The sequence below is a fragment of the Micromesistius poutassou genome, assembly GCF_964030765.1.
Source record: "Micromesistius poutassou genome assembly, chromosome: 24".
Lineage (NCBI taxonomy): Eukaryota > Metazoa > Chordata > Actinopteri > Gadiformes > Gadidae > Micromesistius > Micromesistius poutassou.
The window spans coordinates 4420156-4492244 of NC_140294.1; the positions used below are offsets into that span (position 1 = coordinate 4420156).

General features: G+C 46.0%; 2 protein-coding genes across 5 annotated transcripts in view; one reads left to right on the forward strand and one right to left on the reverse strand.

The window, feature by feature from the left end:
- Positions 1-1800: 1800 nt before the first annotated feature.
- Positions 1801-32030, reverse strand: obsl1a (obscurin like cytoskeletal adaptor 1a). The gene is made up of 25 exons (XM_084487666.1): positions 31499-32030; positions 29138-30455; positions 28069-28338; positions 27309-27569; positions 26455-26763; positions 25938-26204; positions 25066-25341; positions 23536-23650; positions 22776-22936; positions 22180-22452; positions 20052-20327; positions 17310-17588; positions 15766-16047; positions 15112-15387; positions 14418-14687; positions 13103-13369; positions 12303-12572; positions 11404-11670; positions 9953-10219; positions 8672-8784; positions 7761-7914; positions 6271-6432; positions 5429-5533; positions 4524-4790; positions 1801-2507 (listed from the first exon to the last, which is right to left on the reverse strand). Exons 2-25 carry the CDS (start codon positions 30366-30368, stop codon positions 2230-2232), a joined length of 6696 nt encoding a protein of 2231 aa, XP_084343792.1. The 5' UTR covers positions 30369-30455; positions 31499-32030; the 3' UTR covers positions 1801-2229.
- Positions 32031-50090: 18060 nt separating this feature from the next.
- LOC311369659 (uncharacterized protein) overlaps positions 50091-72089 on the forward strand; it is a 41010-nt gene continuing 19011 nt past the window's right edge. For 3 of the 4 annotated variants that reach the window (XM_084487875.1, XM_084487876.1, XM_084487877.1), the window contains exons 1-10: positions 50091-51220; positions 65997-66553; positions 68413-68493; positions 68761-68826; positions 68981-69056; positions 70879-71021; positions 71147-71164; positions 71279-71485; positions 71749-71775; positions 71876-71938. In XM_084487875.1, coding sequence (XP_084344001.1) covers positions 50254-51220; positions 65997-66553; positions 68413-68493; positions 68761-68826; positions 68981-69056; positions 70879-71021; positions 71147-71164; positions 71279-71485; positions 71749-71775; positions 71876-71938 — 2205 coding nt within the window. In that variant the 5' untranslated portion in view covers positions 50091-50253. The remainder of the gene's footprint in view (positions 51221-65996; positions 66554-68412; positions 68494-68760; positions 68827-68980; positions 69057-70878; positions 71022-71146; positions 71165-71278; positions 71486-71748; positions 71776-71875; positions 71939-72089) is intronic. The other variant, XM_084487878.1, reaches the window with a different exon arrangement.

The window sequence follows — 72089 nt, forward strand, 5'->3', positions numbered from 1 at the left end:
ACCCTATTTAAGCTTAGTTACACGTTTGCATTGAAAGGGACTGAGTTATCAACTTTTCCAGTTTTTATGCGTGCAAAATGCTTTTCAGAGCGTGAGAATCACTTTTTGACCAAAAATGTGTTTTTGACCCTGACACGTGAATTGTGCTCAAAACCAATGCTCTCCACTTCCAAATGGTGCGCTATGGCCTAAATAACCCTATTTAAGCTTAGTTACACGTTTGCATTGAAAGTGACTGAGTTATCAACTTTTCCAGTTTTTATGCGTGCAAAATGCTTTTCAGAGCGAGAGAATCACTTTTAGACCAACAATGTGTTTTTGACCCTGACACGTGAATATTGCTCAAAACAAATGCTCTCCTCTTCCAAATGGTGCGCGATGGCATATAACCCTAATTTAAGCTCAGTTACACGTTTGCATTGAAAGGGACTGAGTTATCAACTTTTCCAGTTTTTATGCGTGCAAAATGCTTTTCAGAGCGAGAAAAACACTTTTTGACCCACAATGTGGTTTTGACCCTAACACGTGAATTATGCTCAAAACCAACGCTCTCCACTTCCAAATGGTGTGCAATGGCATAAATAACCCTATTTAAGCTTAGTTACACGTTCGCATTGAAAGGGACTGAGTTATCAACTTTTCCAGTTTTTATGCGTGCAAAATGCTTTTCAGAGCGAGAAAAACACTTTTTGACCCACAACGTGTTTTTGACCCTAACACGTGAATTATGCTCAAAACCAACGCTCTCCACTTCCAAATGGTGTGCAATGGCATGAATAACCCTATTTAAGCTTAGTTTCACGTTCGCATTGAAAGGGATTGAGTTATCAACTTTTCCAGTTTTTATGCGTGCAAAATGCTTTTCAGAGCGAGAAAAACACTTTTTGACCCACAATGTGTTTTTGACCCTAACACGTGAATTATGCTCAAAACCAACGCTCTCCACTTCCAAATGGTGTGCGATGGCATGTAACCCAATTTAAGCTTAGTTACACGTTTGCATTGAAAGTGACTGAGTTATTAACTTTTCCAGTTTTTATGCGTGCAAAATGCTTTTCAGAGCGAGAGAAGCACTTTTGCTGGTAAGGATGCCCACTGGACGCCTCCCTTGGGAGGTGTTCCAGGCACGACCAGTGGGGAGGAGACCCCGGGGAAGACCCAGGACTAGGTGGAGAGATTATATCTCAACACTGGCCTGGGAACGCCTCGGGATCCCCCCGTCAGAGCTGGTCATTGTGGCCCGGGAAAGGGAAGTCTGGGGCCCCCTGCTTGAGCTGTTGCCCCCGTGACCCGACCCCGGATAAGCGGACGACGATGAGGATGAGGATGAGGAGAAGCACTTTTGACCAACAATGTGTTTCTGACCTTAACATGTGAATTGTGCTCAAAACTAATTAATTTCCAAATGGTGGTATATGGCTTATATAACCCTTACTAAGCTTAGTTACACGTTTGCATTGAAAGGGACAGATCAACTTTTATTTTTTTTATGTTTGCAAAATTGCTTTTCAGAGCGAGATAGTCACTTGTATTTGAGTATTTGTTTATGAATAATGCTTTATAAATGATGTATTACCTGTTTAATACTTTATAAAGTTGTTGTTATACACAATGTAGTATAGTGATCAACGAGTGTCGTTGGTGGAACCTATTGTGCACTAAGTGAAGACATTTGATTTAAAAGTCGCACAATATAATTTTAAAGCTTTTCCACGACCCCAACAGCAGCCTGAATTTGTTAAATGCGCAAACTTCCACTTTAACACAACCCCCAAGCACCTTTCCAAAAAATCACTCACGTTATGGAATATAAATATTTATTTTGTATCGATTATATTTTCCGACCCCAATAAATAAAATACAAGAACATAAAGAAAACGCCATCTCGAAACATTTAAACGGCCCAAAAAATACAATGTGTAAAAAACAAAAAGGGCAGGGAACTGAACTTTGATCACATTATTTAGAATCTCATGGTTTTTCAAGTTTCACATTCAGTTTGTATTTCCTTTAATCCAAACCTTCAAACCAACGTTTTTTTTTTTACAGTTTTAATAACCAGTTCAAAGGTCATCCTATGGGCATCCTTTTCTAGCCACAACAACCAGCACACGACCCCACCTCCACTTTAATTTCATCCACAAGTCCTTTTTTACTTTCACTTTTATTTCACTTCACCCCCTCTCCCTGTCTCCCTGCTGCTACTCCAGGTGGACCCCCAGGTTGGCCCTACTCCGGGCAGACCCTCAGGGTGGCACTACTCCGGGCCTTCCCTGTGGTGAACCGCACCGCACCGCTCATGTCCTCGTCGGTCCGCTTCAGCGTGAGCTTGTGCACCGTGCCCTGGCTCTCCACGCGCACCAGGAGCCCCGACTGAAGGGCCTCCCCGTTCAGTGTCCAGGCGGGCGGCTTGTCGATGGCCACTGACACCTCACAGCAAAAGCAGGCCGCGTCGGGGGCCCTCACCTCCACGTCCTCCAGCTCCCGCACCATCACCAGCTCCTGGGCTGCAGTCCACCAATGAGAACAAAGCTTTGTTAAAACCCCTGCTTCAACAAATAGTATCCAGCTGCAGCCCCGGAGCCGGGCACTGTGGTGTGTGTGCAATGTGCTAATCGCTGTATAGATAGATACTATTGATAAGCAATACACTGAGCAGTGTGATGGAGAAGCTGTTTGATGTAATGGTATACGTTGGAGAAGATCTATCTATCTATATATCAGTGGCGGCTGGTGGTTTTTAAAGTGAGGGAGGAAGGACTGCACACTTGGTTGCCATTGACCTGTTGCACTGTTAGTGGCGTATGGTGGCAGAAGTATGTGAGAATCAAGTTGTTTCAGGGTGTTTTGGTGAACTACAAAATAGCAGGGAGGGATAATTATGTGAATAAAATTTATACAAATCCACCAGTGGCAGCATTGTACTAACGGCGAGTGTAACTCCACGTTTTCGCCACCCTTTCAGATGGCTTGGTAACGGTGGAGTACCGAAAAATAGGTAGACTCAGCTCGTTTATTTCGGCTGACTTTTGGCAGTGGAAACACCAATATAAGCGAACCGAACCACACCGCTCGGTGGAAACTCCAATATAAGCGAACACAGCGGGGCATGGTGTAAACGGGGCATACGAGCGGGTTCGTTGGTTCTCGTAGCCTAGAGTAGAGACTTGAGGGGATAAACCCTCCCTCCGGGCTGCTCCACAGCCAGGCTCCTGCTTATTGGTTCATAGTGCAGCGAGGGCTCCTGCTTATTGGTTCATAGCGCAGCCAGGGCTCCAGCCTATTCGTGAATAGACGTTGACGCGATTCAGATCCCTTAGCTAGTCCCACCCACTCAGAGGAGGACTTTCCTCTTCTCGCCCATTGAACTCCCATGTAACTCACCGGCCGCCAGTAGTTCCCGAGAAATTAATGGGAGTCAATGGAGGCTGAGGGAGGAACGTCCTCCCCGAAGTAATATCCAATAGGCGATAGGGGGTGCTAATGTCCCTTTACCCAGGGAAACAAACATTACACGTACAAAGGCATTCAAGTAGTCATATTTAAGGGCATTAATTCATTACAGTAGTCTGAGCAATCTACATTTTTTATTCTCAACAATGTTAAGGAGGATCTTCCTCCCTCTCCTCACTGGAGAAGCCGCCACTGATATATATATATATATATATATATATATATATATATATATAACTTGACGGAAAAAAGACCTGCCACACCACAGTGCTGTTGCCACACCAAAGTGCCGTGCTCCGGGGCTGCAGCTGGATGCTACTTGCTTCAATGGAAGCCGTTGCTCACGCTCCCCTCTGTTGGCTGGAACTACAGCCCTAGATTCCCCAGATTTTCTCTGGATTAGTGCATTCAAAGGTCAGATTGGTATCAGTGTTCTTGTTTGAGTCTGGGAACCCAGACAAAAAGACAGAGAGGTCTGTTCCTCTAGGGTTTGTTGTTAATTTTCATGGTGGAATTAATTGCCAAGGCCCCCTGCTCTTTATTCGCTTTGTAATGACCAAATACCAACATTTTACTTGAACAATTATTCACTTATGTAACAGTTTTCAGTCTGTGGCTTTAAGACTCTGTATGTAGGAGTCATTGCATACAGCAGAGGGCATCGTTTGCCTAGTTTTTGTCATGTACTTTCTCATATAGCAGTTTTTTAAGAGACTTTTATTTTACAGTTTGTTCGAAAAAGTTATGTTTAGGTTACATTTGAGATCCTGTCGATGTTTTTATACTAATTTAGAAATTAAATAATTAATTCTGGTTAGTTTGTAAATTTATTATTACCTTTTTTAATTCATTATGAAATTGTTATGAAACACTTACACATTACTAAATGTAATTTGTAAGTAAGTTTAGTAATAAAGCTAGTAATGAAGTTTAGTAATTTTTGTAAGTTTTTGTATTTGTGTATTTGCTAAATTACTTGTAATGTGAATCCTACGTGTCTGTGTCGCATAGGGTGCTGTCTAGGGTCTTTCCATAGAAAAAACGGAAGCATAAAAACAAAAAAAACGTGCCTTCCACCAGCAGCTGGGCCTCGGAGCTGTGCTCGCCGACCTCCACGCGGTAGCGGCCCTCGTCCAGCAGCGCCACCTGCTGGATGACCAGGCGGTGCGAGCAGCCATCGGCCAGCAGCTCCAGCCGCTCGCTGGGCTCCAGCGCCACTCCGCCACGGTACCAGGTGGCGGCGGCACGCGGTGTGGACACAGTGCACTCCAGAATGACCCGGTGCTTCTCCAGCGCCGTGCGGTCACGCAGCGGCTTCACGATGGACACCGGAAGCTCTGGGGGTCAGAGAGGAGACGCGCCGCGTTGGACATGGGACGGCGGTGGCGTCGGTTAGGTAGTGTGTCGCCCCATGGTGGAGATACACCACGCCTGGGAACTAGGTTTGATTCCTTCCTGCTACGTTTTGAGTCTATGAGAAAAGCTCAATAAAATAAACACTTTGTTATTACTTCTTTCTTGACTGTTCGGTTTGACTCCCAGAAGGCCACACTGGTACTTGGTTTGATCCCCAAAGTTCACCAGTCGCCCTTTTGAGCTACCTATTACTACAATTAAATGTATTTATCCAAGCACTTGCTGTGAATTCAGATGGGAGCAGGGAGGGGTTAGGGGGCATCTTGATTGACATTGGGGATCTATCTGTGGCTAAATAACTTGAATGTTAATCATAGGAAATCACTTTGAAATTAAGCGCACAATAAATTACTGAATACTAATTTATCATTACGTAATGACTCCTAGCTCAAAAGGCACAGGGTTCAATCCCCAATGTTTACAACCTAACCTGTAGCTCTAACCTGCTCGTTAGAGCCGGGGTAAACAGGCCTCCCTCCCCCAAAACACATGACTAGCTCGCTAGCACCAGGTACATGCCTCCCTTCCATGAGACCAGGCCATGGGCTCTGGGACCTACCCTCAACCTCCAGGTAGGCGGTGGACTCCACGTCCTTGGCGACGAAGCGGATCTCTCCCGAGTCGTCCGCGGTGACGTTGCACATCAACAGGAAGTGCTTCGTCCCTGTGTGTGTGTTGGGGGGGGGGGGGTTCTTTACTCAACTTGTTTATTTTATTAGAACACTGCAAACCTTTAATTCCTTAATTTAAATCTATACAGTTTATAGTTTAGATGAGAATAATTTGATAAGGGGTTGAACACGTTTGTTTAGGAGTACTCACATGAAAAGACACAACAACATACAACAATTCACAAAAGATCTAAGATCTAAGTGACTGATATAGAGTGCTATATGTTGTATGGAAGTTGTATTTGATCATATCAGACTGGACACTGCATATCGTTAGCCTCATAGCATAATTGCTTAAGTCATATTTTAAGGTTCATCTTGTATTTAGAGTCGAAAAAGTAAAAAAAGTAAAATAGATGACTGTGGCAGATGGAGATAATGGAATGTAATAAGCACTCTGATTGGCTTAGGATACAGCCAATGAGGCACAGGGAAACAGCAGCATTAGCAGAGTAGAGTTATGCAATTATGCTGTGAGGCTAACAATGAGGAAAATAAACTGCAAAAGGATCCCCAAAGTGCCCAACCCTGACCATAGCCCACAGATCAGATATTAGTCAGGAACATTGAGCTAAACCAAAGATTAAAAGAAAATAAAAAACAGATGAATATAATGTAAACGATGCTTGGTATAATGGGCATCAGGTGTCCCAGAAGAGGTTCTCAGCGGCTCGGCCGGCGTCGATCCTAAAGGTCTGACATCGTTGTAAAACTCAGGGTGGATTCTGACCTTCTGTCCGGGTCTTGATGGTGCTGGTGGGCCGGATCTTGTGGCCGTCCTTCCACCACTCCCCGCCCACCTGCTCCAGGGACACCTCGCACATGAAGACCGCATTCTGGTCTTCCACCACACACAGGTCCTCCAGCTCCTGGACTACCTCCAGAGCATGTTCTGATACAGAGGCGAGAGGAGAGAGTGGTCAAGGAAAGAGGAAAGAGTGTACAAGGAGAGAGGAGAGAGGACAGAGGAGAGGGGGCATAAGGAGAGAGGGGAGAGGGCACAAGGAGAAAGGAGAGATTAGAGAGGAGAGAGGGCACAAGGAGAGAGGAGAGAGTGGTCAACGAGAGAGAAGAGGGAGAACAAGAAGAGAGAAGAGAGGGGGCACAAGAAGAGAGAGGAGTGCACAAGGAGAGAGGAGAGAGGGCACAAGGCGAGAGGAGAGAGCAGTCAACGAGAGAGAAGAGGGAGAACACGAAGAAGAAGAGCGAGGAGAGAGTAGTCAAGGAGAGAGGAGAGAATGCACAAGGAGAGAGGAGAGAGGGCAAAAGGAGAGAGGAGAGAGTGGTCAAGGAGAGAATGCAGAAGGAGAGAGGAGAGAGTGTACAAGGAGAGAGGAGAGAGTGCATAAGGAGAGGGGAGAGAGTGTACAAGGAGAGAGGAGAGAGGGCACAAGGAGAGAGGAGAGAGTACACAAGGAGAGAGGAGAGAGTGCATAAGGAGAGAGGAGAGAGGGCACAAGGAGAGAGAAGAGGGGGCAAAAGGAGAGAGGAGAGAGTGTATAAGGAGAGAGTGCACAAGGAGAGAGGAGAGAGTGTATACGGAGAGAGTGCACAAGAAGGGAGGAGAGAGTGCACAAGGAGAGAGGAGAGAGTGCACAAGGAGAGAGGAGAGAGTGCACAAGGAGAGAGGAGAGAGTGCACAAGGAGAGAGGGAGCAGGATGGTTAAGCAGTGTTTCTTCCGACCTTTGGGTGGGGACCCCACTTTGTGTTACCTGACGTGCATAAGGTGTCACAGGAGAGATTGCTGACTTATATGCTGTAGATATTTTATGGCGCATTCTAATAGTATGTTTGTTTAAGATCTAACTGAGCAAACGACTATGGATCACTTCCAGAGTGCGCTGGGATGTGCATACATTCAGTGGGATGTTGACATCGCGTGCAGATGTGGATAGGGGCTAAAATGATGCTTTATTAGGAGGAATTTGTCAAAAATTAACACCTGACATTAGCCAATGGTGGAAAGATTATTTAGCAGGTAAAAACATTTGGGACGTGGTATTGAAACAATTGCTTGGCAATTGTCTTTCCACTCTGGCAGGTGAAAAGATAAAGATAAATGTAAAAATTAAAAAATATAATTTTGGTCCCTAAACACTTTCACAGACAAAATGTATTTATAAATCACGTTTACGTCTTTGACAGGAGTGCACACCATCATACCATAGAACGGAATGACACCCCCACCCAGACCAGGCCTCGAACCCCGCCCGGCCTACCGTAGACCTCCAGGCAGCAGGAGGTGCTGATGTCTCCGGTGTCACAGCGGTAGGTGCCGGCATCGGCAAGCGAGGCCTCCAGGAGCTGGCAGTACCTCTTCCTCCCCATGGAGTAGATCCGGCAGTTCTTCCCTGGCTTCAGATCCACCTCGCCCTGGTCGGTCGGAACAGAGTTGGACATTTACTTTAGGGTTCCAAATTGACTTACAGTGAATTCAGATGCACGTAACTAAGGAGCACATGGTGGCTTACAGATTGTTTGTGGACATTGGGGATCAAACACAGTACCTTCTACTTGGGTTAAGGTTAGTTGCACACCCTTAACCCTACTACCATACCCTGCCTTAAAACACAGAACCTGGATCCATCTAGGACGTGTCACATTGCATGTGTTTTGCCTGTAGTGTTTTGTGTTTTACCTGTATGTATGTGTTTTGCCTGTATGTATGAATGTATGTATGTCAAATATGGCACCCATTGCATTCCTGACCATCCCTGGAAGGAGGGGTCCCCCACTCTGTGTTCCTTCTCAAAATGTCTTCCTTGCTAATTAAGCAAGGAAACTATACAAATAAAATTGAATTGAATTTAGTTTGACAAATGGGTAGCATAAAGCTAACTTAAACAGGAAGGATTTTCCTTCAGGACCCTTCTTTTAAAAAAGGGTGGAAAATAAAGCGAGTGCATTTTACACATAGCTGGTTTTATATCCCAATAAAAAGGTAAATATTGCTGTTAAAATAGCCCACTTCAACAGAAGAAGACAATGCCCTAGGCTGCTTTTTTAGGTCATAAACTAAAAAAGCAGGTCCGCATGTCGTTGGCGCCCCCCTAGTGGGGGCCAGGCCACACAGGTGGAGAACGGCTTTGTTTTCTGGTGGCAGCACAGGCGGTTGGTGGTTATTCTTTACCTTGAGCCACTTGACTTCCACGTTCTGTCTGGAGAACTCACACTCCATGGGCACCGGAGAGCCCTCCTCCACACGGACGTCTGCCAGCTTCTTCACCAACGACACTGGCGTCTCTGTGGAGCAGCGGAGCCATCCGTCAAACGGATGACAGTAAATCACTACCACTGTCAGTGTATCTCATCTGGAAGAACTCAGAGGCTTTACCACAGCATTCCTACATCTTAGGGTTCAATGGCAATTTGTCCCACGTTTCCCACCTGGGAGTGATAAAGAACCATCTTATCTTATCTGATTTTGAATAATGTTTCCATCGTTTTCTTTAATTCCCCCTCTCTCAAGTTCCAACTTGTGTTTCCAAATCTTTGTCATGTGCAGCGAAGATAAAGAGGAAACTAGGGTAGGTAAGCATCAACACCAAGCTGTCACTTTGACGGTAATCATGTTCATCCATTGTATGTCAACAGAACAAGATCTATAGGCATTCAGGATTTAAACAGTGTTTGTATTTTTTGGATTTCTTCCTTGTTGTGGGAAACAGTGAACCAGAATAAAACGATTCATAGAGGAAAGTTCCCTGGATTGATGCATTCTTGGGTTTTATTCTTGAGAAATTATATGGTTCATATATTTCCAATCGAGCTGCAATAGAAACGTAACATAACAGGTATATATTGTATGCTTTTCAATGTTTAACTGAGACTTTGGTATTAATATGCATTTTAGGACTTTTGTAAAGAGTTATTTGAGTTGTTCCTTCGTTGGTTCTCTGTTCTCTCATTGGTTCTATCGATTCTGTTATTGGTTCTCAGCATTGTCATTGAGTGTCTCATTGGTTCTGAGCTCTCTCATTGGTTCTCAATGCTTTTGAACTCTATCATTGGTTCCAAGTGCTCTCATTGGTTCTCAACCCTCTCATTGGTTCTCTCATTGGTTCTCAGCCCTGTCATTGGTTCTCTCATTGGTTCTCAGCCCTCTAATTGGTTCTCAGCCCTGTCATTGGTTCTCTCATTAGTTCTCAGCCCTCTCAATGGTTCTCTCATTGGTTCTCAGCCCTCTCATTGGTTCTCAGCCCTGTCATTGGTTCTCTCATTAGTTCTCAACCCTCTCATTGGTTCTCTCATTGGTTCTCAGCCCTGTCATTGGTTCTCTCATTGGTTCTCAGCCCTCTCATTGGTTCTCAGCCCTGTCATTGGTTCTCTCATTAGTTCTCAGCCCTCTCAATGGTTCTCTCATTGGTTCTCAGCCCTCTCATTGGTTCCCAGCACTCCCATTGGTCCTCACCTTTGACGGTGAGCCGGGCGGAGGTGCGGACCCCCTCCCCGGAGAACATGATGGTGCCGCTGTCCTCCAGCGTCAGGTTGGACAGTGTCAGGCCGTGCACCAGCCCGTTGGTGCTGACGCGCCATTGGTTGTTGGGCTTGACGCGGATGCCGTCTTTCTGCCACACCCCCTCCACATCGGCGTGCGACAGCTCCACCTCAAAGGACGCCGTCTCCCGCTCAAACGTCTCCTGGTCGCCCAGAGCCTTGCGCACAGAGATCTTACGAGCTGACGGGGAAGATGGGGGACGGGTGGTTGTTTAGTGACAGAGGTGTTGAACATCTCACACTGCTAGTTAGGTCAGGCCATTGGATTGGACCTTGTAGTGGACCACACATATATAGCAGTGGAAAATAGATTCACAAAGACTGGATAATGTAGCCCCAACGTTGTCCTACTCTCAGCCAAAGGTTTCTGGGTTCAAACCCAAGTGGATGACCTGTGGGCACCCTTGAGCAATACGTCCTAACCCCTGTTCTCCATGTATCATTCTGAATTCACTGTAAGATGCTTAAAAAACTATAAAAAATAACATGTGTAGATATGTGTAGATTGACAGCAGCTTGCAAATTCGGGATTCAAACTGCCAACTTTTGGCGAGTTGGCAGCACAACAAAGTCCACACAGGCCAATTCTTTTTTTTAATCATTCATTTGAATTCACATACATCTTCCCAGAATTGACTGTGGAAAGAGTGGAGGACCCATGACAACATTGCTTATGAAGTCAATAGGATCATCCTAGCATGCGTGGTGTCCGTCTGTCTGTCTGTCTGTCTGTCTGAGATCTGGACATAGTACTAATAGACAGGTGCTGGTATAAAAGGGGACAAACAAAAAAATGACCTCAATATTGTATTACAACATCACAGCATTTCAACACCTTGTCTTTCAGCAAACAGTGGCAAGCTCAGTTATTCTTAGCAGCCTCAGCATTGTGTTATATCGAGAAGAAATACTCAGAAGAGATACAGTCTGAATATAGAGTGCAGTTAGTGAATAGGTATATAGCTAAATGCACTGGTTAAATGCTACAGCTAAATGCTAAACCATCCAATTGGAAAAAGGTAACGGAGAAAGAGAAAATGCCATGATATAGCCAAATACTACAGCTAAATGCTACTACTGAAGGCTACTGCTGAAGGCTACTGCTGAAGGCTATTGCTTAATTATATTGCTAATTGATATAGGCCTACCACCAAACTGCCAAAAAAGGGTTTGAGAGAAAAAGCGCAATGGTACAACTAAATGCTATTGCTACATGCTATACCTAAATGCTCTTGCTAAATGCCATTGCTAATCCTGAATGCTATGGCTAAATGCTATAGCTAGTGCATTTGCTAAACGCTATGGCTAAATTCTAATGCTAAATGTACGTTCCAACGAATCAGCCACAGTGTGCCTCAGACTCACGCTCCACGTTGACCTTGACCTGCGTGCGGTCGTGCAGCGTCTCGCAGCGGTATGTGCCACGGTCCGCCAGGCTCAGGTTGCGGATCGTCAGGCGCCGCGTGCGTCCGTCCTGCGCCAGTGCGTGCCGGGGTCCCGGCTGGATGACCACGCCCTGACGCATCCACTGCACCTCCCCCGTGTCCAGGCTCACCTCCGTCTCCAGGACTGCCTCGCCAAACTCCTCCCCCATCACAGCATCCATCCGCCTGGTGAACATCACCTGGGCCTCTGGGCCGGGAGAGAGACAGCATTAAGGCCCTGAGACACTGTGTCTCTGGGCAGGGAGAGAGACAGCATTGAGGCCCTGAGACACTGTCTCTGGGCAGGGAGAGAGACAGCATTGAGGCCCTTAGACACTGTGTCTTTGGGCAGGGAGATAGATAGCATTGAGGCCCTTAGACACTGTGTCTCTGGGCAGGGAGAGAGACAGCATTGAGGCCCTGAGACACTGTGTCTCTGGGCAGGGAGAGAGGCAGCATTGAGGCCCTGAGACACTGTGTCTCTGGGCTGGGAGAGAGACAGCATTGAGGCCCTGAGACACTGTGTCTCTGGGCAGGGAGAGAGGCCCTGAGACACTAGTATGTGCAGCACTGTCACTTTTTCTTCTACAAAAGCGACTGCTGCTATGTTACCCAAAACCCAATATATTTAAATTTTTCATGCTTTCCAAGCAGATTAACGACTCAAACACATTATCTGCTTCATCCATCCATTCATCAGACAATCGGCTAATCAACTAAACAAAATACATAGTTTCAGTACTAATTCAGCACTAATTCGGCACTAATTCAGCCAAGTTAAATCCTGAACCAAACACAGCAAATAGGCTCTCCCCCACCCGTCCTTCCCCCCCGCCTCACCCTGCACTTTGAGGCTGGCCCTGCTCATCATGCCCTCCGCCTCCGCCGTGATGCGGGAGTTGTCCAGGATCTGGCACTTCTTGATCACCAGGGTGTGGCACAGGCCGTTGCTGCTGGCCTGGAAGCGGTCACTGGCGGCGATGGCCTCGTTGTCCATGAGCCAGACCAGCTGCACGTCTTCGGGGGACACCACGCACTTGAAGGTGGCGTCCTCACCCTCCAGCACCGTGGTGTTGTGGAGCTCCGTGAGGAACTCCACCACCCGCGGCACTGGGAGGTGGAGGAGGAGGTGGAGGAGAAGGAGGAGCAGAAAGATAAGGAGGAGGCGGAGGAGAGGGAGGAGGAGGACGAGCAGAAGGATAAGGAGGTGAAGGAGGTGTGGAAGAATAAGAAGGAGGAGGAGGAGCAGAAGGGAGCTGAATGTCAAGAAAGAGATTTTTCGATATTTCAATCCTTTTACCCATTTCCAACCCTTAACTTTTCTTATTCTATTCGTCATGTGTTCCACTAACTATGCAACATTAAACAACCTTCAGTGAGAAACACTAATATCTCCTTTTCTGAAAAGCGTGCCACATCTGTAAGAAGATATTAACCCCATGACCCTAACAACCATACATCTGGTGGTCCACAACGTCAACTAAATCAAATCACACTTATAAAACAGGAAAGTTGAACACAATGGATTCAAAACACTTCCCCACTACCCCAGTGGGAGCCTCAGTTGGGACCCCCCCACCTTCATCCACGACCGGCAGGGATCAGGGCTCCTCAGCTCTCTGGGACTCAGACTTGCTTACTTTCCACGGTGAGCGTGGCGACAGTGCGGTCGTCCAAGGACTCGCAGACATACTCTCCGGCGTCCTCGGCGGTGAGCCGGTGGATGGTCAGGCTGCGCTCCACCCCGTCGGCCCGCACAGAGAACCGCCGGCCCGGCACCACCTCCACGCCGTTCCTCAGCCACTGGACGTCGGCCTTTGGCCGACACACCTCGCAGCGCAGGGTGACCATGCCGTTAGCGTGTGCCACCGTGTCCCGCAGTGGTGTCAGGAACTTGATCCTCATTCCTGGGGAGGGGAAGGGTTCAGGGTCCGTCAGTCACGGAGGATGGAGAGACCCGAGGCTCTGGACTGTGTCTGCCGTCTGCTGGCATTCAGGATACCACGGTAAAATCCTTGTGGATGTTAAGTTACCGATTTACAGATACAGGCTTTGTGTTTGTGCTTGTTTTAGTAAACTCTCTGACATCGGTTGAGGTCTCAGTGTGAGAAAACAAACAAGCCTTTAACCATTTCAATGCATTGACCAAAAACTAATTTATGGTCAATAATCCACACTCAAATAAGTAGAGAGGGAGATCAATGAAATAAGCAGACAGTTAATTTTTCTTAGTCCTATACTGACCCTGATTTAAAATAATCATAACAAACACTGGGGCAAACATTGACGGTTAATTTTGAGTCATATACTGGCTCCGACATTAACCATCATAAACTATCAAACCATAACATAGAAAGGTACCACCTATGCTGGTAAATACTGAACAGTCCCAGATTGACCCGGACCTAAACTATCACAAACTTCATAAACTAGTCAACCGTAACAAACAGGTAGTTAATACTAGTAGTAAATACTACTAGTAAATACTGAGCAGTCCCAGATCGACCCGGACCTAAGCTATCATAAACTAGTCAACCGTAACAAACAGGTTCCCCCTTATGCTGGTAAATACTGAGGGGTCCCAGATGGAGTGCGCCGTTAGCTGCTCGGCTCCTGCTAGCGAGCCCCTGGACCAGCAGGCTGAAGTGGATCTGGTCCGTGAGGAGGACCTACCTTTGACCAGCAGGCTGAAGTGGATCTGGTCCGTGAGGAGGACCTACCTTTGACCAGCAGGCTGAAGTGGATCTGGTCCGTGAGGAGGACCTACCTTTGACCAGCAGGCTGAAGTGGATCTGGTCCGTGAGGAGGACCTACCTTTGACCAGCAGGCTGAAGTGGATCTGGTCCGTGAGGAGGACCTACCTTTCACCAGCAGGCTGAAGTGGATCTGGTCCGTGAGGAGGACCTACCTTTCACCAGCAGGCTGAAGTGGATCTGGTCCGTGAGGAGGACCTACCTTTCACCAGCAGGCTGAAGTGGATCTGGTCCGAGCCGACGTCGCAGGTGTACTCCCCGGCGTCTGAACGCCGGAGGGGCTCGATGGTCAGTGTGCGCGTGTTCCCATCCACGGCGGGGTGGAAGCGCTCGCCCTCGACGCTGGTCCAGTCCCGGAGCCAGCGCACCGCGGCTGTCTCCTTAGAGACCACCCCAGTCAGGGTGACGCTCTCGGCCTCGTAGCCCGACAACACCACGTCCTCCTTCTTGTCCACGAACGTGACCGGAGGCTCTGCACCGGAGGAACAGGGAGCACGTTTGGTTTGGATCATGTCAAGCTGTTTTAACCAGTAGGTTTGAAGGGCGATTTCTACGTCAACCCTTCGAACCCGAGGCCATTCATAGGACTTTACAGAGGAAGAAATGACATTTAAAAACATTAAAAGGACAATCATTACATGACAATGAAAGATGGAACAGAGGAATCACATTTCACCAGCATTTCCAGAAACACACACACAGAAACACATGCAACAAACTAACAAACTAGCTGCTCTAGCTTGTGTAACCAATGTTTGCACAATGCAGTTTTGAACCTTTTGAGATCAAAACACAAATATTACTGAGTACACACACACACACACACACACACACACACACACACGCACAAGCACACACACACGCACACACACGCGCGTTTGTCTCCGGGGGGCTACCTTGGATCCGCACGATGCAGACCATCTTGTCGTCAACGGCGTTGCACACGTACTTCCCGGAGTCGGCCGCCTGGACGTTGGAGACGATGATCTTGCGCAGGGTGCCGGAGGTCTGGAGTATGGTGCGGTTGTCGCTGGTCAGCTGCCTCTCGTTGCAGTACCATTGGACAGGCGCGTTGGCCCGGGACAGCTCGCAGGCCAGGATCAGGTCCTCCCCGGAGACCATCTCCTGGTACTCGGGCACGTCTGAGTTCCCCACGATGGAGACCCGCGGCTCTGGGCGTCAGGGGGCACAGGAAGTCCCGATCAGTTTGGGGTTTGCAAGATGTTTACCAGCTAACTCGTCGTTGGAACGATGGTTCATTATTCTTTTCATCAAACGATGATGGATAAAAATCAAATTCAAAACGAAAATTCTAAATTTCTGCTTCATCAACCAACAGAAGAGATTATATTTAAGTAACCATCCAAAGAACTGTACAATGCAACGATTTGTATCCGAATCTCATGTTGTTTGTTGTTGATTTACAAAAAGAAAGGAGAAGAAGAGGTCAATTTCCCCCCCAGAAATGGGCATAACCTTTACCTGAAAGTAGGTCAAGTTTGGTGACATCCAAATGAACATCATGGATTATGAACATAGATCAGGTTTACCGTCCACGGTCACCAGGAAGGTGACAGTGTCGTCCCCCACGTCCAGGACGTACTCCCCGCCGTCGGCCAGCTCGGCACTGAGGACAACCAGCGAACGGAAGACCCCTTCCTCCTCCTGGCAGAAGCGCTCGTCGTCCTCCACGTGGCAGCCATCTTTGTACCAGCTGGTGACGGTGACGGCGTCGGCGCGCGAGAGCTCGCACTCCAGCTCGATGTCGTCGGAGACAGTGAACCTCAGCTCCCGCTTCATCTCCGCCTTCTTTAGGATCCTCACCGGGGCCTCTGGGGACGGGGAACCACTCAGGTCAGGAGTTAGGCCAGAAAGAGTTCATATTTATACCAATACTATGGATCAATGGGAGGGAAGCTGAAAGTCTGCTTTCATTAATGAATTGACTTTTTCATTATTAATGTATTAATTAATATGTCAGTAGAGTAGACAAAAGACTGAATTGGAGCTAATATTACAATAACAAGCCGGCTAATAATACATGGAAATTATATTTTTTATATAATAATTTGAATGTCAGTAGACAACAGACTCAATAGGAGAGAAGCTAATATTATCTTAACCACTAATTAATAAGTTGTATTGTGTTCAGTGTTACTATGAATGTAATCAATATAGTGTATATTATGATAACTATGATAACTACGAGTTCATATGTTGTGTATATGAATATAATTATTGTAATAATAAATATAACTAATAAACAGAAAAAAAGAGATGGGACTATATCATCTATAATAAAGATATAGAAACAGTTGTCTGTGAATTTATTCACAGACAACTGTGAATAAATTCACAGTTGTCTGTTCAACAATCAGACATTATCCCTCCTAAAGTACGTTAAATGTTTTCTTAAACTATTTGTGTTATTATCACTATTTATAACACTATTTGTGTTATATTTATGTTATTATCATATTATAAAACGGGTTGCTTAAATCAAGCGATCTCATTGGTTCCCAACTGTTGTATATTGAGTGTATACACACAGCTATGATGCCCGTTCAGTTTACAGAGTTCAGTATCACTCCGCGCCTAACTTGAACTGTTGTTTATTTATATATAAAAGCAATAGCATAGTTCACTGAAGCCTAAAAATATGTTGATTGCTGGAGAGGGTGGAAATGTTGTAAAGCAATAGGCACTCGATAGTAAGCTAAATTGCCGGCGAACCAAGCTACCGTCTCTAGCCTAACCTTCTCTCTGAAGGACACTACAGTGTGTTGCATAGCAACCGCCGTACACTTTGCAGGCAGCCAGGAGGGACTACTTTTTTGTATTCGTTAAAAAAAATGCTTTTCCGACTTTCTCGCTTTTTCAAAATTGAGGGTGTCTATGACTTTCATTTCGCCATACTTACGTAACCGTTTTATAAAAGCAATAGATCACTTCAGTCAGTGAAATGTTCTGATTATACCACAACAACGCCCCTTAACTGTGGTATAATGAGAACATACCACAGCCTGTCGTGATCTATTGCTTAATTATACTATAGCAGTAGCCATAGCTATCACAGCTTTCCGTTTCTTTTCACCTGTAATTTTGACCGGGAAGTCCATCACGTCATCGACCGCGTCGCAGGTGTATTTCCCAGAATCCCCCGGGGCTGGCAAGAGGAGGGTCAGGCGCCGGATCAGCTCGTCCTCGGTGATGGTGACATTGGCACTCTCCTGGATCTCTAGTCCGTCCAGCAGCCAGCGGACCATGGCACCAGGGCGAGACACCTGGACCTCCAGGATCAGTGGCTCCCCGGAGACGCCCTCCAGACTCTCTCCGGAGCCCCCCCTGGGGGAGGCCAGCTTCACCGGCGGCTCTGAGGAGGCCCGGAGACAGCGACACACAACATCGGTGGTCGAAGTGCTCGTGGACTGTGTGTGGGTGACGGCTGGTTGAAGCAGCCTCACCTGCTGGGGCCTCATGTACAAAGACTTGCGTGGATTTCTGACTAAAACTTTGCGGACGCCAAAATCTGGAAAGCTGCTGCGCACAAATAAATCCGGATGTATCAATCCTTGCGTAAGCACGATTTCACGCAGATTCTCTTTGTACATCCCAATTAACGTGAAATTGAGCGCACATGCACGAGCCCGTCTCTCCACCCAGTCTCCTCCCTCATTTAATATGCTAATTCGTATAAATAGGCCTGCAGTAGTGCACTCGTTAGGAGAAAGGAGAACATGGAGAAAGGAAGAAAAAATAACTTTAGTGAATGCGAGGTGGAGGTGCTGATTTCGGAGGTAGAGGCCAGAAATACGATCTTGTTTGGCTCTCTTTCCTCCGGAATCAGCACCAAAAGCAAAAAACTGGCGTGGGAAAACGTTGCCAAGTCGGTCAATGAGGTTGGGGCGGAAAGCCGAACTGTGGCTTACATTAAAAAAAAGTGGTCGGACATCAAGGTGGATGTAAAAAGAAAGGTCTCTGCTCTGACCCCGGAGAAGCGTGGGTCAGAGCGCAGCGGGGCGGAGTCTGGGAGCTCGCCCTATTTGAGCAAAGGGTGGCAGCTGTGATTTGGGATCGGCTCTTTTTCGTCCAAAAAATCATAATAGTCGCGGAACACCCGTTAATTTTGAATGCGACCATCTTCTAACAAGGCCAACACTGCCATTGTCAACCTATCGATTATTGCCACATTTTGCGCATGCTTTTATATTCTCATTTATTTGGATGCATGCTGACGATAGGTTGTATCCATACACCCAATGTGTCAATAATATGTACATAATTCGAAATTGGCCGACTGGTTCATTGATGGATTGATTTTAAGTAACAATGGCTTGTGCTTACTCCACTCAACATCACATAATAATATTGCAGTCAAGAATTTCACAACAAATGTGTGAAGAGAGATCATATGTCATGCGTGGTCCGGAAAATATGTAACGTTTAATAAACAAGCCATCACTGAAAATAATATTGCTGGGGCTTCCTTTTAATTCCAATATTGACAATTTAGTTTTATGGGTCTGTTTAAGTTTAGCCTAACAACAGTGTCACATTATGTGTCTCGACAACAATAACGCATGATTGAAGCGCATTTAAGATCACGCATTCCGACGTTCAAATCCACTTTGATCTCGCCTCATATTGCAATATTACTTCATGACTCGTGATTGCGTAGGCTTAATGTTGTTGCGCTGCATTGCCTGTATGTGCCGCCAACTGACAAAATGCAGCAGAAATGTGCGTAAGCCAGGCATTTAGTTTGCGTGGAGAACCGCACTTTCTCACGTCAAGTCAGTCTTTGTACATCCGAACGTTTGCGTGAGAAGTTGCTTACGCAGCTTTTTTGTGCGTAAGCAAGCTTTGTACATGAGGCCCCACCTGGCCTGAAGTAAACTGATTAGCTCTGGGGCTGGTGAGGCTGCACACCTGTGGTGCGTTGAGCAATCAATGCGCAACATATTGAACCGTCCGTCACCGCACACACTCAGGAGAGCTCTGACATGTAAGCAGGCAACACCTGCTCTGTGTGTCATTGTACTCCAAAACTCTGCAATAAAGTGTTTTAAACATGTTCCCCCTGTGTCCTGGTCCTCGGAGGAGCCAAGTAAAGCCTAGGTGGCGTGTAGCAGGCCCATGGGTGTCAGTTTGGTTTGAAATGTGCTGGGGACAGAGACGCATTCAAAAGTGCATTTTCAGAAGTGCTGGGTACAATGAGGGAGAGAGAGAAAGACATGAGGCAAAGAGGAGGAACTGAAACTGAAACTGCCTCTGTCTGTATTGTATAATAAAGTTTATTATTATTATTTAGTTTTTTCATGGGCTGTTGTGGCACTACTGGACAGGACAGTGAGGAGAGATGGGGAGATGGGAGAGAGAGGGACAGAGGGAGAGAGGGAATGAGGAAGTACATAACCGTAGGTGGGAATCGAACACGGGTCTCTACCTGGCCAAATGACTACCAGCTAAAAAGGTACTCGATTGCCAAATGTCCGGGCATCCTTGAGCAAGATACACCCCTCACCCCAACCTGCTGCATAACACTATGCAGATTAAGTCCTGTATAATAGCTGGGGTTAAAGACTGTGAAATTCACAGTAACTTACTGGCAGCAATTTAGAAGTAACTTACTGTAAAAACAAATCACATTATTGTAACTGTAAAATAAATCACAGTTGTATGTACTGTATTTTTGGTTACAGTAGTAAAAAAAAAAAAACACAGTAATTAACTGTGCAGAAACACAGTAAATGACTCCGGATTTCACAGCAATTTTTTACAGTGTAAAATAACTACACTCAACACATCAACATCAACACTTAAATAAGAGTCTCACCTGCGACGGTGACCAGGAAGGCCACGCAGTCATCCTGGGTGTCGCACACATACTCCCCGCCGTCGCCCCCGGAGACGGCCGGGACCACCAGGCTCCGCCGGGCCCCCTGGGCCTCCAGCTGCAGGCCGGGGCCCTCCTCCACCTCCAGCCCGTCCCGGTACCAGCGCACGAGGGCGTCCGGCCGGGACAGCTGGCAGGACAACTCCAGCCGCTCCGCCGGCCGCAGGGTCAGCTCCAGCTCCGAGGCCTCGGGGGACACGATCCGGACTGGGGCCTCTGATAGGACCGTCAGAGGAGGAGGGCGGAGCTTAACATTAAGGACCGTGGTGGTTCGTAGTATAATGTTTCTGATGAAATCACTGTCTTATAATAGAACGATTGATGAGTTTGATTGAACTTCAGGGATAACAACGAACTTAGAATGGAAATAAAGAATTATATAGATATCACCATGAAACTTTCTCAGTTGATTACTTATGTTAAGATGATGATTTTGTATTTTAATGTTTACATATGCAAATGAGGCCATATCTCATTAAATATGCTCTAATTTGCATACACACAAAATCCGATCGATTTTTCCAATGAAAACCTTTAAGGAACCTGGTAAGGAGGCAGTATTGACACATTAGACCATTGCTAGATTCGGTGGTCCAGTCTCTAATCGATAAAATTTTATGATACGATACAAGTTATTGTTTTATTGATCAGGCTATGGTATTAGATATTTAGCTTTTACTTTTCATGAACCTATTTAGTCCAGACACTGAATTTCATGGTCACTTGCTATTGTACTCTCCATTGATCACTTTACTCTCCCACTGTGAATGACAATACTCGGACAATACTAGGAAATACCATTCCTGGTCTCAATACAGTGCTTGGGGAACCTGATGCCACTCATAGTGACCTAAAAGATACTGGGACCGAGTTCTTTGTCACACTATATTGGCAGAAGAAGGCCAAGTCGATGAATAACACTCGCTACCAGATCTACAGTCGCAGCAAAAAGCCTCCTAAACTTAAAAAGCTTCCTCCAACTCATCATCTTCAGGTCATGTTGTGGAAGGCTGCAGGTCAGAGAGAGCCTCCTGCAGAGGCCAGAGACATCACAAAGTTTGGATGGAAGGTTGCCATGCTCGCTCTTGCCATCCAGGCAGTGGCTTCAGTAAATCTACTTGATGTCACCAGCTGTAGCTGCAGCACATTGAAGGCCTGCAGCAAAGGAAACTGCAGCTGCCATGCTGCAAGTCTCAGTTGCACTGACTACTGCAAGTGTGAATGGGGTGAGGTCCGCTACTGCAACCCATTCACAATACATACAAATAAAGACCAAGAAGATGATGAGACTGAAGGGAATGAGGAAAGAAATTATGAAGTGGTGGAAGGAAAATGGTGAAGGCTATTGAGTGGGATTGTGTGGTTGTTGTTAAATATATGTGTGTGTGTGTGTGTGTGTGTGTGCGTTTGCATACTCTATATAGTTATTTTACAGCGTGTATGTGTGTGCGCATGCTGTTTGCAGTTCTTGTATATAGTTATTGTGTGTGTCTGTGTGCATGCTGTATAAAGTTCTGTCTTTTGCTGTATATAGTTCTTGTGGGTTTGTGTGTATGTGCATGCTGTATATAGTTGTTTTGCATGTTGTATATAGTTCTTGTATATAGTTATTGTGCATTTGTGTACGTGTGCATGCTGGATCTAGTTATTTTGCATATTGTATATAGTTCTTGTATATAGTTCTTGTGGGTTTGTGTGTGTGTGCATGCTGTTATATAGTTATTTTGCATGGGGCACTTAATTTCTTAATCCGTCCGTCCATAGGTCAACACTGCCTCCAGGTTCCTTAAAGGTTTTCACCAACTCAACTTATGCAAATTTCTCAAAGTGCAACTTTTAGCAACCAAGTTAAATTCCATCCATTAGGCCTATAGATGACATTTCTGCAATAAAACTTTAGGGTACTCAACATTTCTGGGTTCAAGAAATTACGACTAGACTATAAACTAAAAATATCAAATCAGAAGCATGTCACAGTGTTTTTTTTTTCTTTCTAAAAACACAAGATATCCCTCCAACTATCCTTCAAATGAACGTTTCAACGTTCTGCCATCCCAACCCCCTGTACCTGCGACTGTGAGCTGGAAGAAGACGGAGTCCCCGTCCGTGTCGCAGACGTACTCCCCCGAGTCCCCGGGCGCGGCGCGCAGGACGCTCAGCCTGCGGTACGGCCCCTCGCTGGCCAGCCGCACGTTGTGGTCCTCCTCAACCACCACGCCGTCCTTGTACCAGCGCACCGTGCCTGTGGAGCGCGACAGCTCGCACTGCAGCAGGACCTCGTCACCGGTGTGGCGGTCCATCACCACGTCGTCCCGCGGCTCCACGATCATCACCGGTGGCTCTGCGGTGAAGAGGGGGGGGGGGGGTTCGCAGGTAGTCGTGGGAAATTTGTGTTAAAAAATAACAAACACAAACAGGATATTTCTATCCTTCTGTCTGGCCGTCTATTCCTCACAAGACCCCAGACACCTCCTCTCCTCCACCTCCTCCTCTCCTCCTCTCCCCCTCCTCTACTCCTCCCCCCGTACCACTGCCCCCCCTGCTCTCCTCCTCCCCCTGTCCCCCCGCCTCTCCTCCTCCCCCATTCCTCCTACCCTCCTCCTCTCCCCCACCTTTCCTCCTCCTCTCCTCCTCCCGCCCTCCTCCTCCCCCCTCCCCCCGTACCTCTCACGTTGACGTCAAACTCCACGCTGCGGTCGCCGCAGCGGCAGGTGTAGGCGCCGGCGTCGGCCACCTCGGCTGAGCGGATGATCAGCCTCCGCAGCGCGCCCTCCGCCTGCAGGGTGAAGTTATCACTGGGCTGGATCTCATGGCCGTCCTTCAGCCTGTAAGGGAGAAGGAGGAGGATGTGGTGAGGGGAGAACACCACCATGGGGAGGAGGAGGAGGAGGTGGAGGAGGAGGTGGTGGGGGGAGCACGCAGCAATGGGGAGAGAGACAGAGGAGAAAGAGGAGGAGCAGGAACAGGAGTAGACGGAGGAGGTGGTGAGGGGAGAACACCAACATGGGGAGGGAGTAGGAGGAAGAGGTGGAGGAGAGGGGAGAACGACATCATGGGGAAGGAGGAGAAAGGAGGAGGAGGAGGTTATGGAAGAATCCATCAATGGGGAGAAGAGAAGAGGTGGTGAGGGGAGAACCCATCAATGCGGAGGGAGGAGAGAGGAGGAGGAGGAGGTGGTGAGGGGAGCACGCATCCATGGGGAGGGAGACAGAGGAGAAAGAGGAGGAGCAGGAAGAGGAGGAGGAGGTGGTGGTGAGGGGAGAACACCAACATGGGGAGGGCGGAGAGAGGAGGAGGAGGAGGTGGTGGTGAGGGGAGAACCCATCCATGGGAAGGAAGAAGGAGGAGGAGGTGGTGGTGAGGGGATAACACCACCATTGGGAGGGAGGCTAGAGGAGGAGGAGGTGGTGAGGACAGGACGTACCACACGACGACGGCGTCAGCGCTGGAGACCTGGCAGTGGAGCACCACCGGGTCCAGCTCCATGGAGCTCCTGTGGAGGTCTTCCTCTGGGACGGGACTGAACTCCACCGCTGGGCCTGGGCAGGAGAGTGGAGAGGGGAGGGAGAGGCGGGGGGTGAGACTTCAGATCAGATGGAGACCCCGAGCAAATGTGTCAGTAGAGACTGAAACTGAAAGTAAAACTGAAGGTGAAACTGAAACTGCTGCCCAGATTGTGACTCAAAACTACACTGGGAGTAAGTTATGTGTATTTATCGTGAGTCCTGCTTGTGGTAGGCTATCGTGCAGCTGACATTATAAGCTAATAATATATCACTGAGATCTGGTCTCTTCTGGGTGTAATTTAAACCTTTTACAGCATGAGTGTGGTTTGAATGTTAACCATATAACCATTATTATTAGTAGATTGTATAATTCATTCCATTATTGTTCTGTGTCTTCATGGTAAATTCACAGTTTGAAGTGAAGACATGCACAGGTTTAAACAGAAACCCCAGATTAGGAATTCAAACAATGGCAAAGATACACACGATGTGAGGGATTTCAAGGAAACTGGAGAAACAATATCATATTCAGTATATTGATTGTTATTATTAGGATGATCACAGTAGAGTGACACATCAGAGGAAGTACTCACATTAGAAGTTAAAGAAGAATTATTGGGTTTTTAAAAGAGTGAAAGATAGTTCAAGGCAGTTTAAAGGGAGAGTGACCCTTTAAACCAGGCTCCATTAAAGACGAACACAAATGGCACACAAATGAACACAAATGACTCGCTGTCGAAAACCCTCCGATAGAACCACCATCTATCCGGCCAATCACCTTTAACCTCGACCTGAAACGTGGCAACATCGTCTGCCATTTGACACGTGTAAACTCCAGAGTGAGAGAGCTCGGACGATTGGATGACCAGCGCCCTTCTATGCCCCGCCTCCAGCAAGTCTATCCCTGGTTGGTTGAAGATCTGTTCGTCATCCCTGTACCAGAAGACCTGGGCGTAAGGGTTCGTAATGTCGCACTCAAGCGTGACGGGTTCCCCTTGATCGTGGACCTTGGTTCTCTCCTCTTGGGGAACGTCGTAGAATTTGTTGATTTGAGGAGTGGCTACGGTTACTTTTGAAAGTGGGTTAGTAGGAAATTAAATGAATATTTGGTGAACGTTATTTATGTGTAGTATTGTTGGCAATTGATTAAAAAAGGCAACTTGTATATCGATGTATTAATCAAAAGAGGCCCTCGACTTCTCACCCATATAATCCAAAATGGAATGAAAATGTTTTTTGGATGAAAGCTTAGGTTCTGAGAACCAAATATATGTAGTATTTCCTGCAAATAGGATTTTTTGGAAAGCAAAGCAAATCCCTTTACAGATTTGCTCATTTATTATGAGTTGTATTGCCAGAATGGAGGGAAATTAATGATGGCAACGAATATCGGAAAATCTTTAAATTGTAATTTCTTCTGCGTTCATGGACGTAAAACACACGCTTACCTGCCACCTGCACGTTGAACTGAACAACATCCTCCGCGGCCTTGCAAGTGTAAATGCCAGAGTCGGACGCCTCGGCGGACTGGACGACGATCCTCCTCATCTTCCCCTCTGATTGGATGGTGAGGCCGTTGTTTGCCTGAAGCTCCGCCCCGTCTTTGAACCAGCTGACGTGGGCGAAGGCGTGGGAAACCTCGCAGTACAGGACGATGGCGTCTCCGGATGCCAAAGTCTTCTCTCTGTCCCGCTCCGACTGGGGGCTGAACTTCACCTCGGCAGCTAGTGAAACCAGTGACAAGGGTGTGAAATGTTCAGTTCCTTACTTAAGGACAATACGTCTGCGTGATCAAACCATCATTACCAATCCTCCTGGCTTCAATAAAACATACATTACCAATATGTTTTGTCAAAATTACTTCTTTTTTTTACAGATTTTGCTGAAGAGCATTTAGCATTTAATATGCAAATATGTATATAGTATATATAACATAAATATACAATAGCAATATAGCATTTTCGTCTTTTGGAATGAATGTAAGTTTGTGGACAAACTAACCAATTGCCAGTACAAAGTATTGAATGTCAAAATGTTTAAAAGAAGTGCTATATTGTCCTTATAGTTATTTTCATACTCCCTGTTTGGGCATGTGAAGACAAAAAGAAAGTTCAATCCTAATAATGTGGACACTTCCACACAGATATACATGAACAAACACACACAATGTCATCAATAGGCATTTTGGGGACCCGAATTAACTTCAAAATAAGAAATAGTGTGGAACAAAAGTACTGGAAATCCCATCTTTTTCTGTGCTTTTAAAGTGAAGATCTCTTAAAAGGCAAAAGTGGGAGATAAACCAAAGTAGGACACGTACTTTGGACGTTGAGAACGGCCGAGTCCCGTACTCCGTTGGCAATGAAGGTGACCTCGGCCGCATTGTCAGCCACGCGGGTCTCGCCGATGACCAGCGAGTGCTGGCCCTGGGCCTGCCGGATGGTGTACCGCCCACCCTGCTGCAGCTGGGTGCTGTTGAGGAACCAGGTGCCAGGTAGGGAGGCCGACAGCTCCAGGGAGAAGAGAGCCTCCTCTCCTTCTGACACCTCGCAGCCCTGCAGCCGCTGACAAATCTTAGGCCCAGGAACTGGAGGGGAGCAGCCAGGCATAGGGGTAAGGGGTAAAGCACTTTATTATGTTCGGTCCTTAACTTTACTGTTTACATCACTAATTACAGTCATTTGGCAGACAACATGCCAAATGCCGCTTGTATGTAAAATAGAAACTGGACGGAGTAATCTGTAGCAAGTAAGAATGAAGCAATAAACGTCAATGTACAAAATGACCTTAAATATAACATTTGTATTCACATAACCTTGACCGTCGGCCACACCCACCCAAATGGACGACATTGGGGAACTCAACATGGCCACTGCGGCCGTACTTGTTGATGCAGCAGACGCGGAAGCGGTAGTTCCCCTCGCAGGGCACGCTGTCGCCCGTCACCTCCGCCTGGGTGGCAGTCTCGGAGGTGAAGCACTTGCTCCACTCCTGGGAGCCCGCCTCCTGCCTCTCCACCACGAAGATTGAGCGGGTGGTGGCGGTGGTGGAGGGGGCCGCAGGGACCCAGGAGAGCAGCACCCCGTTGGGGTACTCCACGTCCATCTGGACCCCCACAGGGCAGGTCGGGGGGCTGTGACGGGCAGCTGTACCGGGACACAGGTCACAGTGGCTGGTTGAGGTTAGGGGTTCACACTTGATAGTAGAGACAGTCTCAATGGGGGTTTGAACTTTGCCACATTCAGGGTGGATTCTTAATCGTACACTAAAACCTAAACTGTGTGAGCCCTCAACGTCTGAGAAGAATTGAACTACACTAATATTTTCTATAAGCTGGAAGAACAGTTGAAGTCTAATATGAATAATGGCAGGAGCAAATCATTCCAATTTGTGTCTTTCTCATGTTTATGACAAAAAAAGTTTGCATAAAATTGACATTTACATTTAGGGCATTTAGTAGACACTTTTACCCAAAGCGACTTAAATAAGTACATTTGTGAAAATAAAGAGAAACAAGATATTGCTGTCGGTACAGTAAGGATGTTCATAGAACCAGTAGCATAAACACAAACACTAGCGTGCATATATTGTATTGTTCCAATTTTCGAAGGCTGCCGGTTCCATCCTGTATCAAAATGTCAGTTGCTCAGATAATAGCTAAAATAACTCAATAGTACTGCCTGAACTTTACCTTTGACTTTAAGACGACAGGACGTCTTTGATCGCCCCGTCACAAAGGTCACGACCCCTGTGTCCTGGTGGGCCACGTTGACAAACACCAGGACGTGGGTTTTGTTAAAGGACTTGAGGATGGTTTGGTGCGTCTCACGGAGCTTCAGGCCGTCCTTGAACCAGTGGACCTCCAGGTCGTCTGCCTCCACCTCCACGCAGAACGCTGCGTTCTCCCCCTCCAGCACCTCCAGCTTTCGGGGGAGTTTGCGCACAATCGTCCCTGATAGAGAAAGACAAGTCTGTGTATTAGTCTTTTTATTTATTATTTGTTGTCATACACACAGGCCTATTATTAGCCATGTGTCTTTGCTAATGCATTAATTTATATAAATATGGACACCTTTATTGCGAATACACTGTCCTCAACAGCATGCATTAAAGGTGCGATATGTAAATTATTCAGTTTGAAATGTGCTCTAAGTGTACAGTGAAACTAAGTTCAATCTTAATCTTGCATATTGTACCTTTAAAGATTCCCCAAAAATTTATTTGAATGTATACTTTTAGAAAAAAATCCCTTATCTTCTCTTATCTTAATCTTATCTTATAGAAATAAAAAAGCACAATTTGAAAACTTGCACGTTACCTTTAATCGTCAAAAGAAAAGTTAAAAGGGAGCAATATACTTCAATGTATAAAATTAATGATGAGGAGAGAGTTTTTATCTTATAGAAAAAAAAAGTGATCATCATCACACAGTTTGAAACCATGCCCGTTACCTTTGACCGTGAGCTCTGCGATGCTCTTCCCGCCGTCGGGCATCTCACAGAGGTACACCCCGTCGTCATCCGCCCCCACGTCGCGGATGGTGAGCCGGCACCGCGTCCCCTTCTGCTCCATGCCGTATTTACTGCTGGCTGCCAGCCGCTTGTCCTCCAGGTACCACGCCGTCGACATGACCTCGTCCGGCACATCGCACTCCAGCACGGCCACGCCGCGCTCGCTCACCTCCACGTCCGTCAGCGGCCGCTTGAAGCGCACCGCCGGACCTGCCGGCGGTGGGGGGAGGGTTGTGGAGGGATATGGTTAAGACAGCCATTTTATTCAGCCTTCGCCAAACTAAACAGTTTGGAAAGCAGATGACAATATAAATTATATTGTATTCTGAACAAAGATGTACATGTAAACACAATTTCTTTTTTTTTTTCAAACTTCATGTTTACATGCGCAGCCTCTAATTCATTTAGCAAACACCCTCTCTTAACTGACACAGGTTGCTGTTATTCAACTCGCTGACCAACGATTTGGCTAAATCTGTTTTGTCATGGCGGTCCATCGCCAAAAATATGATTTTCTCAGCTGTCCAGTGTTGACCCCAGATGTACTCAGTGGTTATAAAGGGCTTATGATTAAACAGTTAACTATTGCAGAGGAGGGTTCAGTACTCTGTTATGATCTCATAAATATTCTATACAAGACATAGAAAACAAATATAATTAATTACCAGGACACTACAACAGAGTCTAAAACAATTTGAAGTAACACATGACAAAAGATAAACTTTCATATTGAACAAAAATACTGTACTACTCATCTTAATCTATACTGTAATGGATTATTCTGCCTTTTACTGACATGGTAAATTAAGTATTGAGTATTGTTTTCTGTGTTTTATCAAAGTGAAGGTCATTTACATTTTTTACATATTCAGTACTGTAATACTTAGGAAGCTTGTTACTTATTATACTTCTTTCTAACATCCAGCATTTATGAGTACAATCCTACAGCATCAAGGACACAGATTTTGTAAAATCACTGAATTTGACAAAGAGAGGAAGCCCCGCCTACCTTTGACGGACAGCTGAACAGCGCTTAGTGTGTTCCCCAATGCGTTGGATGCGGCGCAGACATAAAGCCCCGAGTCATGCACCTTACTGTACAGGACCTTCAGAGTGTAGTAGCCCTCTCTGTCCTCAAAGATGTGATGACGCCTCCCGGCATCTAGAGGCACTCCGTCTTTCTTCCAGATGATCTCGGGCTTCGGCTTCCCGGTCACAAAGCACCGGAACTTGGCGTGCTTCCCCTCAGAGACCGCAAACTTCTTGACCTTGGCGGCGTTCTCAGACGGTTCCTCCATGTACCTCAGCAGACTATGTCGTCCGCTGCGCCCCTGCTTCGGAGACCACTGGTTGCCCGATGACTTCTTGCTCTCCCCTCGCTCCGGGACCGCCTCCACCAACAGGACGGCACCCGCCAAGGCCTGGCCATGGCAGTTGGCAGCGCGGCACGTGTACACGCCCTTGTCGGGCAAGCGTGTGCGGAAGATCTTGAGCTGGAACCAGTTGCTGTCCTGGATGCTGACACTGTAGTGGGCGCTCTCAAAGATGTCGTTGAGCTTCTTGCCATCCTTCTCCCAGACCACCTCGGGCAGCGGCGTCCCCCACAGCTTGCAGGAGAAGGCTGCATCCTCCCCCCGGTCCACGCGCAGCGAGATGGGCTTGATGAGGAACCGCGCCGCGTCGTCCGCAGGTAGGCCCACGCGTCCGTAGTCTTCCTCCTGGAGAATTCGCTTGACCGCGACCTCGGTGTTCGGATTCTTCACACATTCTCCATTCGACTGCGCTCTGGACTCACTACCGTTCAGGTTCCCCGCCGTGGTTTGTTGCCCGCTGACGTAGCCATTGAGCTGTCCCCCCGATCCCCCGTTTTCCAGGTTCCCCGATGGCCTTGTGCCATTGTGTACCCCCGCATGTGTGGACCCCTCCTGCTGTGGAGTGACCGCTCCTTCCACCTTGAGGGATGCCGCTGCGTACGTCTCACCCACGCTGTTCCTGGCCTTGCAGGTGTACTGACCGGCGTCCTGCGGTGTCACTCCGCAGATGGTGAGCAGGTAGGCTTTCCCGTCCTCCGAGATCTGGTAGCGTCCTTCGGACAGGATCTGGACGTTCTTGCGCTCCCACACCACGTCCGGTCGCGGGTCTCCACCAATCTGGCACTTGAGTGTGGCGTTGACACCGCACTGGGCTACCACGGGACGGGGGTAGCCCAGGACTCGGGGGGCTCCTCCGAAAATGTCCATGATGGGAATGGTCTCAGTGTCTGCTAATGGAGGATGTAAAGGAAAGAACTGTTGTTCTGAACGTTATTGGGATCTTCTGTGGAGGAACTGCAAGGGAAAATATGACCAAGGTTAGTGGAAAATCTATTCTTCATGAAGTTCACAACACACTATAAAAGGCATTTTTGGATTGAAAATGGCACCTGCAATCTATTTAAACGAAGGGGAAGGATTTAAAATGTTATTGCATTTATGGTTCATAAGCTAGAATGTAGCTGCAGAGGCAAAACATTCATATGGAATGTATCCATTAAAGTTATTTTCCTATTCATTATGCTTTCGAATTAAAGACAAATAAAAAAGAAGAAATGCTGCTTTGACCAAAAATATGGGGACAGAAAATGAAAAGTTTTCTCCAAACTCCAGTCTTCTTCCCAGAGTGTGTGTGAGTTTCCCAGCTGGTGCTGCTCTTCACTGAAGGGATTATTTATAAAACCAGTCTGTCCTAAAAAAGCTGTAACAGAGGCCATATGTCACAGGCCCCAAGAATGGACTCCCACCACACCTGAATTCTGTCCCCTCAAAGAACTCTGTGATACATAATCCACAGGCCTTTAGCCTCTGATGACCTATGCTGTCTCATAGGACAATACTCTAAAAGCAGATGTTAGTCAGAGTATGAGTAAGACCTGAGGTTCTAATCAAATGACTTTGTTTACTTTGACAAGATAGCTAGCTGCTGCAGAGCTAGCATAGAACCCTAACTGTAACGCAAATGCATTTTGTTTTTGTTTTATGGGATCGCTTCTTGTTATTTTTTCATTGACTGTCAACTAATAAAGAGGTAACCTATTCAGATTGTGATTCAGGTTTAACCCTATAGATTTCCTGATGGCTCGTTATTTTCTACAGTTTTTAAATAAGTCCAAAACTGATCAGGGGCATTTTAGGCACTGTGTTACTAATGATAGTGATATTGTTCTTCATAGTGTTATCGTTTGTTGGCATAAACATAGAACACCATTTTGACAGAGCATAATATTGGCTAATAAAGAATCAAAGTTATATATATATATATATATATATTGCATAAATTAAGTACATTTTAAACCATTGCATATTGCAAGAGTGTAATTAAAGGATACACTTACCGGCGTTGTCTGCGTTCTCTTTACATTAGCACCAAAAATCCTTAACTTCAAGGTTCACCCTGAAAAAAAAGCTTCAACTCTCCTCAGCTGGACTTCAATGGGAACAACCTCTGACCTCACTCTCGGTAACTTCGAGAACCCCGCTAAATATGGCGAACGCTGTTGTGCGTGGATCAACACTATTGCCACATCTCTGTGAGTTCTGAAGGTCCAGTATGACCAGACCTCAAACAACAGAGGTACAAAGGTTCCTCAGGTGAGCATTACACGAGCCTCACAAGAGACTTGAAAACTGGGGACCGGTGTTTTCTTCGTGGGGACTGTAGACCTAGTCCTAGCCGGCTAGAAGGGGATTTCCAGAGGTTAGGGTCCGTTCCTGGAGGTATCACCACTCAGAATAGCAGAAAGTGAGTCGTAGAAAGTGGCAGACAGGATTCCAAGGTGGTAGGGATCATGCCTGCTGCTCACTGATGAATGCTCTGTCCATGCGTCTCCATGTCCTCATAATGTCATTGTCCCCGAACCGAGGAGGATGAAGAGTGGGTGTGAGAGAGTGAGTAAGACAGAAAAAGTAGAGAGAGATTTGGGGGGGGCTGTGAGTCTGAGAGAGAGAGAGAGAGAGAGAGAGAGAGAGATAGGCAAGGCATGTCTAAATGCTTTAGCAGCTGTCACTGCTAGAGACAACCTAAAAATACCCCCCCAGCTTCGATGACAGAAGGGTAGATAAAGTTAGCTGCCCCACTAACAGAGGCACTGCCGCCCCCCGCCACCCCCAAAAAACAAGATAGCTGGGGGGAAGGCTGGAGCTCTGGGATGGATCAGAGCTAGCTTAACAGATACCCAGAGCTTGAGCTCTGAAGGGAAGGACAAATAATATTTAAATATAGAGCTGATCATAGCCCCACACATTGTATTGGGCTGTGGTGGCAATGGCCCAGTGAAATGTGGATAGGACAGAAAAGTAGTAGCATTGCTTTTCAAAAATTATTAGATGTAGATCTAATAACTAATGCTTTTATGCAAAGCGACTTGCTAGAGACGTTGAGATCAAATTAAATTTTAAGATTTTTAAAACTAATATAAATAGGTTTCCTCATAAATATTGATCTCTATACATTATATAGATTTTATTGCAGTTGGGGAATTCAGTATACATACATAGGTGTACAACAGACATCATGACAACATGCAGCATGCATGTGAATGGATCACCCTCTCCGACCCTCCCGAGGATGTGAGCAGTGATAAGGCCTTCCAGAGTAGTCGCTGATAAGAGACGACCGGTGGAAGTGCAGTGGGCCATTAGGAATTCCTCACCACCAAGGTGTTGGGGAAACGTGGGAAATGTTTGACCCATGTTTCATGAAGGACGGCACATAGAGCAGTGCGCAGGGCGTCCAAGAACCCTGGATTGACACCTGAGAGCCTCCACAACAACATTTCGGGGGGCAGTGTTTTTTAAAGACACCACCGAGGGACTGACTCAGGAGCTGCAAGGGCCATTGAGTCTGTTTTCAGCATCACACTGGAGTGCCACCGGGTATTTCAGGCCTTGATAGAGACTCCCTAACTAATAGCTTCTTAGCAGCCCCTAGTGGCTTGAGTTATAGCTACAGATATAGCTTGACCATATTTAAGCGACAAAAGCAGACGATTTCTGTGCAAATTCTGTCAATGGTGCGATTTGTTCTAGAGAAATAATATAGTTTGGGTATCAATAGCTGAGTTAATAGCTGCAGTGCAAAAGTAACAGGGGCAGATTTAATTTATACTGAAACCCATTGACTTCCTATCAAGATGTTGAGGACTTGGTATCAGATGTTGGTCTCAAACATTGCTTTGTGACAGGTGAGGAAGCTTAGGGCCATGACTCAAAGCCACCAGCAACTGTCCGTCTGGAATAACATTAAACCTGGAATCAGGACATGATACACACACACAAACACACACACACACACACACACTCAACTTTGTTTCAGAGATAGTTTCAATATCAAACTGCACCACCTTGGCATTAACAGTTGTTTGTTTTAATTATTTATTCATTATATCTACTGAATACTCTGAAGAATGAAATGGAATGCTGTAAAGGTGATGTGAGCCATCCTATTTCCCTGTAAAGCATGACTGGAAGATGTGTGATGATCCGCATAGCCACTCAGACCGGACACGGCCCTCTTAGCGGTTGATGACTTACGGCTACACATACGCTGAGGCGCACAGTCCTCCCAGAGCTTAGCACTGGGGGTGACGTTCTTCTCTGAGGGGGTTTGACGCCATAGATAGATATACCAGACCCTGCATGGACTGGTGGGACATTTTGCTGCGATACAACAACCTCACCACCATATGGGTGGGCCTAGGCTAGCCAGTAAACAAATGCAAGTTAACAACGGTGCTGTGGTTTTGTACGCCACTTAGATCATAAATCCTTGAAAAAACGACTAATAGAAATTGAAGAGTGATCATGCTTTTTATCCAGAAAAACAGCAGCTCCATAAACTAACTAAACCCCTGAACTTCAGGCTGTATCCTAAACTATAGGAACTCCTGCATGATTGACCTTTTGGTTGCAGCCAACCTCGTGTCTGTCTTGACAGCCATGGTTAGACGTCCATCATGGGAGAATTTGTATGCACATCTGTGCCAGGAACGGAAATACAGGTTCACAAACTCTCACTTGATTAATAGGGGTGGGTATTAATGCTCTAGTGTGTGTGTGTGTGTGTGTGTGTGTGTGTGTGTGTGTTTGTGTGTGTTGTGTATGCACGCATGTACCTATGTCAATATGTGCGTGTGTGTATTCTGTGTGTTCCTGTGTGTGTCAGAACCTTCATATGACACCCGTTTCCATACAGTTATTCTAAGAGGTTCAATCTCAACGCGGTGACATAAATAGGTGCACACCATTATGTCTCGCCTGTCAGAACACGTACCATGCCCTCAAACACTGCTACACACTGGCAGCAGCTCACAGCCAAAGAAAGAAATGGGCTGGAATTCAAATCGGGGGGGAAAAAGTGGCCCCCAAGGGCCCAAAGTGAATCTTCAGGAGCTCTGCCAGCGGCCGGATTTCAGCGTTTATGAGGATGATGAAGTCATGCGGTGGAAAAGTGGACGAATGGTGCGTGTGCGGACAGGAGAGGCAGCGATGGTGATGGCTAGGATTCTTGAGTGAGATCTGCTCTACTCCAGCCACTGAGATGAAGAGACGTTTTTTTTGCGGTTCACAGGCGGAACTTTGCGAGGGCATGTTCAGACAATACTTCGGGCTACGCAGCTTAGATATCTATTCACTCTGCTTTGATTGTATTGTTTATTTTGTGCTGGTATGAAAGGTTCATGCGAATAAGAGCATATGTTAGCAGCTAATGCCAAGTTTTTCAATTGATATGAACAATGTATCATGCAGGCCTAAAGGTAAATGTTTCTCTGAGTTGCTTGGTTGATGATAATTGGTTGATGTAATTGGTGTTTTATGCTATGCTGTGCCACTGAGGGCGGTGCCACCACCTGGCCAAAATCCTACATTATATATTGAACTTGGGATGAGACATGAAAGTGCTTTCGATAAACACAGAAGAGGACACATAGAAAATGTGTTTAATTTGTATGTATTTCGGCCCTATATCCATCAATGTTATGTGTTCCAGTCCAGAGTGTGTGCATCTGTCAACCTTGTCTATATATAAGGAATGCATAGTTTAAGTCTTGCCCACAGACAGGTGCTCGGGGGGAGACAGGTCTGGACACGGTTAGAGCGGTGCACGCAAGAAAAGGCAGAATAAGAAAAAAGTAAATAAAGAAAATCCGTTTTTTATTACAAAGAAAGTGAACACAGATGTGTTATATGCCATTATCGAAGACTCGAACAGCATTGTCATTATTTTTTGTCTTTTGAGGTTTCAAAGTTTTTACACACAAACTTGGATTAAATGATTGTAATTTTCTTGTTCAATTAATCGTTTTAATAATAACTGAAATAGGAAAATATATCAGCCACAAGTTGGACAGGAAAGAAAAACAACCCTCTTGCGACCTCGTCTCGCGCCCGCGGCGTTTGCTATTCCTGGAGCGCGCGGGGCGGCAGCAGCAGCAGACTCTCGCGACAAGGTTGCGCGCAGCCCTACACAGGTAGATAGCGGCTAGATAACGGCTCGTCCACACGCCGGAGTCACTTCTCAAGTTGAAAACACCGCCAGACTGTGATGCAGGCACCCGGAAGGTGACTTACTGGAACTGGATTTGAAGAAGAGTCATTCATTCCTTCATTCTGTCCACGCGCGTGAGGATGTATCGAGGCGACAGGTGTTCGCTGCTCGCGTGCTTCGTCCTGCTGCTGGTCACGCGGATCAGGTCGCAGCATCGAGGTAATATTCATAATTCATAATATTAATGCATTCCGTTTGAAAACGTGCATCATCCTAACCCAATGTCAAATGTGATCAAACAAATGTGATAGTCTGCCATAGGCCCATGTGTTTCTCGAAGCACGTTTTGAACAACATTTTAGTTAAATGAAAAATATGGCTTGAATGAATATAGCTATATGTCATCACTATGTACTTAAAAAGCACACAAGTTGACTTGGACTTGAAGTGCGATTAACGTCCGATGTTGACGTCACTGATGGGTGATTCGGGCGCTCTCTTCCCCCTGATGGAATGAGGCTCTGGTCGCTGCGGGTGTCTGAACTTGTCAAGGATTATCTGCAGCGTCTTCCAGCTCTGTGTCTAAAGACACCGCTTCAGGGCTATGGGCTGAGTGTTTCCTCGTTCGTGGATAAAAGATGGAAGATGCGGCAGAAATATAAAAAGCAAAATATAAACCAGCGTCTGTCGTCAGCTGCAAACAAGTTGTTAATCATAATCATATCATCAATCAATCAAGTAGAGGAGGGATAATATCCAAAGTGACTTTGTGTGTGTGTGTGTGTGTGTGTGTGTGTGTGTGTGTGTGTGAGCGTGTGTGTGTGTGTGTGTGTGTGTGTGTGTGTGTGTGTGTGTGTGTGTGTGTGTGTGTGTGTGTGTGCGCGTGCGTGTGCGTGAGTGTGCGTGCGTGTGTGCGTGTGTGCGTGCGTGTGTGTGTGTGTGTGTGTGAACCACAAACAAACACCAAACAAATACATAGGCCTACCACAAACACACTTCAAATGCACATGCTGAGAGACACACTCACAGACACACTCACACAGTCAGACATACTCACTAACGGTTTCTTGAATTGTTTAATAAACAACCATCACAAATATAAATTAACCTACTAAACTCATTGGGGTCTTGATTAGACAGGCACAAAGGAGAGGGCCATTGTCATATGTACTTTTATGAATGAAAACAGTATGGCTGGCCTGAATACATAATTTAAAGCTACTTTCAATGTTGAAATGGTCTCATTTCAACATTGAAATAGCTGCTAAATATGTTGATTATTGAAACCCTTTTAAACCAAACCACTTTAGCAATCTCTCATAGCCACAGCTGAGTAGTGGGGGTGCCAGCATATAACAAAATCCTGGAGAGAACCCTATAACAGGTTATTAACAGGTTATGTTTTAGAATAATGGTGTAATGTCCGAGGACATCTGAAGTTTGGCAGGTTGAGGGTGTCTACTGCAGTGCTACCTCAAATAAACCGTTGGCTCAGACTTAGGGATGTCTCGCACCCTTACATATTTTGTGGTATTTCACTGGTATATTCAGGCAAAATGTAACCACTCCCTCCGGTTCGCAAATATGCAAATATATATATATCTAAATCTAAATATTATATCTTAATCTAAATGCTACATCTGAAGCTAAACCCTATGTATAAATATACATTTTTATATCTAAATTGAAATGCTAAATCTTATATCAAAATCTAAATCCGAAATCAAATCTAAATCCGAAATCTTAAATCTAAACAGTTGTATATTCGTACAACCAATATAATTATTTCGGGGGAGGCAGCAGTTCACACTATTTGACATCTTGCTCATATAAATCAGGCAAAATGGTGAATTCTGGCGATTTAGCCCAAAATATACGTGCGGTAGCAGCTGGGGTAACAGCAGCTCTGCAGGTCCAATCTACAGAGACAACAACTTATTCTCACACTGTTTTGGCATCCGTCCACTGTCTGTGCACACATGACATTTCCGATATATGACTGGTTAGGAGTCATAACTAATTAGTATATGGAGTAGAATTAGTTCTCCATCTGTTGTATGGATTTAGGATTTACATTTAGGATTGAGCTTTAGATTTAGGATTTAGATTTAGATTTAACATTAAATTAAAATGTTATGCATGGAAAACGGAAGTGAAAAATCCAGTGCAGTTTGGAGGGTTGTATGTTTGCTGAATCTGGGAAAATTTAAGCAAAGCTCGAGTTCAATCTGGTGTGAAGCACACACATGAAGCTCCCCATATGTAAGCCTTGGAGGCTTACATTTTTACAGAACTATAAAACATTTAACACAATTGTTACATATTGCATGTAGTTATGGTTTAAAGGATGCCAAATAACATCATAATATTTAGCATAGCCCAGCCCTCTTGGATCCCACCACAAATTTAACTACAAAATAAAGGACTACAGGAACTTGTGTCCTGATTGGACAGTGGGCTTGGCATTGTTTTGGGAACATCAGTGCCCCTTGTTTCCCAGTGATAGCAGGGTTAACCATTTTGCTGCTAAATAATGACCAGATATAGGGAGAAAGAGAGAGAGAGTGGGAGGGAAGGGGATATACAGAGAGAGAGAGAGAGAGCGAGAGAGAGAGTGAGAGAATGAGCCAGAGACAGAGAGAGAGAGACAGGCAGACAGACAGACAGACAGATGGACAGAGTGAAAGAGAGAGACACAACACACACACCCTGAGAGAGAGAGTTATTGGTTCTTTCCCTTGCCAAGTTTATGTTTCAACCTGTTTGGATTTATGCAAACACAGCGTTTGTATTACCATCTCATGAGTTGGAAGTTTTAAGAAAGTCATTGTGTCAGACCCCTGAAGCAGAAACAGATGCCAGATATTATGATCAGCAACATTTAGAGAGAAATGTACACCCGCTGCCAAAGCCTTACCCACAGGCCCCAGGAAAACAACTTGCATATTAGACAAGCGTAAAGCAAACAACTTCATAGGTCATAACTACAATTACAGTTCAACTTTGACTAAAAGCATGTTGATTTCTCCACTGACAATGATTTCCTCAGCGAGACAAACATGAGTTCAAGAAGGTTATTGGAGTGTTTGTTTTTCATTGTTTTATTTCTCCAGCCTAATCAGGCCTCCGTTTAAGGGGAATTCTTTAAGAGACCAGTGTACCTGTAATAGCTTTTTTGTGTTTTTGCTTTCTACTTAATACTATTCAGGCATTTGACAGTTTTATCCAGATCAACTTACATTGAGTTCATGTACAAGTCATTATGGAGCAGGTAGGGGTGGGGTTCTTTCTCTAGGATGCCTACAGGGAGACTCTGGGACATACCAGGGCTTGGACCCAGAACCTTTGACCGTCAAACTACCAGACACAATTGTTCACGCTCATCCAGTCATTCAACAGCTCACCTTATCTCAAAGTGCTACACCGTGACGCTCAGCGCATACGTCTACGTAGCGCAGCCCCTCTGCTAAACACTCGCCTGTTAGCATCTACACGGATGTGTGGTAGTCATTTTTTTCATAAGGGACCCCAATCTCACGCGTTTAGCGTCTGGGAGTCGAGACAGAGGAAGTAGAGAGACCACAGACAAGGGGATGTTATGGGTTCCCCTGTTCCCACTCCTCAGTATCTCAGAAGCTTTATCTGAGCTAGCCCATCTACGCTGTGATGTGGGGAGAAGATTGTTTTGCCAGATGCCAGCTAGCTTTTAGCTTTGAGAGAGATGATGAGATTATGAGGAGGAGGGGCAAGAGTTTTAACAGTTGGCATGGCCACACTTGGAATGTTTTATGTGTTTTCTTGAATATATATATTTAATCCACACATAATGATGTTAAAATAAGCTTCACGCTACACTCTAGCTCCTAACTACTGCTGCTGTAATAGCCTATTTATTTCTAATATAATCTTGAACTAACTTGAATCCTCACTCTTTTGAATGCGTTCTAGTACTTTGTAGTGTGTTCTGCTGTAATTGACTTTCCCAAAACAATGGAGTTCCTGTTTCTGCCAACAGACAGTTACCCTTTAGAGACGGACCACATTTCAGCTTGGCCATGCAATTCTTTCCGGCTGTGACAACCTCTCCTTCATAAAGGGATTTGTCCTCTCTAACCCCCGTTGACACTGCTTGATACATTTCTGGAATGACTGGAGGTATCTCTCATAACAGGACACCATGGACCGTATTCATCTGGCAGCCATCTTGGCTCTGAGTGCTAGCTGGAGGGGGAACTGATGTGGAACGGGTGAATAAGGTCCATTGTTGGCTTCTTCTCCATTTGATGATGTCAAAACCTGGTAATGGAAGATAGGATGTGTGAGGACAAATTTAATGGAAGCAGAAAAAAATAGAGAACACAACACTGTACAATTGTAGAGTTTAATGCTTACACATGACAAAATGTACCACGCTTTTTTTTGTTTTTTTTGTTTTGCTCAGCAGTCAGATCTTTCTGTTGTGTTTGTTGTCCAATACTACTATGCTAGTCTCACACCATTTGAATTGACAAATTTAAATTGATCCTCTGCCAGATTTAGTAGGAGTGACACTCAGGAGTGGGCATCAAGCAATGGTTTTTTTGGGGGGGGGACCACCCTAGTCAGGCCACTAGACAGTGCTGGTAAAGAATTAATCTTCAAAGCTTTGAAGATTCATTATTTTCATTGAGACAACAGACAGTAATGTCAGCCATCAAGAGCAGTGGGGTCTTGCTCCGGGCTGCTAATTGTTGTCCTATTGTTGGAATAAGACAGTAGGCCTGTCCATAGAGTTAGTTTGATATAGCAATGTAGCATTGAGACAAAGCAAAACAATGAATGGGCCCAGTTTTCTAAGTTCAAAAGATAATGGTCAAGCAAATGCAGTAGTGTACAGTGGGGTTTAAGTCTGGGAACAAACTCCACCAACGCCCAACCCCCAAACACTCAGACATGCCCACAAATTTCATATTAGGTGCCGATACAGCCAACACAGCCAAATATGTGCATCACACTATGCACTACTGCATAACATCAACAACAAGACATGAGTTGATCTTCAACAACAACAGTGCACACGCACACCACTGTGCATTACTCCGCAACCAGATTGCACATCACACACATGACACAAAAACAAGTTTTCACAGTTGTTATAATGTTCACCGGATGCTTTCGCAACTTCAACTTCAACAGATTAAATTAAGTATAGCGACAAGATTAAGTGCACCGCCTCCAGCCCAGGAATAGTTGAGAACGGGTTCATTTAATATGCTTATTAAGCGGCATCAACACTGAAACACAGCATTACTGTTTAGCCTACTGCTCAAATTCCAGCAATATATTTGTGTTTCCAACCATTACAAAAAATGCTTTATAAACTAAGTACCACAACAACATTATTGCCCCTCCTACACAGCCTACAAAGTAACACTCACCCATCACTTTGGATCGGAGGAAATCCATCCTCCAATCCTTTCGGAGGAAACGTTCTATGACCTCCTCATGCAGTCAGGCGTCCTGTTTTAGTTTAATGAGCAACTCCTTCTAGATGGCAATAGATGCCAGGGTCGGGTCTGTCCGGTTACATTTTGTGACTCCGCAAGTTCGTAATAATGCACTTGAGAGCTGAGAAAGCTTGCTTGAAATGAACTCTTAACTTAACTCTTCTCTCCAAATGATCGCCTTGAAAAAGGCAAACAAAGGAGATCAGAAACAGGATCGCTAGGTGGTGTGAAGGCGGCCATAGTAGTTCACTATCAACTCTCACTACCCGCCAACGTTTCAAACTTTGCTGATGACATCACCAGGGGCCAGCGCCAGGCATATTGCTGGGCCCTGGGGACGTTCTATCTCTCACTACACATCAAAATTTGATTGGCTGATGACACATGTCAGTCAAATTTATTGTCCAATGGGAGGTGGCAGCTTCAGCGGAAGGCTAGCAATACTTCTAGTGCTAGCCCCGCTGGTCCATGTAGCTGTGATGTGTTATTCAGCTGAGCTCAGCCTTACAAAAAAAACATTTTCCTTCTGGAATTATATTGTAACGTACTGAAAAGATTATGTAATTATGTAATTAATATATATAATTTACATTTTGACAGGGCCTGCTGGCCCCGGCCCACCACTGAGCAAATGAAAGGATAGCTAACAAGCTACTCTTACATTAGCCACATATGAGCCCCCTATGCTCAGTATGAACAACGGACTAACGTCACTCTTGGGTCACACTCTGTCACAACCGCAGACAACTGTGAATGAAACTACACTTTCCTTTTGAATCACTTTGCAATGAGGAAGCGGTTATTTTAAAAGTACCCACCATACTCACACATGTGTCCTCGACTGCACTGATGCTTTGTTGATGCATCGCAAACAAACATTTACATCCTTTGTGTGTCGCATCGTCGGTTTGGACCAATACCTCCAGAGGACGGCCATGTTTGGAGTGCGGCGCTCAAACCACAGACCACAGTAAACATCCAAGGGGGTACTCGTAAAAACCCACTATGCAATAAAAGTGGATCTAGTGGTATGTTCAAATGTTCTAAAGCTACTAGAAGAACCAAGAAACCAGTTGTTATACTAGTTACTGTAATAATGGTGAAAAAGAACCAAGATGGCGGCATGGCCGCTCCCCATACGCAGAGTACGCAGAGTGCGTAGGGCCCCAAGTACCTGGCGGGGGCCCCAAAATTAAGGTGGCTAAAAAAATGTCATGATAATTATTACATTATTACATTACAAAAAATATATTCATTAGTTATGATCAGGCCCGCTGTTGCTTTTTCTTAATTGTGTACCCTATCACTCAAGTCGGGCAAATTACATGTTTTTACCTAATATATAAAAAGAGTCCCCCCCCCCCTCCCCCATATTTCCCTGAAATGGTATAGCCTTCAAAGCTCTCATGTTTTCGCATCGAAGGTGGAGCATCCTTTCTCAGCGCAGTTCTTCTCAACTGAAACTCATTAAAACATATACGTATACATACGCTTAAGTGCCACATAGGGTGTCTTATGATGACTTGATTAGCGATTTTGCTGCCAGGAAAAGTCATCGTGCCCCTTTGTAAAGCCTCCTGCAGCTGCTGAGAATGCACACGCAATTTAGTATTGCAAACTATCCAACAGTTACAGTTCTGCATAGTTTAGTGAAAATATTTTGATTAGGACAATACTGCACTTTGAGGTAGTTTTTGGGTGTGTGAAAAATAGTTGTGTTTGTTTGTTTTGACTTCCTTTTATACCTTATTCATGTGCATAATTGTTTTATATTATGTTATTAATCTTTGGAGCCTGCAGTTGTTGTTATATTGTAATGCTGATGTTAAGATTTATATATATTATTTATATATTACTTTATATATTACTGATGGTGGGGGGGAGGGGGGGGCTCCCTGACCAATTTATGACCAATTATGCTTAGGGCCTCCAAAAGCTTAGCAGTGGCCCGACATGCATGACATCATGTGAAACCCTCCTGTCCTCCTCTTAGCCCCCAGAAAGCTGGCAGGTCCACTCCCCTATTAATCAGCTGAGGGGCGCCACAAACAAAACAACATAGATCTCAGCCTTTGTCCTCAACCAGAGCTCGTGTTTTTCTTTCCAGAGGAACATCCGTTTACAACCTGTTGATTAATCACCGTGCCCCACGTTGAGGGATTGATGGCAGAATTTGTCCCATTGAATAATTCCAGGTCAAAGGTCAAATGGTGAGGGAATGGGAGGGAAATATAGGAGGGGCAGTCATAATTTAAACATGAAAATAAGAGGTTACGTCGTAACCTTATAAGGGCCCCCTGTTTTACCACCAGGTGTGATGTCGATTAGATAATAAAAGCTGTTTCGAAAATCTTCCATCTAGTGACGGTATCGGTTGGGAGTATTTACACAGAATTTTATGAGGGATAGGTCAACCTACCAGTAGGTACAGTCCACTGGGGAAGGCTGGTACGTCAATATGTCCAATATGTCATCCATCTGGGTGGACTTGGGCCTGTTCTGTATCATGTAACCAAGTAGACCCAACTAGGGATTACCAACCGGGGTTACATGTACCCTAGAAGGGGTACTTGAGCGGGTTCCAGGGGGTACTTGGAAAGCTTGAAATTTCTCCTGTCGTTTCCAATCTGTGGTTATTGGAGTACTATCTCAAGTTACTCTCAAATCTCAAAGGTAAAGATTTCTGGTTTGGTGTGGATGTGGGGTACTCCAGCCATACCGATGAGGATGTGGGGGTACATGAGACTAAAAAGGTTGCAGAAACACTGACCCAGACGATGGATTATCCAGTCTACTGCAATGCTAATGCTAGCTAGCTGGAAGGGATGGAAGAATGTGTTTAGAATCTCCCCCACAGCCACTGGTAAAGGTTAAAAACCCTGATGTTTTTGCTCATGGTGGCTGAGTGTCTTTAGCTATCAGGATAAAAGGGGTTCGCTCAGCCATACGTCTGCCATTCATCACAAATGATTGCATTGATTGAATCTTTCACAGTCCATGGGAGATGAGCCTGCCGGCATCTCCGCTACATTCATCATTAGTATTTGACATATTGTTTTTGGTTCTTCTTTAATAGTTGTTTCGTCTGCAAGGTGTGTGTCGGTTTTGGCTATGTTCACATGACAACCGCTAGTGTTGTACTCAATTTTTTTTTTTTGTTGCTTAGAACCGGTCTTTGTTCCAAGTGTCCACACCTTGGCTGTGAGGTCACGGGATGTGCTAAGGAACAGGGAACCACAAACACGTGGACCCAAATCCTACTTACTCATACTCTATGTCCTTCACACTGTTCAGAAATCCCATCGGTTAGGGAACCTATGCCATTGGTGGTTAAGTTTTAATCAAGGTTTCTAAGAGAGAGAGAGAGACCAAGAGAGTGAGCCAGAGAGAGCGATATAGAGGGACAGAGAGAGAGACAGAGAGAGTGACAGGGAGAGAGAGAGAGACAGCAATATAGAGAGACTGCGAGATAGAGACAGACAGCAATATAGAGAGACTGAGAGACAGAGAGACAGAGAGAGAGAGAGAGAGAGACATAGAGAGAGAGTAAGAGAGTGAGAGACAGAGAGACAGAGACAGATAGAGAGATTCTAAGATTCTATGTCCTTCACACTGTTCAGAAATCCCATCAGGGAACCTATGTGGTTGGTGCTTAACTTAAGTTTTAATCAGGGTTTCTAAATGAGTCTCAGATGGAACAAGAGGAAAGGCAAACCGAGGCAGACAGGGGAAACGCTGTCCTGGCTTTGGAGTAGAATGTATGTTCCCTTGAGCAAGGTATCCTGGCTACGGCACAAGAGCTCCTGCATCCTGGAATGCAACCCTCAACCGTCTCATTCAGCCCAGGGGCTGGCAGACCTTTTCCAGTTGACCTGTGCTTCCAAAGAGGCAGACAGGTGGGAGAGAATTAGGGGAAAACGAGACGCGCTGGAGGGTTGAAACACTCGTCTGCATCAGACGGTTGACCTCTCATCAGGAGGATGTCTGCCAGGCCTTCAGTAACCCAGGATTAGTGTTGTCGGTTATCCACTGAGACAGGCTGGCCAGGTCTTGACATTGACTACAGTAATGAGGTGTCAAAGGCACCTCAAAAAAACTGGGTTTGTGCTGTAATATGTTTAATCAATGCTTTACAAGATAAAACTGATAACCGCAACTTTATAAACAGTTGCGTTCCTATGGTTAGGTTAGCAAGCAGGTCTACTACTTAATATTGACTTCTACCATGCAGAATACTCTCGTGGCCAGGTGGGTAGACCCACCACCGAAAGGCACCGGGTTCGATCCCTGATATCTCTGATAACCTGTAAATACGTACACAGGCAAGATGCCCCCTAACCCCTACCTGCTCCTTAATGCCTTGTCTCTGAATTCGCTGTTAGTCGCGTTGGATTGTACTAAACAATGAAATAGTAAATAGAAGTGTGAAAATAACTACTCATCTAACATCTTCTCCTTTGTACAACTCTCCTATCTACATATTGTTGGTTACAACCAGCACTGTGACTTGCTGTTACACAACAAAAGCAGGAGGCCACCACTGAAAGCTGGTAGGATTCCTGTGGACACAGAACCATCTTGTCTCAGCCTGCAGCTCTCCCACACTCTCTTTATTGTTCATTTATTCTCTGCATGGCACTGAGATGAACTGCCCCACCCACACCTTCTCTCTCTCTCTCTCTCTCTCTCTCTCTCCCTCTCTCAAAGGTTGAGAGCCAAGCTGCCACCACAGAGTGTTCGGAGAGAGAGAGGGGGGGGAGAGAGAGAGAGAGAGAAAGAGAGAGAGAGATGAGCAATAAAGAGAGAAGGAAGAGGGTGAGAGAATAGGGGGGTGAGATAGGAAAGAGACACAAGGAATGAGGGAGAGAGAATGGGGGCGAGAAAAGGGGGAGACAGAAGAGAGAGAAGAGGAGAGGGGGAGAGAGGTGTGGAGGTTAGATCTAAGATCTACTATTGACTGCAAATGATATACCATTTAAGGATAGTGCCGTGACTATGATGTGTCACTGGGTTCAAACCACAAAGACCCACAGTCTAACCTGTAGGCATTCATGAGCAATATACCCTCTGAGCTCTACTTCCTCCGTTGACTGAATCTCTGAACTTTTAACCTAAGGGGTTTTGGTTAAAAGGGTCTGCTAAATTGGGAATATTCCATAGTGTTTTTAGTTGGCTTGAACCTTTTACCCATCCAGGGTTAATGTCATGCGCAAACACTTGAGATACACAGGGAATCAAACCCCTTAGCCTGACTCTTTGAACGTCATGCTCTAGCATTAAAGATTGATTAGGAACCATAGATCTTCTAGTCAGCTAGTTGATGAACATGACATAATCTAAAAGACAGTTGATAATTGTAGGCCAGGTTGTTAGTATTTTCCAGCTATTACTGTGCACATTATTTAGTGAATAGTACATTTAGACATTCAATAGTACATTCATTGCACATTACCGTAACAAGTTCTAGACCACAATTTTCAACTCAATATTACAACAGTGTCCAAACTGCGCCATCTGCTGGAAGATTTAAGAAACGTTTTTTTTTTGTGTGTGCGTATGTGTGTGTGTGTGTGTGTGTGTGTGTGTATCTGTGAGAGAGAGAGAGAGATATTATGTGTGTGAGAGAAGAAGATTGTGTGTGGGAGTATCTGTCCGGACAGCTGGGCTAAATGACTACAGCGGTGTGTGTGTGTGTGTGTGTGTGTGTGTGTGTGTGTGTGTATGTGTGCGTGTGTGCGTGCGTGCGTGCGTGCGTGCGTGCGTGCGTGCGTGCGTGCGTGCGTGTGTGAGTGAGTGACTGAGTTGAAATATGTCCAACCTGTTCTAATGTCCTGATCGACAAGAGCCAGGCAGCCGACAGCTGTGTGTGTGTGTGTGTGTGTGTGTGTGTGTGTGTGTGTGTGTGTGTGCAGCATCCTGCCTGCTCCATAATGTATGGATGATGTGTTCATGAACTCCATTTGTCGTTGAGCTCCCCGCTTGGCTGCATAACTGCGCTTCCTCTACTTCCTAATGAATCGTTCCCTCGTCCAAACACAACGTGGTTGGCTCACGGAAAGCCGGTTATGGAGCTGTGTGTAAATGTTTGGCCCCTGGGTCGGGCCCCAAAGGAGGAGGGGCCCGGTGTGTAAATCCAGCGTCCCACAGACAGACGTTTGTATTACTTCAAACTTTACAAGCCTGCGTGTGAGGAGACACAGAGACACACGGACCACCCCTCTAGCTGAGGATATCTCTCTCTCTCTGTCCCGCACTTCCCCTCTCTCTGGTGCTGCTGTGTGTGTGTGTGAGTGTGAGTGTGTGTGTGTGTGTGTGTGTGTGTGTGTGTGTGAGAAATGTGTGTGTGTGTGTGTGTGTGTGTGTGTGTGTGTGTGTGTGTGTGTGTGTGTGTGTGTGTGTGTGTGTGAGAAAGTGTGTGTGTGTGTGTGTGTGTGTGTGAGTGTGTGTGTGTGTGTCAGGATGTGGGCGCTTAATAGACCCCCTTATTGTCAGTTTTACTAGCATGGTATGGTTCTCATCATGCATATCTCTATCTCCTTTCCGCAGTTTAATTTGTCATGCACACAAGCACACACACGCACCCACGTCAACATGCACACACACACACACACACTAAACACACACAGACGCACACACACACACACACAAACACATACACACCTGGCAATCCTATCCTATCCCTTTGACGGCAAAAATAACTATAATAAATAATAAATACAAATATTACATTTGTATATAAAGATGATTAAACAGAGGCAGATGTTGACTCTCAGCCAGACCTGACATATATATATATAGAGAGAGAGAGCGAGAAAGAGAGAGAGAGGGAGAGAGTGAGAGTGACAGAGAGAGAGAGAGTGACAGAGAGAGACAGCGATATAGAGAGACAGAGGGAGAGAGACATAGAGAGAGAGACACAGAGAGAGTGAGAGAGACAGCGATATAGAGGGACAGAGAGACAGAGAGAGAAAGAGAAAGTGGACAGAGACAGAGAGAGAGAGAGAGAGAGGCAGCGAACAGTAGTTTCCAGACCTCCAAATGTCACACGGCCGGGCGTGGGAGGTCTGGGTGCTGGAATGTGGAACAGCTGGACGTCCACAGCCTGGCAGATGCACTGGAGCGATGAGAGAGAGGGGAGAGAGGGAGGGACAGGAGGAGAGGGGGAGAGGGAGGGAGAGGGGGAGAGATAAAAAAGAGGGGGGATTGAGAAGGAAAGAGGGATGGAGAAATAGGGAGAGAGAGGGAGAGAGAGCGATGTGACTGGTTGAATGATAAGGGCAATCCGGGTGAGGCAGAGATGGGGTGAGGACTGTTATGTGTGTGTGTATGTGAGTGTGTGTATGTGTGTGTGTGTGTGTGTTTGTGTGTGTGTTCTCCATCTGTGGGAACCTTGGGAGTTGGTGTGATTACCAGGAGTTTTTCTTGGATGAAGCAATTCACACAAACACACACACACACACACTCACACACTCACAACATATCACACGCACACACACACACACACACACACACACACACACACAACATATCACACACCCAACATATCTCACACACACACACACACACACACACACACACACACACACACACACACACAACATATCACATAAAATATACACAAACACACACATACATACACACACACACACACACACACTCACATACACACACACACACATACACTCACACACAAGGCTGAGTGAAATTGTGTTTCCAGCGATGCCACACACCCCTCGCTCATCTTTTCCATCTTCCTGCCATTCTTCAGGGTGTCTCTCCACCCCTCTCCCCCCCCCTCCTGTTAATGGCACAATAACTCAAATCTAATTCTAAATACTTTAGAAAGCGGAGGTTTAGATGATCTCCTGGTCTTCACCTCTGTGGTTTATCTGTACAGCCACAGTTCTCACCACTAAAACCAGTCTGTTAACTCTTTTACTGCCGTTAAAGAGTGAACAGGCTACGCTGGTTTATTTTTTATCATTTTGTCCCTCTGTCTTTTCATCATGTTCCTCTCTCCACCTTTTTCCTCTGCGTTGTCCGTCGTGCGTTTCCGTCCGGCCTCATCTGTCCTGTTCCAGCTCATGTTTCCTACATAGCGCTATCTGACACTCAGCCATCATTTTTAGCCTTGGTTTTTTTGGAGTCTCGGTTACAGTTTTATCTGACGTTTTTCGGAATGTTCCTTCTGGAATTCGGTCCCTAAATGTGGGTGTCCTTAAATGGTAACGAGAGTCCCCATGAAACAGGTATGTGACCGGTCGTGTTAATGCGTGAGTGCGCACACACATACACACACACACACACACACACACTTAAACCATGCATGCTCACACACAGGCTCACACACACACTTAAACAAGGCAAGGCTTGAGACTGAGAGGACTTGAGAGTAGCTCAGCCATGAAAAAACGAAAGAATGTGACAAATATGTCAGTGATAAGAGGTTATCAGGTAAGAAAATAAACAGGAATATGAATGTACACAATCTACACAGATTCATTGCAGCTTGTTTGGAGTCTGACTGCAAGTACTTGAATCTTTGTGGAAAGACAATGGAGCAACAGTGAGGACAGCGTGTGAATCTACCACCCACTGCCACGAGAATGGCCAATGACCAGAGTCCAGACTCAACCCCCCCCCCCGGACCCCCACCCAGCCAATGCTGCTGTTGCATAATTGTGAATCATAGTGGGACTTTGTTGCTCAGAGTGTGTTTAAATGTTTTTTGTGTTTCTGGTACTGGTGTGTGTGTGTGTGTGTGTGTGTGTGTGTTTGCGTGTGTGTGTGTGTGTACGTGTGTGTGTGTGTGTGTGTCTTAGTGAAGGGAGTAGCCCCAGCCCAGATAGAGCGTTGGGGGGGGGGTCACTAAAGGGGAGGATCTTTTGGTTTTCCAGCATGTGTGTGTGTGTGTGCATCTCCTCCACACTCACTCATCCGTCACTGAGTGGACCATCGTTCGACTGTGAGGACCTACAGTGCTGGTCCTCAGGCTTACAGCAGGTGTCAGGGCTTTAGGAACACAAGGACTGCTTGTTGAGCAGTGTTCATCTCAGGGAGACCCTCTCCCTCCAGCTGTGGTGGGAATCAGTCGGACCCTCGGACCCTCAGCAGCAGGATGGCTGCCCTCAGGCTTTGGTTGCTGCTGTCCGTTCTGTATGTGACGCGCTCACACGCCTGGTTCTGGAATGAAGACCCTGTAACCACGGAAACCCCATCGGAGACCACTACCGTGCCAGGAAACCGTAAGTCTGACGGTTGGGCGGGTCTAGGGCACGAGGGCTCTGGGTCAGGGTTCGGTCTGGACTCTGGGTCCGGGTCGGGCCTGGAGCCGGCGGTCATTCTCTCCTCCACCACGGGTATGAATTCATCAGAGCCTAGCAACGGGACACATAGCAACACGACAGATAGCGACATGACACGTAGCAATACGACACATAGCATAGTCACATCAAGCAATACATCAGCTGGCAATACAACACACAGTATTAGCACAGCTAACGTAGCCACACCTAGCAACAGGACGTTTAGCAACACAACACATAGCGTAACGACACCCAGCGTAGCATCAGGACTCGAAGGCAGCGCAGCACCCCCCAAAAACGTGTCAGCGACGACAGCGGGCGTCACTAACACCACCCGAAAGCTAACCTCAGACGCTAGCCCCAACGCCACCGCCGCCGGTGCGGCGCTCTGCCTCCCGGTACCGTCCAAGTGGCAGGTTTGCCGACGGCAGAAGCACTTCTCGCTGCCCAACTTCTTCAACCACACCTCTGTGGAGGAGGTGGAGGCGTTCTTGCAGCGGTGGGAGTGGCTGGTGCTGGACGACTGCTTCCGGGGCTCAGAGTGGTTCCTTTGCCCGCTGGCGGCGCCCGAGTGCCGGGGCGACCCCCTCCCCACCGTCGACCCTAACGAGCTAACCCCCGCCCCGGCCGTGCGGCGCCACCTCCCCTGCTGCAGTTCCTGCCACCGCCTGCGGGACAACTGCTGGTCTAAGCTGGAGGGCGGGCTTTTCCCCGTGGACTGCGAGCTCCTGCCGGAAGGTGGCGGCTGCCCGCTGTGCGTGTCGGTTAATAAGCAGAAAGGTAACGACTGAACTGACCCGTCGGTGTGACGCACGATGCACGATTCGTAGAGGCTGCTATGCTTTCGATGGAGCAGAGGGCGTCACCGATGTTATGCTACCGTTGTCGCCACCGTCAAGCTTTTGTTTCGACGCCGCGCTCACACTTTGTCGCCGTCGTTTGTGCTCGCGTCACGCGACGCATCGACCACAACGTTTTCTTCTCCGTCACGGCTCTTCATCACAAACATCACACCCTCGTCACCACCACTGTTTTGTCACCACCTTTATTCTTTGTCACCAGTGTTACATCACTTCAGAGTCGTGCTTTCGGCACCGCCGCCGCGCTTCATCACTTTTTAAAGACGTCACTTTCGAGGTCCCCGCTGACTTCCTTGACACCCAGTACCGCTCATACCTCTCGAGGTCTTGCTCGATCGCCGCTGCTTGTTTCTCCTGAGCACCTTTGCATGGCCAACCGCTTGCAAACCTCCCTTTAAACTGATGGCATGATGCACTGGACACATGATACATGATACAGCTCCATGGCTGTTTGCTAATTACCAGAGGCGACTCTATTGAGCCATCGCAATGCAGATGTTTTACCCGTTGGTTGATTTGTTCAAGATATGAATATGGCGTATATGTGTGTGTGTGTGTGTGTGTGTGTGTGTGTGTGTGTGTGTGGATGTGTGTGTGTTGAATGCGCTCTAAGTTGCCTGAATGGAGAACAAATGACATATTGCAGACTTCAGCTCCAAAACCCAACACTAGACCATTCCATACATGCACATACACAAACATTCATGGCACAGACACAGAACCGCCGCTAAGTTTTTGGGGGTGGGGGGGGGGGGGGGGGGGGACTACGCTGATAAAGGATGCTCCGCCTCCGATGCGAAAATCGGAGTGTAATTCGCAATTGAGAAATAACAACGGTGGACCCGTTCATAATTCATTTATATATTTTGAAAATTGTAATGTAATAATTATCAACCTTAATTTTGGGGGCCCCCCCAGGTACTTGGGGACCGACGCGCTCTGCGTACTCTGTGTATGGGGAGCGGCGGCACTGCACTGACACACACTCATGCATGCACACACACACGCATGCCCACAGACACACACACACACACACACACACATGCCCACAGACACACACACACATACACACACACACACACGCATGCCCACAGACACACATGCATGCACACACACACACACACACACGCATGCACGCAATGCCATGAAGACCCTCCTTTTGGTCGGCTTATTTAAACCTTCATGACAGCTGAGGTCAAGGGAAGCAAATGTAAAATGTTCCCCCAAAATCCCTCAGTAGCCCCTCCACCCCCAGACGGTCTGCACAGTCCACATGGGTACTCATTCAACACAACATTGAATGTGTGTGTGTGTGTGTGTGTGTGTGTGTGTGTGTGTGTGTGTGTGTGTGTATGTGTGTGTGCGCGTGTGTGTGTGTAGGCTCAGGAAACCATGCTCACCTGACTTTCTATTAATAAGTACCACTTTAACCAGTAGGAGAACTGTTTGGATTAGCCTTCGATTTGAACATAAACACCCCTCTCTCTTTCTCTCTTTCTCTCTAAGGCACAGCCTCATGACTTTATAACATATCGATTTTAGACCGATGATATTATACAAGATGCCGAGGGTTCAACATTAAAGCAGACTGAGACCATTATCACTAGCCCATGTTGTAACTATCAATGATGGAACGTAAAACAAAGGAGTTCTGTTCTTTGTTTTTGTTGTCTGTCTTTTTAAAATATATATGTATATCAACTCTCCAAACACAGCCTTTCATACAATGTTTCATCGGGCCCACCAGAATGTTGTCAAAAAGCATTCTAAAGGGGCTCTGTGTACGATTCTTACACACATAAATCACTTTGTATTTCCCGTATATTGAATGAGACTCTCTGCTGAGTAGATCTGCCTGTGGGCTGAAGGGAGAGAATCTTCCCACCGTCTCCATGCCATACTGGACTTACACAGTTAACTCGAAAGGATTTGTGAAATGTGACGTTTGAAATGCAACATTTTATATTGAGTTACGTTGTATTTAGCTTATTCTATGGACATAACGAATTTCTCCTACGGGGATTAATAAAGTTGTATCATATAAGTGAGTGGACAGGGTTTTTTAAGGCATTTTGGTGAATCTCCAGTAATGCCATTAAAACATTCAGATTAAGCAGGGTTTAGTGGTTCAGTGGTTAACCACTTACTGACTCGATTTGGCTGTGTTGTATTATACATGCCAGGATAAGACATGGTACATTTACATTTACGGCATTTATCAGACACTTTTATCCAAAGCGTCTTACAATAAGTACATTTGTCACAAAAAAGATGAGTCCCGTGACCGGCAATCAAACCCGGGCTGCAGCGGTGAGAGCACCGAATCCTATCCACTAGACCACCAGGGAATTGCATTTTGAAAAGCATGCTTATCAGCAGGACACCAACACCTGCTTCGGGCCCACAGGGAGCCCTTAGCATAGCATCAGGCCCCAGGCAGGCAGGGAAGGGGAAGCAACATGGTGGAACAGCGAGATGAGGAGATTCTATTTAACACTAAACTTAGAAGGGTCATTGCAGGATGGTTTTCTACCCTGGGGACAATATTAATCGCCCTTTCATTCAGAAGTCGCAGTGCTTCCAATGATATCAACTGACTGAATTCAGTTAATAAATTAATTTGGACCACCTTGACTGACTAATGTAGTAAATTGGAAAACCACGATAACTATTTACTATTGACACAAACCTGCTTAAGCAAATGTATTCGACATAGGTACAGATATGGTTGCAATGATACTTTGTCTGGCAAAAATGTCTGGGGAATAATAGGTGTGGACAAGGTCAAACAAACGACTTTGAATATTATCGCTCTCTCTCCTTGTAACCTTTGTCCGAAACATTTTGTCCGCACCCATTCTGTTTTCTTTTCCTTATTCCAGGCGTTTTTCACAGAACACTATAAATCAGACCCAGTCTTAATATAACTCGGACATCTCTCCATGAGCTGCATTGTGTGTGAGAAGCGCCTGATGCGTCGGAGTTGAGCTATGCTCCACTAACAGTCAGATCCCTTTGTCCCCCCCCCCCGCCGGGATGGGCGAGCGAGCATCAGTGTGATTGCTCTCGCTCTCCCACCACGCGGGTCTCTTCTGCGTGTGTCTGCAGATGCATACCGAGGGAATCGATGCGTATCTGAGGGGCTCCTACGCACCACAGACTCAGGGTGTCAGGGTCGCAGGGCTGTGGTCGACGCATGCACACATTACAGGAGTAGCTTCTGTGTGGAGGCAGGGGTGGAGATGAGTTAGCACTGCTGTATGTGTGTGTGTGTGTGTGGTGTGTGTGTGTGTGTGTGTGTGTGTGTGTGTGTGTGTGTGTTGGAGATGCACGGTTGGCGGTTCCAGCTGCGGACCCTGCGGCTAAACTGCGGATCGGGCTGATGACGTGACAAAAAATAATATTTTAATTAATTCGGGCGGGTGGCGGTTTAACCAATCAAATTAAAAATATTTATACATTGTTAAATATTGTTACCTACATCCAAAAAAACAAGCACATTTTGAAATAGTCCAATTTTCGTCAGGCAGTAATTTGGCTTAGTTGCGTGTATGCATGCTGCTTTGTTTATTATCGGAGATGGCAGCGCAGGCGAAGATAGCCTACCACTCGTAGAATAAGGAAGTTAAATGAGATTATGGAGTGATTTGACTCAGAAGTGACATTGGACAATCGCAATGCGAGATGTTCAGAACAAGTTAAACTTCTAGCTCAACATCCATAGCTAAGAAAGAAGGTAAAAAAAATAGTCTGAAAACTAATAGCCTTGAGTCTGCGTTTCTTTAATATCGAGGCTTTCTTTCTTGAAAAAAAAAAAAGTGTAGATTGCCCAGACTACTGTAATGAAATAATGCCCTTAAATATGACTACTTTAATGCCTTTGTATATGTAATGTTTGTTCATTAGCACCTCCTATCGCCTATTGAATATTACTTCGGGGAGGACGTTCCTCCCTCAGCCTCCATTGACTCCCATTCATTTCTCGGGCACTACTGGCGGCCGGTGAATAACCAGTGGCGGTCTTACCATAGAGGCATAGGTAGGCGGCCGCTTGGGGCCCCCATAGTAGGGGGGCCCCCAACCAACCTCAAAAAATAATAATAATAATTGAAAAAAATGTAAGTACACAGAGACGAAGCAAGACGAGTCTAAACGGGAAAAAATTAAATAAAGGGTTAGGAAAAGGGTTAGGAAATAAAGTTACCCAAGCGGCTTAAATAAAAGAAAAAAGCGATTGTTGCTATTGTTGGGGATACAGACAGGAACAACCAACGTCTAAAGCGTTGAACATGCCGCTACAGCAGCAGCAGCTAGCTGTGAAGTGGCGCTAGGTGAAGACCTGTGAGAAGACGTCAATAAGTAGGACTGTGTCAGAAGCATGTGATGTGGAGAACAATCTATCTTCTCTCTCTCTCTCTCTCTCTCTCTCTCTCTCTCTCTCTCTCTCTCTCTCTCTTTCTTTTATATATATATATATATATATATATATATATATATATAGATTTGTTTGAAACGTTCAATCTCAAGTGCAATGCCAATTGCAACCTCACACATACAAAGTCAATTATTCCTCTTGGCAATATTTGCTAAGTATGGCTGTTTGCGATGTTTTGCTAAGTAGGCCTATATGACTGTTTGTGGGGGTTTACCCTAACTACTTGTCTTGCTGTTATACTGATATTGATTTGATCTTAAAAATAAACAGTTCTGGCATTTTGGCAAAGTGAGGTGTTATCTGAAACCTTATTCTCTGTTGGGTTCCATCGTGACTATTAGTTTGTGTAGTGCTACACTTTGTGTGTTCTCTGATTTCCATCTTCATTTTGGAGTATGCAGGGTTTAAAGGGAAAGATTTTTTTTCTCATCTCCAACCTTTACTTCCGCGTGGATTAGTTTTACCTGCCTATCCACTATTCAGTCTGTACATTTTTTTTCTCCGTTCTCTTTTAAAGATTGGATGAGGTATCTTCGCCTTGGGCCCCCAATTTGCTAAATCCGCCACTGTGAATAACATGGGGTTCAATGGGAGAGAGGAGGAAAGTCCTCCTCTGAGTGGGTGGGACTAGCTAAGGGATCTGAATCGTGTCAACATCTATTCACGAATAGGCTGGAGCCCTGGCTGCACTATGAACCAATAAGAAGAAGTCCTGGCTGCGCTATGAACCAATAAGCAGGAGCCCTGGCTGTGCTCTGAACCAATAAGCAAGAGCCCTGGCTGTGGAGCAGCTTGGAGGGAGGGTTTATCCCCTCAAGTCTAGGCTACGAGAACCAACGAACCTGCTCGTATGGCTCGTTTCCACCAAGCGGTGCACTACTGTTCGTAGCAGTACAGTGCGGCTCTGTTCGCTTTTATTGGCATTTCCACCGCAAAAAGTCAGCCGAAATAAACACGCCGAGCCTACCTATTTTCCGACACTCCTCCGTTGGGTTACCAAGCCGTCTGAAAGGTTGGCGAAAACGTGGAGCTACACACGCCGTTATTCTGAAATCACTTAAAAAATATCCTGTTTGGTATGACCAGGTCACTGATATCTTTGCAACACAAACAGCGAGGAGGATTGACATGATCTATAAATTAAGTCCCTCAATCTTATTTGGCTTAACACCATGACCAACATTCTGAAACATCCATTAACATCCACATTTGCTATGTTAGGAATGTTAGGCTTACAGCCCATGTCAATAGTTGTGAAATGATGTTCTTCTTGTTCTTTTAATTGTTTGTTACTCTGACCGTTCTGTTTGATATTGTGGAAAGGATGTTAGTGAATGATTCAGAGCATGATCCATTTTAAATGGTATCACTTTTGGTATTGTGTCTTAATTTTTCTTAAAACAATTGTATCTGAAAATAAACATAGCCAAATTACAACCAATAGCTTCAGTCATTGAGGGCAAAAAATAGGCCCAGATTTTTTTAATTTAGTTTTACAAATCAAGAGTAGGCCTGATTTGACTAATAGGCTTTGCATCCTTTCCTTCTGCCCTTGTAGTCCAAGACATGCTGCCCACCAACTTTCAAAGTACAATGCTGCCACTGGTGGATTTCTATAAATTTTATTCACATAATTATCCCTCCCTGCTATCCCTGCTATACAACTTGAGTCTCACATACTTATGCCACCATACGCCACTAACAGTGCAAGCAGGCCAATGGCAACCAAGCGCAGTCCTTCCTCCCTCACTTTAAAAACCACCAGCCGCCACTGGTGTGTGTGTGTGTGTGTGTCTGGGTGTGTGTCTGGGTGTGTGTCTGTGTGTGTATGTGTGTATATATGAGTTATGTATATGTGTGTGCAATTGTCCTTGTACTTGTACTTGTGTGTGTGTGTGTGTGTGTGCGCCGCCCTGTGTGGAACAGTGTTGCTGGTGTGGTTGAAAGGCAGAAAAAGCCATCCACTATAAAAAGAGCCAAGAGAGCGACAATTGTCCCCCCCCCTCCCTCCCCCCTCTCCCCCCAGCCCCCCAAACCATGCTGGGAACAACGCACAATGGGAGGCTCTGGCTCAGAGTGGGAGACAGACTCCAGTACAGAGGTCAAGGGTCACAGCCACTCACCCACCCGTCATGCCATCATCGGGTGCCAGCAGACACGGGGGCACCCGACGCCCCCGGGGGGCTGAGTGGTGGTTGGTGGGTGGTTGGGGTGGGTGGGGGTGCGGTCAGGACCCAGTGATGAGGCACTGGGAGTTGTGGGCGTGCGAGGTAAGGATGGTTATCAAAGTCCCAACTCTTCTCTGTTTTGGCACCGCAGTGGTTGAACGAGCTCAATGCCGATGTCAGGACTGCAGAGTTGCTCACCAGCTTCCGCAAAAGACTCACTTGTTCAGAGTTCACTTGGACTCTGCATAGCCCCCCCCTCTCACCTCTCCTTCTAATTGTTTGTTGTACGTCCTGGCACTTAATGTATGCACTTATTGTATGTTGTACTTAGTTAGTGCTTAGTTTTGTAGCATGTTATCCTAGCTGTCTTTGTTGTATACGGGGAATGGGTTAACCTAGTGATTGTTAGTGCTTGGCACTTGGTTCTATGAACATCCTTACTGTACCGACAGCAATATATTGTTGTTTCTATTTCTTCTGACAAATGTACTCATTGTAAGTTAAATGCCCGAAATGTAAATGTAAATGGTCTTTCATTCTAAAGATGCAAACCTCAAAGGTTGAAGGAGGTTAGGGGTTTGATTCGCACTATAGGCCATCCTGAGGAAGACACACAGTCAATGTACTGTATTGTTTTGTCTTTGGCCCAAAGAAGAGTCGTTTAGAAGACACACAATTCAGTGACTCCAGGAACATGTCAGCGAGGAGCAGGTAGGGGTCAGGGGTCGTCTTGGTAGGGGGAGCAGGTAGGGGTCAGGGGTCGTCTTGGTAGGGGGAGCAGGTAGGGGTCAGGATGGAACCAGCTGGTCTGACCCCAGCTGGGATGGCTCCATCCTATGTGGATGGCTCCATCCCATTCTGAAGCCCAACCCACCCTTCTCTGTCTTGATATGTCTCTGTCTCTGTCTCTCTGTCTGTCTCTCTGTCTCTCTCTCTCTCTCTCTCTCTCTCTCTCTCTCTCTCTCTCTCTCTCTCTGTCTCTCTGTCTCTCTCTATCTCTCTCTCTCTCTCTATCACTCTCTCTCTCTCGCTCTCTCTCTATGTATCTCTCTCTCTATATATATATATATATATATGTCTCTCTCTGGGATGGTGTACTAATGCAGTAGATGGTAATGTTGGTGTTGGTGATGTTCAGAGGGTGGTCTACAGAAGGGCTATATGTAGGATGTATTGGATATGGCTATCTAACACGGTCCAACACTCATTTACACTTTTCTAGACCAACAAGCGTACCTGATCGTGTGAATCAGTGTTGTGCAGTGAGTTTCAGAATGAGAGTGTTCTATGTGCTAAAGGTTGTTGCCATGGTGAGGGCTATGCTAATGTAGGTAATTTGGTGCAACAAGTGTAAAGCAAATTTCCCTTTATTTCCTCAAACGCTAGACTAATGGACAAAAAGGTAATTTATCGTTTCATACGGCTGATGGCACTCTTCGGGAGACACTGGCCGGGGCTTTTAGTGGGTAGTTGGTATTTATTGTTTGCCATATTTAAATTTGTCCTCCAATTTGTTCTGCTTTCCAGTCGATCCAGACTGCAAGCAGCGTCAAAGAAATATAATTTTCAGAATCCATCTGGAGACATGTTGGGACCCCAGCCCTGGTAGAAAACACTTTCCCACCCAGAGGTTTATACTAGCATATGTATCACTCATCCCAAACCGCTGAAAGTAGTTTCAGTTTGATAGGGTTAACAGAGGTGGTAACCTCACAATAAGGGTACATTAATTAACCGATAACATTAGCTCATTAGCTGTGTTAATAAGGATTAACTAACCTTTAATAAACATTTAACTAATGGTCTAGTGATACTTTACTAATGATGCTCATGTTAACTAAGGTATTAATGTAATCATTATTTATTTATCATCTCTTCTCTCCTCCTTCTCTTTCCTCTCCTCTCCTCCTTCTCTCTCCTCTCCTCCTTCTTCCTCCTCTCCTCTCCTCTCCTTTCCTCATTCTCTCTCCTCTCCTTCTCTCTCTCCCCCTCCTTCTCTCCTCTCCTCTCCTCTCCTTCTCGCTCCTCTCCTCTCCTCCCCCCCTGTTCCTTCTTCTCCTCCCCTCCTGTTCCCCACCACTCCTGCCCACTGTGAGGGAGGGGGCGGGTGTTATGGGGAGTCCCAGAGAGGGGAGAGGGGTGTGGGGGGGGGGGGGTGGTGTTCCCATGGCTATGACTGACACGTCACTCCTCCTCCCTCCCGCCTCCCTCCCTCCCTCTCTCCCTTCTCAAATACATCCCTTCTTTACCTCGGTTTTCTCACGCTGATACACTTTCGCTCTCACACTACTACATACATCTGCATGCACGAACACACACACACCAGACAGGGCAACACGCACACACAGCAAGTGATGATTGACGATCACATGTGCATACACTCACCCACCCACACACACACAGAACACACGCACACACACACACACACACACACACACACACAACACACACGCACACACAAACACACACACACACACACACACACACACAATACATTAAACATTTCCACTAAACTTCCTGTGGGAAACATGTTAGCGAAATACACGCAGATTCCGATTCCTCCACAGTCGTGTGAACTGAATAGGCCCGTTAGTGTCCAAGGAAACGACCTAGGGGCTGTAAATCAGTTGTGACCCTTGACCACCCACCCCCCCGCTGCCCCGCCCCCTGGTGTATCATCACCGGCGGCAACGGGGCGGTACATATATGATGCTAGCTGAAGGTTCACCCAAGAGGAGGCTGGATCTGACCCTTGTCCTAGCCTCCCCCGACCAGCACAACCAGTGTGGATCTGTGGCACTGTGGGAGATGAGGGATGATGTCTTCATGATCATGCAGAGTAACCCCGTGAACCCCCGTCCCCCTACAGGGATGGGTTTCACCAGGGTCCCAGAGATACACAGAACGCTGCGCTCAAAACCCCCCAGGAGGTCAGTGTGAGTGGCACAGGCTGCTGAACCAGGTCGCTGAACCTTTGGAGTCTAACCGCACAGGCTTTGCTCATGGGCCACAACAGGACTGTTGGTTCCCGCTAAGCATCTTGTATCATGTGCATCGGCCCTCACACAAACATAGTTTGGACCCCAGGCAGCAAATCGTTCGCCTCGTAGCATAATTACCTCACTCATATTTTGGCCAAATTGTGATAACTCTACTCTCCTAACGCTGCTGATTCACTGTGCCTCATTGGCTACATCCTAAGCCAATCAGAGTGCTATTTAAAATTCTATAATCACTATTTGACTTAGGCATTTTTGGTGCTAAATACAAGATGAACCTTAAAATATGACTTTGGCAATTATGCTACGAGGCTAACAAGATGCCCGTAGTAGCGGTGTCCTGGTGAATGAATGCTTACCGCACCAATCTCAGTGGTTGGTAGGTTTGTAGAGAGTAGGTGTTTTCTTGTTGTTGGTTTATACACGACCTGGGTGAGGCCTTTCAAACCTTCTCCAAATTGTATGTATCAAGCGACCCTACGTTTTGGACGACCCACAGGTTGAGTAGTAAGAGTAGTGTTGTGATCGGTTTTGAGTATACAGCATCAAAATGTCACACGGCTTTGATTCCACTGGTGTTGAGGTGCCCTTTGAGCAAGGCGTTTGGGTCATAAATACCTCGGTTATTTTTTTGGAGCTAGTTAAATTATGTTTTGTTAACTAGTTCCCACACAGATTCTGGAAACTCCAGGTCTTGAAGGTCAAAGAAATCCCCAAAGTCATCCCTGGGATTACTTTGAACTTTGGGCTCCACCATCTGGGATTGCTAATTAACAAAAACAGAGACGCTACGCTAATGGATGACTCAGACGGCCACGTCCCTGACTCAGAACACATGGCAAGAAGAACTTATTATTGGTTTGTAAAATGCATTTATCAATGTGTTTTAAATGGTTATCTCAATTGATTTGGTTTATGAACTTTGGTCGGCAAACTGGTAATGCATGTGGTTTCATGAATTTACAAGCGAGCAAGATATCAAAAAAATATATATTGCCAGGAAAAGCCAACAAACAAACATCTGCCATAAACATTTATGTAGTAGAAATCCAGAGACTAAACTAAACATTTAGAAATGCGCCTTTACTGGACTGTGTGAAAGACTGAGTGTCATCTGTTGACATGTCTGCCAACTCGCTGGCTTGGGACACAGCTGGTTCCGCCTTGTCGTCATGTGAGATTAACCAATAGCAGCTGCACTCGGTGGGAAATTGGCTTGCCTCGGTCCCCTCGCCAAATGTAATTGGATGCAATCCCAGAAGACTTGGCCCAAGGAACCCAGATGAGATGTTGAGGAGATAGCATTACCAACTGCATATTGGCCACCAAAGAAAAAACAAATAACACAAAATGTTGCAATGTCGTGATTCACCTAAAGCGCCCCTATTATACCACCAGGTGTGAGGTTTATTAGCCATTATGAGCATTATGGCTTGCACGCTATGGTCCAGCCATGGAGATGGGGTCAATGGTGATTGGATGAAGAGTCAACTTGACTCCTGAGTCAAGATCTTGAGTCAAGTTGATTGGATGAAGATTCAACTGCTTCAAGAAGAAGCAGTTGAGGTTGTTGAAGAGTGTTTCACAAGTCCTGGAGGTCAACGGCCACTTAGCCTAACTCTAGGTAAAAAAAACTGAAGGTAGCTGGACGCATTGTACTCTTGTTTCCCCCCCCCCCCCCCCAACCTCTTTGGGAGGACTGATATCTCTTTTGTGATGTTTCCCCTTTTCTTTTGAGTGGAGAACGGTTCTCTGTCTCTGGCCTTTAAAGGCCCTCCCTTTTTGATTAAGGGCCCGTCCACACGGAGCCGATTTTTGGTTAAAACGCAAATGTTTTGCATAGTTTTGGCCGATCGTCCAAACGAATCCTGTAAACGCATCGCATGCAAACAGACTTTTCTGAAACCAGGTCCCAGGGTGAATAAATTCGCAAACGCAGCCCTTGAGTGTTCGTCTGGACGGCCAAAACGCATACTTGCGTTTCGATGATGTCATCGCCACACCCCTCGAGCGTAACCTCTTGTAACCTGATTAATCTTGGAATTAATCTAGATTAATCTATATTAAAATGGCTCATTTGAATTCTGCCGAAGGCATTCATAATATGTGTGTGCTACCTAAATAATGACTAAAAGTAAGTCTTTGAGAACGATGAGGTTTCTCAAGCCAGGTGGCGCATTAGACCAGGGGCTCATCTCCTGTTTCCAAAATGCATCACAAACTCTAGTATAACTTACTACACGCTTACTATCACAAACTCAAACGCGGGAAAATATAACGGCGCCGGGACGTGCTCTCGCTACAGGTCCATGGCACGCTCGTCTCCGGTGCGCGTCGCGGCAGCCGGGGCGGCGGCGTTGACGGCAGACGGCTGGTACGCGTCCGCCTACCGCCGTACCAAGGCGGGTAGCTCGGAGGAAGATTTGGATTATTACAACAACAACAACACCAACTATTTCGACGCTCTGATGTCACGATCAACCCAAAACGTGTCATCGCTCACCCAAGTTGTTTCTATTATCATTGCTACATTGTCTCCAGCATATGGCACGATTATGGACAGTATATTTTATTAAACACTCAGCTTCTGGTTAGTTCAACTTTGAGAATAGATTAACGGCGATATTTTTTTTATCGCCCGATAAGAGTCTCGCATTAACGCAGCACGTTAACGCCGATAACGGCCCACCACTACGCAAAATATTATGCTCCTGTGCCACCACGCTGAGAAAAAAAGACTGATGGACAACCACATAAGCCACATTTTACAAACAAACAACAGCCATGCGTGCGCCAATTGAGACGATCAAAAGGGTTGCGTTAACGCTTTATTACTTGAGTGACGGTTTCCGGTGAATTTCTAAAACTAAAACAGCGCCACCTATACGTCTGGAACATGAAGTAGCGTGTTGAGTCATATTGAGATGGATCCGTCTGGACGCAAATGTTCTTGATACGATGCCAGGGAAAACGGAGAAAAAAAAGATCGTTTTGGTACGTGTGGACTTGGCCTAATTCACTGCTGCACTTAGATGTGTATACACATTAAGTACCCTTGCAGTTTCATTTCATTCATGTCATTTTTGACGAGCCGGTCTCAGACCACAGTGGACGTGCTTGGAAAGGCCCTGGTTCATGTCCATCGAGCACTACTCCAGAGACCCAGTGTCAGAGGGGGTCTATCCTGAGAATATAAAATTATAAACCAGTCCCAAAACCAACGGCCATTTCCCTTGAAAGGATATTTTTATTCCATGGGAACTGAATCATCAGCAATATTTCCCATATTACGATTGGAAAAACGTCCCCCTATTCCCTGATGTGAGAGACCGGGATCAAACAAAGTGCAATCAGATTGGTCAAGTCAAAAGGGAATTGTGTTTTTTTGGTTATTATGTAAATTGCAGCAGTCATTGTCTGGAGAGCTTCTGGAACATGGAAAATGTAGTTTTAAGAATCCTCTGGTGCCTAAACATAAATACACATCAATAAACACATAATAGCCTACCCAAATATAATCCTTGTGTGCTGTATATCAAACTGTACTTGCATTTATACATTATACATTATACTGTGTGGAAAGAATATGTGAAGTTGCCAACTACGTGGACAAGTGTTTAGTAGTATGTACAAGTGGACAAGTGAGCTAATACATATTCATGAGGCTTGGAGACAGGTGATTATGCTGCGATGGCTGAATTTATTAATTTATCTAGTATTTTTTAAGTTATCTAGTAAGTAAGTAACACAGTGCTTGAGAAATGTATGGATTAGTTTGCTATTGTCTATTGATTTAACTTTCTAACTGTTGACGCCATCTTTAAAGGCCCATAAAGTCATCATTCCTTCTAAAAGTCTAAGAAAGTCTGTCCATTTCCCAAAATTACAACAACTACTTAAAACTGGGTTTGAGGTGCCTTCCTCTATTAGTGTTGACATAAGGATAGAGTTTACTAAGAAATTTAGTTTCTTGGCTCCTCATCACTGCTTCAGAACAAGGTGAGCCTGAGGGAGCTTCTCCCTTTCATATCATGTAAACCAAATGTTTTAAATCAATGGTTTTAAGCGGGTCAATACAACTGTCTTCCTCATAGCTCTTCTTCCTCTCTGCCAGATTCAATATATACAATTATAATTTCTTCTGTGGTGTTTTATGTTTTTAAGATAAGATTAGATTGAACTTAATTGCCATTGAACTACAAGTACTTTCGAAACAAAATGTGTATCATTACCAGAAGTGGAATAATGTGTTGATAAAATGAGGTAGGCTAGTCAAGCGATTGTATTTATTACTACAAAGCCAAGCAGGTGACCAATCAGAATGACGAGGGAAGGGGTGGGTTCAGACCACAACCCCTACAATCCTGAGTCTTTCCAAGACCGTGCTTATCAGCTGACTCTGAGATGTAGAGGAATATACTTTTTGACTTTTCCTGACTAGATATTCACTGATGTGTTGTGGATACATCGCTGTGCTGTGGCTATTTCAAGATTTTTAAATATCACTTTAGATAAAAATGAGCTTGTGGTTAAAGTGCGGCCAGGGGAGAGAAGAGGGGTGTTGTCTGTGCCCTGTCTATGACCTCAAGCTTAGAGACGGTTCAGGTGTGTTCTACGAGCCCATTAGACCTCAGGCAATTATCACAGCTGTTGAGAACACCGGTGCTCTACGTTCTGCTCCTCATGCCCTAGTGAACGACTAGTGGCTCTCTGGCTCCTGAGTCGGGACGCTTTTGTGACCCTGAACTTGTTACTTTTTTGTACATCGGCTTACACACACACACACACACACACATATATATACACGCACACACACACACACACACATACACACACACACACACACACACACACACACACACACACACACACACACACAATCACACACAGCATAAACCCAGGCAACATCTACCTGTATAGGCAGCTGTCAGCTTACTCACGGATACAGGTAAGGTGGAGGTGTTCGGGGGATTGAACCCAGAACCTTGAAGAGGACCAGAAGAGTTAGTTTGAGACCACTTTGCATTTAGGGTCTCGATGACTTTTTAAGAGATTTTACCTCCCTCTCTCCCCCCCCCCCCCCTCCCCCTCCAGATGGGGAAGGGGTCTCCCTGGTGCAGCTGATCGGGGACCTGGTCCCGGACCAGATCACCCAGGTGCTTGGCCCCGGCGGCGTGCCCGCCTACGTGTTCAGCGGGGACCCGGGCTCGGCGGTGACCGGGCAGCCCGCCCTGGCCCACCTGCCCAACCCCTTCTACCGCCACTTCTCCCTGCTGTTCCACGTGTCGCCCGCCGACGACACCGCCGGCGTGCTCTTTGCCGTCGCCGACGGCGACCAGAAGTTCATGTACGTGGGGGTGAAGCTGAGCGCGGCCGACCCGCGCTCGGGCCGGCAGACGGTGCGCTTCTTCTACACGGAGCCAGACTCGGAGGCGTCCTACGAGGCAGCGTCCTTCAGCGTGCCCGCCCTGGCGGGGGGGTGGAGCCGCTTCTCGCTGGCCGTGTACGAGGACCAGGTGACCTTCTACGACGGCTGCGACGCCACGCCGCAGACGGTGCGCTTCGAGAGGTCCCCCGACGACATGGAGCTGGACCCCGGCGCGGGGGTCTTCGTGGGGTACGCCGGGGAGGCCGACCCCGACCGCTTCAAGGTGAGGGCGTGCGGGAGGGGGGGGGATGTGTAGTTTGTGTTTGGTTTGTGCGCTTTCCTGTTAATATAGGGAGGAGTTTGTGTGTGTGTGTGCGTGTGTATTTGTTCGATGTTCACAGTTCATGTTCACAGGTTCGATTCCCAATCTCTGCCATCTAACCAGGAGGTATCATCGGGGCAAGATGTCCTTTGACCCCTACCTGTTCCTCCACAACCCGTATAAAACCTTCTACCAAACAGCAGCGCACTCTCTCTCTCACACGCTGCCTCACTTACCCAATGTATAACCAGAGACACTATAGAAGGAGGAGACACATCACTGAAAAAATCACCCATTGAAATGCATGGGGAAACTTCGTAACGCCAAGATGGCAGTTGTTTGCACATGTCCCGCCTCTTCCGGTGCCGTTGCTCCAATCATTTTGCAGGTCCTACACGGTCACGCTTTTTGCGACATTTATTATTTTCAATCAGGAGGGAAGGACCAGCAGCTGGAGCGGCACAAGCAGCATCGACTGGAAAACTTCGACTACCTGTTATCTTGTTGGCTCAGCAGCAAAAGCTAACTTTTAAAGCTAACTTGCTGTCAGTGCAGTGCCGGTGTTATGCCGTAAATGAAAACTGTGTCGTGAAGCATTGCGCATGCGCAGTCCAAGATTACCTGTAAGAAAAAGGGCTTTTAAAACGTTAATTTGATACAAAACCACCAAACCCTTTCAGCGATTTTAGTCTGTTTTTCATCGTGATTTCAAACATGTGTTTTTTTATGCCCCTTAGATCTCGGAAAATGGAGATACAGCTCTCTCCCTATTCATTAGATAGGGCCCTGGTCTTGTTAAGACCAAATAGCTGCCCGAAAGGTGTGGCCAAAATGGCCGCGAGTGAGAGGACTTGCCTAGAAGGACTTTGGTATAACTCTCTCTCTCTCTCTGTCTCATGCTGCCTCACTCTGCCAATGTATTACTCTCTCTCTCTCTCCTATGCTGCTTCACTCGCCCGATATATAACTGTCTCTCTCTCTTACACGCTACCTCACTCTCCCAATGTATGACTCTCTCTCACACACACTGCCTCACTTGCCCGATGTATAACTCTCTCACACATTGCCTCACTCACCCAATGTATAACTCTCTCTCACATGCTGCCTCACTCGCCCAATGTTTAACTCTCTCTCACGCTGCCTCACTTGCCCAATGTATAACTCTCTCACACACTGCCTGACTCGACCAATGTATAACTCTCTCTCTCACACGCTGCCTCACTCGCCCAATGTTTAACTCTCTCTCTCTCTCTCTCATGCTGCCTCACTCGCCCAATGTACAACTCTCTCTGATACGCTGCCTCACTCACCCACTGTATATCTCTCTATCTCTCTCTCCCTCTTTCTCTCTCTCTCTCTCACGCTGCCTCACTCACCCAATGTATCACTCTCTCTCTCTCTCTCTCTCTTTCTCACGCTGCCTCACTCACCCAATGTATCACTCTCTCTCACGCGGCCACCCCCGCTGACAGACTCACCTCTTCCTTCGGTATAAGACCCGTTGTGTAGCTTGTTGTCCATGGCCACCGTGCACCGCTTTACTAGGTTGTCCTAACAGCGTGTGTGCGTCAGCTAGGAACCTCTTCACAGAGCCCTGTAGGCCCCTGGAAGTACCGAGCTCATCATACTGAGCTGCACTGAGTCTCTTAAAACTGAACAACCCCTGGGACTAGTGATGTTTCTCTCTCTCTCTCTCTCTCTCTCTCTCTCTCTCTCTCTCTAAATGTCATCCCTGTCTATCTGTATTATATACTTTGTGTGTGTGTGTGTGTGTGTGTGTGTGTGTGTGTGTGTGTGTGTGTGTGTGTGTGTGTGTGTAGGGCTCCATGGTCCAGCTGAAGCTGGTGGGTAACCCCCAGGCAGCAGAGAGACTCTGTGATGATGAAGACGACTATGATGTGGTGAGTAACACCTCTTATATTATTATTATATTATAGTAGTTTTAGTAATAAGCAATACATTAATATATAAGATGTAAATATATGTCTATCTCACTCTACTTTTTCTCTCCTCCTAATGTGAAATAAATATAAATCCCAATCTCTTTCTCACTCTCTCTCTCCCTTGGTACCTCTACGTCTCTCTCTCTCTCTCTCTCTCTCTCTCTCTCTCTCTCTCTCTCTCTCTCTCTCTCTCTCTCCCTCTCTCTTCCTCTCTCTCTCTCCTAGGCCTCTGCCTCTGGTGACTATGGCAGTGGAGATGGCGAGAGGACAGAATCGGGTCGCACTGTTAAGGTAGAATAAGGAATAACACAATAACACTTAACTTAACACTTAATCGTTGACCCTTTGTTACCAACAGCCTTGGTGTATTTGCAGTGAATCCACTCATCTGCGAGGTCTGCTCTGCTCTCTACTCTCATGTCTTGTTCTATCATATTCCTGACAGACCACTCCCACGACGGTGCGGCCAGTTCCGGAACCGCCTCTGACCTCATCAAAAAGCGCCGCACACACCGAGACAAGTAAGGACCCTCCAGTGACCTGGGGAGCACCTCACATGGGGGTTCACCGAGTACTTTACCGTAGTTCAGGGGTCTGGAGCGAACAAGCAGCGACTAGATTCACTGGGAGATGCTTTCCCTCTCGGCTACAATAACACTGCGGTGGAGTTGTCATGAAAGGTGTTGATCGTGGAACTTGTGTGCACGTATGCACTGGCCTGGTCGTGAAAGTCTGTTATGTGGAGGGGATTTGACCAGACTTGAAATGGTATTCCAGAGCTCTGTCACAGACCAATTGAGCCGCTTTGAAGCTCTCTGGCTCCCCCTGGTGGCAGTTTGAAGTCTTGTTCAATTCAAACTTTAGAACAGCTTTAGAAATGGCTTCACTACACAGATTTAGGACGAGAAACTGCTTCATTACTTCTGGTATCAAGCCATGGTGTGGATTATTTTCTGGGTTACATTTAGGGAACTTTCAAATTCTTGCAAGATAGACAATTCATTCATCATTTAAGGAGGAGGCTGAGAAGTCTTGTCAGGACAAGGTTTTGTTAAGAGGTCCAATTAGGAGGACATATTGGTAGGATTAGTCTTGTTAAGAGGTCCAATTAGGAGAACATCTAAGTAGGATGAGTCTCGTTAAGAGGTCTAATAAGGAGGACATCTTAGTACGATGATATTATCGTTATACTCTCCTTCATAAGGTCTCCTTCAGAGGTCTCATTAGGACAAGGTCTTGCTATAAATAAAGACATGGTCTCGTTAAGACTTTTCGTTAGGACAAGGTCACGTTAAGACTTTTCATTAGGGCAAGGTCCTCTTAAAACTTCTCGTTAGGACAAGGTCTCATTCAGACTTTTCGTTAGGATAAGGTCTCGTTAAGGCTTTGTTAGGACAAGGTCTCGTTAAGACTTTTCCTTAGGACAAGGTCTCGTTAAGGGTGGTCCATCCCAAGGTTTTACATTACGTTACTGTCTGTGTGTGATCATAGGCGATCGCAACCACCAGACCTCAGTCCAACATGGGCCTGGAACCCCTGGCCTCCCAGGTAAGACGGCCCCCCTGGGGATCCCTCCCTCCACCTGGCCTTGGCTGGATTGGCTTTTGCGTGGGGATGCCGAGCTCTGATTGGGTTGTTGCCCTGGTGGTGGTGGTGTTGTTGGGGTTGGTGGGGGTGGTGGTGGTGGTGGTGGTGGTGGGTGGCTGGGTGGGTCAGAGTGTTTCCCAGGGAGGGCAGGCTGAGGGTGGGGAAGCTGGGGTGGTTGAGTGGGCCCTGGATCTGGTGGTGGTGGCTTGGTTTGGATTGTTGTGGCATTATCTTAAGGTAAGGGTTCTGTGGTTGTTGGCCAGCTGCAGATATATTAGTTATCAGTTATTTCACCATCTAGGTATGTTTTGAAAAATCTCCACTTAAAAAAAAAAAAAAAAGCTTCACTTTACTTGAGTAAATATTGATTTACTCCATAATCTAAACCCATCAATCCATGTAAAACTATCGAAACATGTGGTTTAAAGAGATCATTATATAAAAATGGCTATATTTTCCAACATTTCTGTGTTTTTTTTAATCCCACAATGTCATTGTGGGAGTCTTACCCTAATTCAATTTTTTAACATATTTTATTCTCATAATAGATGGTTTAGTTCAAAGTGTACATTTGTAAGTTTTATAAAAAAATTCAGATTGATTAATAAATGAGATTAGATTTTTTAAATATAATTGTTTTCATCATTTATTTATTTTCAAAATGTATTTGATTTTGATGATGTCGCTTGGTGCATTTTTTAATGTTAAATATTCATCTTTTTCATTTTGTCTCTTCCCTCGAACCCTGCTACCCAGGCCCAGCAGGGGATAAAGGTCAGAAGGGCAGCCAGGGAGACAAAGGTACCACTGGGGACCGGGGCCCCGCGGGGCCCAAGGGAGACTCTGGCCCCGGCTCCTCCGAGGGCTCCAGCTCCCAGGCCGGGGGCCGAGGAGATAAGGTAGGAGGACACTAGCAAGGCTGTAGCACATAGCATGTTGCATTGGTAATAATGTGAATGAAATATGAGTATTGTGCTGAAATTCAAACCTCATTAATATCATTTGTGTTTGTATCTCATTTTAGGGGGACAAAGGCTCAAAGGTACTTGCACTTTAACATTAACATTTACCAGATATTTCCTATACAAAATCGACAGCATAAATCAGAGAATAATAAATAAACTGACATTATTATTGTTATGTTTTCTCCGCTCAGGGAAGTTCTGGAATCGGTTACCCCGGTAACAAGGGTGACCGCGGCCCCGCTGGGCCGGCAGGACCGGCCGGACCCCCGGGGCCCGCTGCCCAGGTGGTGCGGCTGGGAGACGGATCGGTGGTCCAACAGGTGGCCGGACCCCCGGGACCGAGGGGGCCCCTGGGGCTGCAGGGCACCACAGGACCCAAGGGGTCCGATGGAGAGCCTGTGAGTACAGGAATAAATGCACTTTATTAAGAGCACTTTCTGGACAGATTAACTGATATGCAGTATTTCAAACAAAACATACATTTTATATAAACAGGTGAACAGATTTTTACATTTGAGAGAAGGATTAAAACAAAAAGATAAAACACACTACTAAACAAAAATGGGTTCTTTCAAGATTAAGTTTTAAAAATATTGTGCTTCTGTTTCAAATTGAACTTTATTTTATTTTATTTATTTACGACTGCATTCACCTCCTTCAGGGTGATCCAGGAGAGGACGGGAAAGTTGTAAGTTATTGATTTATTTATATGTATTTAAACCCATTTCTAGCATCACGGTACTGTTTCCATGATGTTGTTGAGGTCACTGTGTTGTTGTGGTCTACAGGGACCTGCTGGGCCCCGCGGCCTCCAGGGGACGTCTGGAACCCAGGGGCCCAGAGGAGAGAAGGTACCGCAGCCGTCACACGGATTAGAATATGTTGTATTAGATTGGATTAGATTAGATACAATTAGATTAGATAGAATAGATTATATTCAATTAGACTACATTAGATTAGATTAGACTACATTAGATTAGTTTAGATTCGATTAGATTAGAC

What these genes read in the sequence shown, in the direction of transcription:
- obsl1a (XM_084487666.1), bottom strand. Translation starts at nt 30,368, where the DNA reads ATGGACATTTTCGGAGGAGCCCCCCGAGTCCTGGGCTACCCCCGTCCC. An exon ending in GCTGACGCCGTCGTCGTGTG is followed by an intron (nt 22,937 to 23,535) that starts GTACGTCCTGTC and finishes TCTCCCTTACAG; the next exon opens with GCTGAAGGACGGCCATGAGA. An exon ending in CGCCTACCTGGAGGTTGAGG is followed by an intron (nt 4,791 to 5,428) that starts GTAGGTCCCAGA and finishes TCTGACCCCCAG; the next exon opens with AGCTTCCGGTGTCCATCGTG.